Below are 72,089 nucleotides of genomic sequence, written 5' to 3'. Positions count from 1 at the left end.
CCCTATGGTGATTTGCAATGATGATGATCAGCTGGAGCATGTTGCACCTAACATAGGCCCCTGTTTCATTTCACTTGTCATACGTGGATGTTACTATGTCCATTCTCATATGTCGTGCACCTAAGACACATGGACTATATGGATGTTTTCATCCAAGTCATTGAAAGTTAACCAATCCATTCCTATTCCTTTAGGATCCTTTCTCCAACATAATGTAGGACTAGTCAAGCTTTCACAGTGGATATTTTAATATCACACTCCACCTACGATAGTAACATATTTGTGGGCTTTCTTCTCGATTGCATTTCGAGGAAATGGATAACTACAGAAGTGAGTTGTAGACCCTGACTTTGTGTAATTTATTTCCTTATTCCTGCTGTTAGTCCTTGCAGGAGGTTATGATTGAAGTGTTTAAATCATTTGCATTGCACATATTGCCTCTCAACTTTCGGTAATCATATATTCGTTTTTGGTTTTGGTTTTTCTGAAGCTCCTACAGTCATTCCAGCTCCTGATGTCTTCCCTAAGCATAAACAAAATCATGCTTCTCTACCATCTTATCAAGGTAGTAACTAATTTATAATATGGAAAGAAGAAGAATCTTAACTGTAGAACTGAAATGTTCAATCCTATTCCATTATGCAGCCCCTTCTTTGGCTCCTATCCTGCCTCCAGCTCCTTCACCATCACCATCACCTTTAATAAATTCTGGCTCTAATCAAGGTACATTTCAGCCTTGTATTTTTTTTTAATTATTGACAATCTATGGAGATTCACTGTTTCTCCACTCTTGTTTATGTTTGTCCTGACAGGGTTAGGCCATTCTCCCAAAATTTCTCCATCTGGCTCTACTTGGACCTCAAAAGCAGTCCCACCAATGCCTATATGGTTGCTACCACCTCCACCTCCTAATTTGGGTAGTTCATCTTGCTCATAAGCCGTAATTGAATCCATCTTTATCCTCTTTGATGTTTGGTATATTTGACTGGTAAAGGATATATGTAGTATGTTTTGTCTAATTGTTGACAAGTCACTTTCATGTTTCTGCAGTTTGTAGTATGTTGGCATGTGCAGAGCCTTACACCAATCCACCTCCTGGATCACCATGCATGTGTGTATTGCCAATCAGAGTTGGACTTTGTCTCAGTGTCACTTTATATACCTTTTTTCCTCTGGTCTCTGAGTTTGCCCAAGAAATTTCCTATGGAATCTATATGAAGCAAAGCCAAGTGCGCATTATGGGAGCAAATGTTGCCAGTGAGCAGCCTGAGAACACAATCGTTCTCATTGATTTGGTGCCTAGTGAACAGAAGTTTGATAATATTACAGCATTGTTGACATTTGAGAAGTTCTGGAATAAGGATATTGTCATAAACAAATCACTTTTTGGTAATTATGCTGTATTATATGTTATTTATCCAGGTATGCATCTTCTTCATTCTCTTTATATGCTGGTAATTATTATAATGCTAATATTTGCTTCCAAATTCAGTAATTAAAAATTTTTATTGGTTCATAGTTACAACTTTCTTCAAATTCGTACTTGTCACTCATTTATCTATGGGATGTCACTGTACCTTAGTAATTTTGCTAAAGGCCAAAATTTATTAAATTGTAAGGTTAGAATTTCTGGGCTGAACACTTTTGCTATGAAAAGTGTTTCTTAATGCACTCTCTCTTACATTTTCTTTGAATAATTTTTTAAAGGCACTAAAAACGCGATAAAGTAAATACAGCATTCTACTTGTTGTCTTCCAATTCTGCTAATCCTTGCAGGACTTCCTCCCTCACCACCTAGAGCTCCTGTTGGCATTAACATTAGCGGGGAATTTGACAATAACAACAATGGCCGGACAATGAAGCCTCTAGGAGTTGATGTGAGAAAACAAAAACAAAAGACCAGCAGGAATTGGACTCCCGTTATTGTTCTTTCATCATTTACAGCGTTAATATTGTGTGTGGGGGCTATATGGCTTCTGTTGAAGCATCAAGGTCACAGTCATCTGCCTGAAATAGATCTTCATAAAACACTTTCTTTATTTGGGAAATCACCAGGTATGCTTCTCCGAAGTTCAATAAATTGTTTTCTTATCTTACTAGAACTTTTATTTGTTAGATAACCGATACAACAACAACAACAACAACAACAATCAAGCCTTATTCCACTAGGTGGGGTCGGCTATTTGTTAGATAACAGATTTAAAAAAAAAACACCTTTTAGGATAAATTGATTACTGAAAATGGTAGCTAATGCCATTTCTGCAAATGTAAACATCCTTTCTTTCTCTCTTAGATGTTTTGCTTCTTCCAAATGATTGACAAATATGCAGGTACAAGACACATCATATTAGGAAGTAAGCTTTTTTCAGAATCAGCTTCCATTTGCTCTAGTGTCACAACATATAATGGATCAGCAAAGACATTTACTTTAGCTGAGATTGAGAGAGCTACAAACAGATTTGATGAAGCCAGAGTTATTGGAGAAGGTGGTTTTGGCCGTGTCTATCATGGTGCACTTGAAGATGGAATTCAGGTTGCTGTAAAGGTCCTTAAGAGAAATGACCAGCAAGGTGGACGAGAGTTTTTGGCTGAGGTTGAGATGCTTAGCCGTTTGCATCACAGGAACTTAGTCAAGCTGATTGGCATTTGCATTGAGGATTATACACGGTGCCTTGTCTATGAACTAATCCCAAATGGTAGCGTGGAATCTCATTTACATGGTAAGTGAATGAAGGCTTTTTCTTTATCAAGTGTCACTATATTTTAATTACCCAATTAGTTTGTCAACTTTATATGACTCCATGGTTTCGACTGTTAATAAGTATCGATCAAGATGCCAACACATGTTTTGGTTGCCAACTAATATTGATATTTTGTCAGCACGAGTAAACATCATTGTGTCTCTTGTGCTAATGCAAGCTTAGTAGTTCAACTAAGATAGAGCCATCTTGACTCGTCACCTAATTTCACACAGGTTTGGTGGTATCAAGTGAGATAGGCTTATTTTGACCAGTTTTGAATGTAACTAGTCGAGATATGAACATTCTCTTCTCATTTCTCATCCAATGATTCTGTTTGCTAATCACGGAGTGGAGATGAAACACTATATAAAGAGAGGGAGGAGAAGCACCAAATGAATCGAAAGACGTTAATGACAGTAAAAAAGAACCATTGATGCTCAGAGAAATTAAGTATTGACCTAGTCTAATTTCAACACTCAATAGTTGAGATATATATTTATGGATACATGGAGAAATCATTCAATACTAGATGACCTCAGAGTGTTATTTAATTTGGAGTTTAAAAAAATTCATGGGGTTAATCTCACTGGATCACTAGGATGTTACAAGATATAATCCTTCCATTCAATGTATATTGTTGTTATATTTTTATTTAATTGTCTCTATAATTGCTAAGGCTTAGATTTGTAATAAACAAGTTAAGTCGAAGAGAATCACAAAATAAATTTGGTTTAAGTTGGTATGGGCACACATCAAAGAGTGCCAAAGCATGCCTGAGTGTAGCACAGTATGAACACCATATTATTTTATACAGAGACTGATACTCTAACACAGAATAATACTCTTAACCTTGTAGTGTAGCACAGTATGAACACCATATTATTTTATACAGAGACTGATACTCTAACACAGAATAATACTCTTAACCTTGTACGACTCTATTTTCTTTTGTTTGGATGTCATCATCTATTGAAGAAACAGCCAAGTGTACCATAAATTTAATTTTGCTTCACATATAAGAACTGATTCTAAGCAGGTGTAGACAAGCAAACTGCTCCACTTGACTGGAATGCTCGTATGAAAATTGCACTTGGTGCAGCTCGAGGCCTTGCTTATTTGCATGAGGATTCGAGCCCTGGGGTTATACATCGCGATTTCAAGTCCAGTAACATCTTGTTGGAGAATGATTATACCCCTAAGGTGTCTGATTTTGGTCTGGCTCGAACTGCCTTGGATGAGGGAAAATTGCATATCTCAACCCAAGTTATGGGAACCTTTGGGTAAGTTCTAAACTGTAGTCTTTTGCTATAACTGTCTTACACATCTTCAAACTAGCTGCATTAACCTAAAATGACTTGTGCCATGGTTTGTTAGATATGTTGCCCCGGAATATGCAATGACAGGGCACCTTCTCGTCAAGAGTGATGTCTATAGTTATGGTGTTGTGCTTCTTGAGTTGCTCACTGGTAGAAAGCCAGTTGACATGTTACGACCATCAGGTCAGGAAAATCTGGTTACATGGGCTCGTCCTCTCCTTACGAATATGGATAATTTGAAGATGATCATCGATCCAGTTCTTGCGACAAGTGTTCTGATAGATAGTGTGGCAAAAGTTGCAGCGATTGCGTCAATGTGTGTCCAGCCTGAAGTCTCCCACCGCCCATTCATGGGTGAGGTAGTTCAGGCCTTAAAGTTGGTATATAACGAATGCAACCAGATTAATTTTACAACAAGAAGCTGCAACCAGGATGAGTTCTCAACTCAAGATGCAGGAGCTGGGGTCAGTAATCTATCATGTCTTGAATCTGAAAGGGTTCTATTGGAATTCGATGGGTTGGATAAATCAATATTTGATAAAGATGAAGCTAGTTCATTCCAATGGCACTCGGCCTCAGGCCCTTTGGCCATGACCAAGAGCAAAGAGTTTTGGCAAAGACTAAGAAGTTTTTCAACTGGAAGTGTGAGTGAGCCCAGAGCTCCAAATAGATTTGGCACAAGTTCAACTTATTGTAAATAGTTATCTTAGAAACTCTTTCTTAGCTATCATAAACCTTGATGAGCAGCAAAAAGCAGAGCCGGGAATCAGATTCATAGCCAATTAAGGATCAATCATGCAAGACTCTTGATAGTGAGGTCTCTACCTGGAACATGAGAGAATCTGCTGGGAGCTGATTGATCAGAACAGGTTGATTTTGCTTTGAATCTCAAAATTTTATCATTAATTGCTTGATTGTATGCTCTTTTCTCTTTTTTTTTCCCTTTTGTTTGGATGATCTGCCTATTCTTTGTCTTTCGCAAATAATTTTTTAGGGTGTGTTTCCAATTTTGATGGTTGTATCCTCGAATGTTAAATATGTGAAACCATCAGAAATGATAGAGTTCTAAAAAAAATACGGCAATATTTGAGTAGGATTTGGTGATGATGAATGAAAGGAAATATGAACAATTAGAAATGATAGAATTGTAAGAAATTTAATATTTGTGTGATTAGGTGATGATGAATGAAAGAAAAGCTTAGAGACCGAAGAAAATAATTAAAGATCTTGGCTTAAATCTTTGCAAAGTAGTTAACCTTATTTGAATACTTGCATTAGCCCCAGATGCTAAGAAACAAACACAAGGTACATTTGCACATATTGTAAACTAAGAATAAGAAGAGTAAGAATTTAGCAAGTAGCTGTCGTGAAAGCATCCAACTATTCGGTATGCTTTACGAAGAGCTAATTTTGCCAACAAATACTTGACCCAACGAAATGTCGAACAGGCCAGCAGTCTTACTGAAACAGACAGGGAGAAGTTTCTCAAATGCCGCCTCCATGTTATTTGTATTTGATGCAACACTGATCTAATTTACCCCAGGCCTTCGACCTTTTATAGCTACTTGATAAGGTAATTTCACTGACCATGCTTACTGGAGGTCTCTGAGGTAGCCCCAGATTCCGGAATCGATTTGTGATTCAAAGGTGACCCATTGGATGAATTCTCGCCTTCTGCAGATTCAAGGGCGAGCAACTCTTCAGTTTCTTCTTTCGTTGCCTTGATGGAAGGTGTGTTGGACTTTTCTTTTAGCAATTTCTCCTTCTCAAGCTGCTCCTTAGCCAAGGGAGAGAACTGGGAGTCCAGGGATCTCGCAGCACCTAGCCATGCAAGAACAATCACCAGAAGAATTCCTCCTAGATACGGAGTCGAGTTAGCTAGAGAGCCAAATGTCAAAATCATGAATTGCTGGATCAGGGCGCCTCCCGACTTTCCCAAGGGGTTGCAGACGACGTCGATTGCGGCCTTCCCTTTAACCTGTGGTTTATTTGAAGGAAACAAGCAATGACTACATCAGTAAACCGAATATGAAAGCAATTGAACCGAGAAGAAGCAACTATACTTTGCACTGTTGCAATGATCAGATGACAGCGGGAACCAAAAGAAGTTGAACAGTGAGTTAAAGATAACTAGAATGAAGCCCATTAGTGGATCAAAGGGAGTAACATTATCATCAAGTGAAGTCACAATTCCTATCAAAGTGTATGCACCAACTTGTTACGTTATGATGCATAGAATTTCTAAGATAAGATACTTTATGAAAGAATGATCCAAACAACCTATGCACATCACAATACTTGACCAATTTCTGAATTCTATCTAGTGATCGGAGAGAAATAAGGAGACAACACTGACCTTCATCTCTTCGTCCAAAGGAATGTAAGCCATTTCTTTGCAAGGATCAAACAAGCTGTATTTGGCACTCTTGCTGAAAATATTCTGTAATGCGCCCACGTAAACAGCGGCAAGCAGAGGAGTCAACCCAATACTTCCCAAGAGGGGAGCCAGAGGCTCACCGAACAAGATTAGCGAGAAGAACCCGACTCCGGTAAGAAGCAGAACTGTGGGAGTAACCATGGCTGCCACCCCCCAACCGAATTTTCGGAGAATCCACCGCCCTAGCAGCATCATTGTAAATGTTGCAATACCAGTAGCGGTTGAGAAATCACCCATGAAAGATGAATACTCATTTGGACTAGGAAACTGCCAAAGAAGTACACACAGGTAAGCTTGAAGAAACTATACCGTCGTGAATTGAATTCTACATAGCCATTGCACGAAAAGGTTACCTGTGCCTTGAGCTTCGATTTCCATGTGACTTCTACCAGGTTAATACTGATACCGTATGCGACCACTAAAGTGGCAAGATCCCTCACATATCTAGAGGACAGCAAAACCTTGAGGCTCTCGTTCATCCCTAGCTTTGGCTTTTCCTACACAGACAATGATCAAGATTAATAACCAATGTCCAAACAGAATATGCCTGCAAGAACAAACATGATTCTATGTTATTGCCGAAGCAAACCTTCTTCTTGCGGTTTGATCTTGGAAGCGATGGGTCGTTCACGATGAATTTGTTGGCACCCCAATAGATTCCAGATATTACAAACCCAAGAAGGACTACGATGCTCATCATTCCTTTCAGCGAAATTGCCCAGCCATCAACTCCTGGCCCCAAATTCTTACGTAGATTAGAGAAGTACTTTACCGTCCTCCCGGAGAAGATGAGGGCGATATTAGCTCCAAGTCCAAACAATGGGTAGAATTCTTTGGCTTCCTCAACAGTAGTAATCTGCAAGGGGAATAAGTTTTAAACTTAGCAATAAGTCATGGAGCAAATGCCAACATTACGATCACAATACATAATGTGCAAGATAATAGAGAACAATGGTAAATCAATCAATCTCAAAAAAAGGTTTCTGTTTCTTCATTGTCTGAACTGATAGTCATCGATCTCATTTCTGAAGTTATAGATTGTGAATTTAGAAATGGCAAGATCAAAACAATTCCAGATAGAAATCACAGATCACCTGATTGGCAAACCCCCAGAAGAGGACCGAGATGACGACACTGCCCCATAGCTCGGCCATGACGTAGAAAAGGCAGAAGCTCCAAATCCTCAAAATCGCAACGGGGCCCAGGAAGCTCGGGCCGAGCGCCGCCAGCAGCCGATCTGCTAGCGCCGTGGGATGGATGGCATCTCGCATAGGGTACAGCAAGAAGGCAAATGCTCCAAAAAAGGCAATGAAGGGGAAGATCACGGTGTAGAACAATGCCTCCTTGGACAGCACGTTCGACAGCTTAGTGTACAGAAGCATGAACCCGATCGCCATCGGCAGGTTCACCCAGGTCTTCAGGAAAGGTATGATCTCGGCGCTGCTCCCCTTGGCCGTCACCACGAGCACGTCCTTGGTGTCCCTGAGAATGGTGTAGTTGAAAAGAATACAGAAGAACATGATCCCCAAAGGAACTATCTTCTTAAGGGTCGCAATTTCGACCCCCAACAACTTAGGCTTCTCCACCTCGCCCTCCACGAACCCGGCGCCGCCGGTGGGAACTGCAGCTCCGGCGCTAAAAACCGGACCTTTCTTCTGTTTCCCATAAAGCGGAGAGGAAAGGAGCAGTCTTTGGGGGTCGAAGGCAGCTCTCAGCCTCGGGAGCGATGGAGATCGCTCCTTCGAGTTAAAGCCGAGGACCGGGGAGGCGAAACGGGCGGCGGCGAAGGGGAGTCGGCGGCGGAAGGTACGAGCTTGCGGTGCGGGAGGCAGCGAAAGGAAGCCCTGAGCTGAGATAACCCTCTCCATGATTCCAAGCGAGGCGCTGAGGGATATCTGAGTAGCAGAGAGAAGCTTGAGCAGATTTGGGAATTCAATAACCAGAACCCAACAATCGTTACGAGGCAGTAAGAATTCCTTTTTTACTGGTTTTGTTCCTGAAGGGGATGGCAACAGGGAAGGAAGCAACCAAAGAAGAGGATTGAAATGCAGGAATTGATCCGTGGACGCAAGCAATGAATATGTTTGTGAGATTGAAGGCTTCGGTGTTGCGTCTCAAAAAAAGACTGTTTGATCCGATTTGCTTGGCATTTTGTCACCTCCGCTGAATTTTTTCTCCCTCGTTCTTTCTTTTCCGCTTTTGATTTTTTGAGTTATACTATAATTATTTAATTTTTTTTAAATTGGCATCAGTTATTCAATTTACGCGAGTAATTTACTCACAACTTAGTCCAACATTTCTAGATAATCCGCTCAATAAAGAGTTAATTTGTCAAAATTGTGACTCAATGTTTTAAATGTATAAGACACCGAAAAAATACTATATTGTTGCACCATTATCCCAGGCTGAAAAATTCTATTTGATCTTATTAGACTTAAAAAGATATGTTAACTTACTCATTTACTTTGTCTAACTCAATTGCTTTGACGATAGGCTATCGGTTCATTTGGACTAACACGACTGGCTTGACAATATTAATTAGATAATTCACGTGTAAAAGATGATTCGTTTGCCTCCAACGTCCCCGTTAATCGGTCCATAAGTCAATACAGAGAAGATAAATTATGGATAGCTACTAATCATTAGTACAGACGACAAGATATGAAAGGAGGTATGCTCGATAATTAATTAGTTAATCCAGCTCGTCCCATCCTTCGACTTGATGTGCTTAATTGATCAGTCTATATTGCTTAACCAATTAACTAAATAAACTAGACTAATTGCTCACTGTAATTAAATGACCCAATCATTGACTCCATCGAACCAACTGTCTGCTTGGATCAATTGGATTGATTGGCCTACCCATACTGATTGATTGGGTTGATTGGCTAGCATAGACCCTAGATTATCGAACAAATTGACCTTTCTAAGCCAATTGGATTGTCCAAATCATCTATGTCAATCAGACTTAAAGGGCTCTACTAACTCATAGGTCGACCAAACCCACTTGACCCACCCAATATGATTGGACTGATTGACTGAATCAACCCATCCAAATGGATTGACAACATGTTTGTTTGAGTCAATTTGATTTAATTGGCCAACTTGAATGATCTGATTGACCCATCTAGCTCTTCCTATGGGGCCCTACTAATATGCCTGATAGATTGATCATATTGATAGAGTCGCCTAGCCCAATCAACCCTCTACTAGTGCACTCAACCTAATAATTTACTGGGCCTAACTAGAATTATCAAAATCAAGTAATCCACTTAGACCTAACCCATCTAGCTCGGTCATTTAAATATATTATCTGAAGGATGAAATTAAAAATAATAGTTATTCTTTGGACATAGAAAAAATCCTAATAAATTTGTAATAACTGTGACATAAGAATCAGTGTTAGACTGTGATTTACTCAGACAGCAATAGCTATTCTTTGGGAAATCATGGGAACAGAATAGAAAATTTCATTCTCTAATCATTTAACCCACTCAATACTGAATTGCTATTTTTTTTTTTCTTTGTGTCTTTTTTGTTTTGTTTTTTTTTTATAATGCAGGTATTTGAATCTTCGAATTCCTATACGAATTTTCACTGTCCATCCAAATAAATTAGAAAGTACTTATAGAGCCCCATTTAACTAGTCAGTATAATTAGTATTGGTACAATCGATCTCAGATCAAGGTTGACCAAGTTAACCAAGCTCGGATTGACTCGAGCTTGGGTTTTGATGTTTGACAAATATGTAAAAGAAAAGTCGAAGTGGAGCAAAGAAAATTGAACACTTGGTAATCAGAAGTCCAACACAAAGCTGATAAGAGGAAAGTCTAAATAGGTCAAGAAAGACCAAACACTTGGTAATCAAAAGTTCAACGTGAAGTTGACAAAAAAAGAAAGTCCAAATGAAGGATCGAATATTTGGTGATCAGAAGTCCAATAGGAAGTTGAAAGAGAAAAGTCCAAGTGGATCAAGGAGGACCAACACTTGGCATGAGTGAGGAAGCCCTAGCAAGTTAGGTTGACTAGATGTTAGGCAATGATAAAGTCCCAATATGTCAAGGTTGATTGAATATTGGTAATAATAAGTCTCAATAGATCACGGATGACTGAATATTGGGTAGAGAAAATCCTGATAGGCGAGAATAATCGGATATCAGGCAGGATGCAAATTCAACTTGGAAAGGCTGAATTCAAGATTACCAATGGTAAACCCTAAACCCGGAATTCTAGGTTTAGAGTTAGGCGATTGATTAGAGCAATTGATTGACCTAGAGTAATCGATTGGAAGAAGATGACTAGCGAACAGAAGGATTTAGAATCGATTGAGGCAATCAATTAGATTGGTTATGTTTTCTCGAACGAACAGAAGGGTGCGGAAACGATTGGCTCATGGCAATCGATTAGCTATGTTTTCTTAAGCGAGTAGAAGGATATGGAATCTATTGACATCCAAGAATCGATTGGTATGTCACTAATTGATTGGTCAGACGCAAAAGAATGGTTCTGCAAGTTTGAATGGTCAGATTTGACGTGACAATAAATTGGGGTTAAGGTCAATCAATTGGGAAGTGTTTTTCATCCTAAAAGTAACCCTAGAAAAGGGGTTTCATGGAGATTTGAAACCACCAATTCTTAGGGATTATGGAGGATAGTGATGCTGTATTTTCAGACCTACAAGAGGTATTTCCAAATTATAAGAGATCAACAAGTAAGATTTTGATTATAAAGTCATTTTCGAAAGTGTACGATGTTTCTCCACCTTTGGAAAGTAGAATTAGTCATTTCAAAGAGGTGGATACTAAGTAAAATCAAGGGTTCTAATACTTAGGGTTGTCGTCCTACTAGAGAAAATTTTCTTTAATGTACCGGAGCTGGGATTCGATCCTTAGATGCTTAATTAACCACTTAGAGGATATAATCGCTATACTATTGCTCCGGGGCAATGATGTAACTAAATACTTGATATTATACTGGAATTAAAATGTGTAATCACCTTGTTACTCTATTACAAAATATATTGTACTAGTATCAAAATATGTAATCACCTTGTCAGTCTATTATAGAATAAGGATGTGAGAGTTTTTTACCCTATAAGAAGTTTTCATGAAAAAACAAACAACTTGTATGCAAATGGATTTCTGTCATTTGTTTGATCATGAAGAAGACAATACATAAGGGGCTCATAGAATCACATTGAGTCTGTCAAATTTCTATTGGTTAGTCCTAAGAAGATCGTATCGGTTCCACTGTAAAAAAAAATTTTATACAAGTGTCGAACCTTTCTTAAATAACCGATTGTGTTCTTTAGAAATTAAATTATGAATCGCAAACGGAACTTAACATTATTGATTCCAAATTTAACTTATCTGTTCTTAATGGTTTAGACTTGGATCGCAAGCGGAACTTAATACTATTGATCCAAATCCACCTATGTTATAAATTTAATTAAATATTAATTTTCAAAATTGGCTTCCAGGTTAAACATGACGAGACACTAGACCTTCTTGGATATGGGAGCAACCACCACTTCCTACACAAAGTCTTTTAAGGAAAGCTAATATTTAATTTCCTTATATAACTCTAGGTTTAACCAAAAGGAACAATCGAATCACAAATTCTAAAAACAAAAAAAAACACAAACTCGAATAACAAATTTGAAAAACTAGAATCTAATGCCTCTTGTGTTTGGAATTCATACAAAGAAAAATAACTAGCATAATACGGAAGAAAATTACTAGTTATACCTTCTCTTTGTATGCTAATGACCTCGAGATCTTCTGCCGTATTCCTCGCCTCGCCTTGGACGTCGTGTAGGCGACGAACCTCCAAGATGAACACCACCCAAAAAGCTTCTCCTTCTTCTCTATGTTTCAGCCACCACCACCACCAAGGAGCAAAAGAGAGCAAAGGGAAAAGAGAGGGAGAGAGGGCCGACCACAAGAGGATCACCAACAAGAGAATAAGAATTGTTATCTCATGAGGTCTCCTCTCCCCTTCTTTTATATTACTTGCACAAGGTAAATAAGGAAAGACTTTTTATAAAAATTAAAATCTTCCTCTTGTTTTTCCTTTTTCTTTTTTATTTTTCTTTTTCTTTCCTCTTGATTGAATCAATCATCAATCATGGATTGATTGGCTTGATTGGCCATCCCTTGCTTGGGCACGAAGCAAGGGTGGCCGACCACATCATCAAGAAGGAAAATTAATTTTTATAAAATTTTATAAAAGAAGAAATCCTCCTATAAAATTTTACAAGCTCTCTTTCTTAAAGTGGATGTTAAAAAAAGAAAATTTTAAAAATTAAAACCATGTTTTAAAATTTAAAATTTCTCTTCTAAAAATTTTCTTTTTTAACATGGTTACAAAAATAGAAAATTTTAATTTTAAAACTTCTCCTCCTTTTTTTCTAAAACCATGAGGATGGTTAAAAAAAGGAAAGTTTTAAAACTTTTTAAAATTCTCTATTAAACCATGTGGCCTAATTCAAATAAGAATAGTTTTTCATTTTAAAATTTCTCTTTTAAAACTTATAGTTTTCTACAAAGAGAAGATTTTAAAAATTTAAAACACCCCTTCACTTTTGAATTAATATGGTCGGCCCCTTCTTACTTGGGCACCAAGCAAGGGGCCGGCCCCTTAAGAGAAGATGGTGGTCGGCCCTTGGCTTGGTCACCAAGCCTTGGGCCGACCCTCTCTTGGACACCAAGAAGGGTTTTTATTTGGATGGACTTGAGACTTTAATGAGGCTACGACAGGGACCTAGAGGAGAAATTAGTTTTGGCCTTCCGATGAGCTTGAGTATCCCGTGTTCACCCCGAACACACAACTTAAGTTCATCAATAATGGCTCATTCCACTAGAGAGTTATTATTGCACTACCGTACCAATCCAAAATTACATTATGGGCTCCTTCTTATCATGAGTGTGTTAGTCTCCCTGTGTTTAAGATAACAAATGTCCACTAATTAAGTAAATTACTGACAACCCACTTAATTAATATCTAGCTCCAAGAGTAGTACCACTCAACCTCATTATCATGTCGGACTAAGTCCACCTGCAGGGTTTAACATGACAATCCTTATGAGCTCCTCTTGGGAACATTCTCAACCTAGATTACTAGGACACAGTTTCCTTCTATAATTAACAACACACACTATAAGTAATATCATTTCCTAACTTATCGGGCATATTGATTTATCAAGCTAAATCTCACCCTTTGATAAGTTAAAAAAATAAATACTAAATATATATGCTTGTTATTATATTAGGATTAAGAGCATACACTTCCATAATAACTGAGGTCTAGTTCTTTTATTAAGTTAGTATAAAAAGAACTTACCTAAAATGGTCCTACTCAATACACTTAGAGCGTACTAGTATAATTTATTAGTCAAGATAAACTAATACCTAATTACACTACGACTATTCTAATAGTTTGTTCCTTTCCATCTTAGTCGTGAGCAACTGTTTATAATTTATAAAGAACTGATAACATGATCTTCCGTGTGTGACATCACTCACCATGTTATCTACATTATAAATTAATTGAACAACTACACTTAACAAATAAAATGTAGACATTTGACCAATGTGATTCTTTTTTTCATAAATAAATGTTTACAAAAGCTAGGCTTTTAGTATACACTCTAACAATTTCCACCATAAATTGGCGACAACTACTTGTAGAAATTAATTCAAATGTTAAACATGACTCTAACTAACAGAGTTTGTTGATGGACTTGGTGTTGGTTGGTCCTAGGAAGATCATACCGGTTCCACTGTACAAAAATTTTATACAAGTGTCGAACCTTTCCTAACCACCTATTATGTTCTTTAGAAATTAAATTAAGAATGGCAAACGAAACTTAACATTATTGATTCCAAATTTAACTTATCTATTTTTAATGGTTTAGACTTGGATCGCAAACGATGCTTAACATTATTGATCCAAATCCACCTACGTTATAAATTCAATTAAATATTAATTTTAAAAATCGACTTCCAGGTTAAACATGGTGAGGCACTAGGCCTTTTTGGATATGGGAGCAACCACCACTTCCTAGACAAAGCCTTTTAATGAAATCTAATATTTAATTTCCTTATATAACTCTAGGTTTAACCAAAAAGAATAATCGAATCATAAATTCAAAAAACAAAAAAACATAAACTCGAATATCTAATCTGAAAATCTAGAATCATATGTCTCTTGTGTTTGGAATTCATACAAAGAAAAACTAGTATGATGCGGAAAATAATTACTAGTTATACCTTTCTTTGTATGCAACGACCTCTTGATCTTCTACCGTATTTCTCTTCTTATCTCGGACGTTGTGTGGGCAACGATCTATCGAGATGAGAACCACCCAAGCCCTTCTTCTTCCTCACCAAGTTTCGGCCACCAAAAACTCCTCCAAGGATGTAGAGGTTTAGCCACCACCACCAAGCTCCAAGGGATGCAAGAAACAAAGCCTCCTTTCTCTCCTTCTTCTCCAAGCAATATCCAGCCACCTTCCAAGCTCCAAAGGATGAAGAGTTTCGGCCAAGGAGAAGAAATAAAAAAAAGAAAAAGGGAGAACTAGAAGGGTCAACCACACCACCAAAGAAAAGAGGAGGAGAATAGAATAGAGTTCTTAGCCATGAAGGCACTCCTACCCCCTCTTTTATAATCCTTGGTCTTGGCAAATAAGGAAAATTTAAATAAAAAACTTCCTTATTACTTTGCCATGAAAAGAAAATTTTAATTAATTAAAACTTATTTCCTTTTCTTAAAACAATATGGTCGGCCACCTTATAATCCCAAACAAGGAAAGTTTTAACAAGAATTAAAACTTCTTAATTTGTTTTCGGAAATTTTAAAATAAAAATTTCTCTAATAATTTATCCCTTCATGGTTGGTTATAAAAGGAAATATATAAATTAAAATTTCTCTATTAAAATATGTGGATGATTTTCAAAAAGGAAAGTTATCTTTAAAATTAAAATCTCCTTACAATCTACAAATAAGGAAAGATATCAAATCTTTTCTTAATCTTTTGTAGAAATTTATAAAAGGATATATTTAATTTTAAACTCTCTTTTTAAATCATGAACATGGTTACAAAAAGGAAAGTTTTATCAAAATTAGAATCTTCCTTTCAATCTACAAATAAGGAAAGATATCAAATCTTTTCTCAATCTTTTGTAGAAAGCTATAAAAGGAAAGATTTAAATTTTAAACTCTCTTTTAAAACTATGGAATCTACATATGAAAAATTTTAAAATAAAAATCCTTTTGATTTTCTTAGGGCCGGCCACACCATGCTTGGGCTCCAAGGATTGGCCGGCCACCTACTTGGCTCATCCTATTGATCTTGGTAGGCCCTTAGCTTGGGTTCCAAGCTAGCTTGGCCGACCCCATTAGGATGGATATAAAGGTGGGTATAGGTGGGTATAATAGTTTATAAATAAGAGGCTACGATAGGGACCGAGAGGAGGAATTGGTTTTGGTCTCCCGATGAAATTAAGCTTCTCGTGTTCGCCTCGAATACTCAACTTAATTTCATCAATAATAATTCATACCATTAAAGAATTATTATTGAATTACCGCACCAATCCCAAATTACGTTTTGGGCTCCTTCTTATTATGAGTGTGTTAATCTCCCTGTGTTTAAGATGTCGAATGTTCACTAATTAAATAAGTTACTGACAACTCACTTTAATTAATTTCTTAGCCCAAGAGTAGTACCACTCAACCTTATCATCATGTTGCACTAAGTTCACCTGCAGGGTTTAACATGACAATCCTTATGAGCTCCTCTTGGGGACATTATCAACCTAGATTACTAGGACACAGTTTCCTTCTATAATCAATAACACACACTATAAGTAATATCATTTTCCAACTTATCGAGCATATTGATTTACCAAACTAAATCGCACCCTTTGATAAATCAAAGAAATAAATATTAAGTATATGTGCTTGTTATTATATTAGGATTAAGAGCACACACTTCCATAATAACAGATGTATTGTTCTTTTATTTAGTCAGTATAAAAAGAAACTACCTCAAATGATCCTGCTCAATACACTCATAGTGTATTAGTGTAATTTATCAGTCAAGATAAATAAATACTTAATTACACTACGACTATTCTAATGGTTTGTTCCTTTCCATCTCAGTCGTGGGCTACTATTTATAATTTATAAGAAATTGATAACATGATCTTCTGTGTGTGACACCACACACCATGTTATCTACAATATAAATTAATTGAACAACTATATTTAACATATAAATGTAGATATTGACCAATATGATTCTTATTTCTAAGTAAATGTTTATACAAAAAACTAGGCTTTTAGTATACATTCCAACAATCTCCCACTTATACTAAAAGACTATGTTGCCATATATCCTGCCATACATCTGATTCCTATCCCTTCAACATGTCCATCAAAAGCTCTTACCTTAAGGGCCTTAGTGAAAGGATATCCCAGGTTATCACCTGATGCAATCTAGGCGGCAACAACTTCTCCTCGTTATATGATGTCTCGTATTGGGTGGTTCTTACGCTCTATTGTGTTTACTTGCCTTATGGGCTCGTGGTTCCTTCGAGTTTTCTACTGCACCAAATAATTTTGGATAAACCAGGAATCACATCTAAGTCCATCATGAGGTTACTGAGCCATTCAACTTCTATGGCTGCTTCTGAGACTGCCACATACTCAGCTTCTATGGTGGAGTCCAAAAAACACCTATGCTTAACATTCCTCCATAGTTATGACTTCACCTCCTAAAGTAAACACAAAACCCCGAGATCGACTTACTATTGTCCCTTTCTGATTTGAAGTCAAAAACCGTGTAACCTATAGGGAGCAAATCATCTGCTTTGTAAGCTAGCATATAATCTTTAGTCCCTCTCAGGTACTTTAATATATGCATTACAACAGTCCAATGTCCTTGTCCAGGATTACTTTTGTAGGACCATTGCGGCCGGCTAGGAGGGGGTTGTTGGATAGTCCTGCAAACACAAAAACGAACAACCCTTCCTCGAACGCTTTAAGCTAACACTTGCATGAATAAAGTTAAGCAGTAAATTAAAAACATAAAGAGACGAGGCACAAGATATTTACTTGGTTACAACCAATGTGGTTGTTAATCCAAGGAAGATTAAGCGCTAAAAACTCCTTCAGGCGGAGAAGCCTCTTACAATGTTGAAGTGCAGAAACAGAATCTTAATTACAACTAAAGCGTACAAGTGTTTGGAAATGAAATGCTCGTAATTGTTCTGAAAGCTTCTGGACCAAGGCTATATTTATAGCCTTGGTCGGGGCGCCTGGAAGGGTTCCGAGCGCCCTGGGGGGGATAAATTTTATCCCCCAACGTTTAGATCGAGATTTGACTCGATCTGGTCAAAATTCAATCTCCGGGCGCCCCGGGCTAGTCCAGGCACCCCGGAATGCTCCGAGCGCCCCAGGCTAGCCCGGGCACCCCGGACCCTAAGTCAACTCCAGTTGACTTTTTTCACCTCGGTGTGATCAACCCAAGTTAAGCTAGGGTCAAAATAGATATGAAAATAAAACAGTTTATATTGCAATAACGTGCAACAAGATAGAAAAAATTAAATTTTAAAAAAATTTCAATTTTCAATTTTAATTTTCTACCTCTCCCTAGACTTATACTTTTTCTCCTCCCCCCCCCCTTTTGATCACATAAAAAAATTGGGGTTGCAAGAAAAATCTAAGGGTTGAAACTTAGAAAATTTATGACAATCTATTTCAGTGATTTTCAGGGAAAAAAATATTTCCAAGTCAAGGAAAATTTTCTAAGTCAAAAACTTTAAGTGAGAGAATAAGAATAAATCCTGACTTAGGCAACTTTTCAAAAAAAAAATCTATGTAAAAATTTAAGCAGAAATTTTAGAAAAAAACTTTCAACTTTGGAAATAATAATTTTATTTTATTTTTTGTTAAAAAAAGTTATTCTCAAGTTATTGTCAGTTCTCTAATATTAGTATGAAATTTAAATTTCCATTTTAATATATTATAACTTCTTAAATCACACTTTTTCAGATTTAAGGCAACGAATATTAAACATGCAAGAAATTATATTGACAAAATAATTGGTAACAATTCGTTTGACAATTTTCTAATTTGCAAGATTCATTCGACAAAATATTTTGTAACTTGCAAGAATCTTTTGGCAATATTTCTGATTTGCAAAATTCTTTTGACAAAATAATTTGTAATTCACAAGAATCTTTCGTCAAAATATTTTGTAATTCGAAAAATTCTTTCGATAATATTTCTAATTTGCAAGAAGAGGTCGACAGTTGATTTTCTAATCCGAAAAACTCTTTTGATGATTCAATTTTTAATTCACAAAATTCTTTCGGCGATATTTTGATTGATTTAACTAAATGTTCAGAAGGTGGAGACCATACCTGACTTACCTTGTCAGCTATTGATTATCCCCCTGTTGAATTGCTTTCTTCTAAAGACTCTCTCCCTTTCTCGATGCTTGTCTCGGTTGAGCTTTTTTCATCTTTAGGTGGGTCTTCTGCTATGATTGCTGTTTCGGCAATTTCTTTAGTCTCGAATTTGGCTTCTTCTGATTCTTCATGAATCTTTAAGAACTTTTCCCAAAGTTCTTTTATGCTTTTGTACTCTCCGACTCTACTGATATCTTCATTTGGTATTACGGTTAGAATGTGAAATTTAGCTCACCTGTTTGCCATAAACTCCTCACATTGCTTGTGGGTCCAGAGACGTTTATCGATTTCTTCTCCGTACGCGTTCTTCGGTTCTTCATAACCAAATTTCATTATTAAAGAAATACCAAAATCTGAATTTAAATATACCTCCATTTTTTGTTTCCAAACAACAAACACCCCCTCGAATGCTGGTGGGTAGTTGCTAGCTCTGACCATCGTTTTGTTGCTTCAGACGGCGGTTAGTCCTTCTTGAAGCGTCTCGGCTCTGATACCACTTGTAGGACCGTTGCGACCGGCTAGGAGGGGGTTGTTGGATAGTCCTGCAAACACAAAAACGAACAACCCTTCCTCGAACGCTTTAAGCTAACACTTGCATGAATAAAGTTAAGCAGTAAATTAAAAACATAAAGAGACGAGGCACAAGATATTTACTTGGTTACAACCGATGTGGTTGTTAATCCAAGGAAGATTAAGCGCTAAAAACTCCTTTAGGCGGAGAAGCCTCTTACAATGTTGAACTGCAGAAACAGAAGCTTAATTACAACTAAAGCGTACAAGTGTTTGGAAATGAAATGCTTGTAATTGTTCTGAAAGCTTCTGGACCAAGGCTATATTTATAACCTTGGTCGGGGCACCTGGAAGAGTTCCGGGCACCCTGGGGGGGGGGGGGGGGGGGATAAATTTTATCCCCCAACGTTCAGATTGAGATTTGACTCGATCTGGTCAAAATTCAATCTCCGGGCGCCCGGAAGGGTTTCAGGCGCCCCGGGCTGGTCCGGGCGCCCCGGAACCTAAGTCAACTCCGGTTGACTTTTTTCACCTCAGTCCGGGTCTTCAACTCTGATTCCACTCACTTGGATGATCTCTGTCATCCAGAAAAGGGCTCACCCGAACCCAACTTCCGGTCTTCTCGAGCGGGCTTCCCTCAGGCTTCTCGTCCCTCGGAATCGCCGCGTGTTTCCTTCTCGTCCGCCGGCGTACTCATCCGCAGTCTTCGTCCCTCGGACGCACCACGTGTCATCCTTCTCGCTAGCTGCGTCTCTTGCTCCCCGAGCAATCTTCCGCTCCGGTTTTCGTCCCTCAGAACCACCGCACGCTTCCTTCTTGTCCGCCGGTGTACTCTTCCGTAGCACCTCGTCCTTCGGACTGCCGTCCTTCTCGCTAACTGCATCTTCCGCTCGACTACCTGTGTTCCTAAGCTCCTGCACACTTAGACACCAGGTTAGAAACACAGGGGACCTAACTTAACTTGTTGATCACACCAAAACAACCTTGGGGTTCCAACAACTTTGATATCTACTAACCATACCTATGGTAAAATAGATATCCGATCTCGTACAAAGCATTGCATACATTAGGCTTCCGACAGCCGAAGCATAAGGAACTGTCGTCATGTCCTCTATCTCCTTTGATGTCTTCGGAGACATCTCTTTAGATAAAGTTACTCTATGTCTAAAAGGTAGAAAACCTTTCTTGGAGTCTTGCATGCTAAAACGAGCTAGGATCGTATCGATATGTGAAGCTTGGGATAATCATAATATTCTTTTCTTGCGATCCCTTATTACTTTGATCCCAAGAATATGTGCATTCTCCCAAGTCCTTCATATCGAATTGTTTGGACAACCATATCCTTACTTCCGACAACACTTTGATATTGTTTCCAACTACCAAATATGTCATCTACTATAGTACAAGAAATACCACCACGTTTCCATCACACTTCTTATATACATAAGACCCATCCGGACACTGAATAAATCCATAGGTCTGGATTACTTCATTAAACCGGATATTCCAAGACCTTAAAGCTTTGCTTCAGTCCATAAATAGACCGATTAAGCTTACATACTAGATGCTCTTTGCCCTTCACAATGAACCCTTCTGGTTGCTTCATATGGATACTTTCTTCAAGACTTCCATTAAGGAAAGCTGTCTTGACATCCATTTGCCAAATCTCATAATCTATATGAGTAGCAATAGATAAAAGAATCCGGATAGACTTAAGCATGGTTACCGGTGAAAATTTCCTTTTTCAACATGCCTTGCTTTGAAAGTTTCTACTTTCCCATCTATCCTTCTTTTCCTATTGTAGACCTATTTACACCCAATGGCTTTTACACCATTTGGTGGTTCTACAAGCTCGTAGATTCTATTTCAGTATTCATTGCTCTTTGCAAAGATGTTGCATCTTTATCTTGGAGTGCTTCATCATATGTCTGGGGATTAGGTTCATGTTGATGAGGGATCAAGTCCAAAGACTCTCCCAAAACATGAATCTTTCAGGTTGCCTAACAACCCTCCCACTACGACAAGACACTTTGTGTAATTGTGTATCATTTGTGATACGTGTTGCAGTTTCTTGTGATATTTCATCTTGTACAGTTGGTACTGGATTAGACATTTCCTTTATTATTTCCTTAAGAATAAATTTACTTATGGGCATGTGGTTCATTACATAGTCCTCATCTAAAAATTGAGCATTGGTGCTAACAATGACCTTCTGATTTTTTTTAGGACTATAAAGCTCCTTTCGTTTCTCTAGGATAACCCATAAACAAGTGAACTCTTGTTCTTAATTCCAACTTATCAGTGTCTCCATTCAGCACATGTGTTGGACTACTCCAAATCTGAATATGCTTTAGACTAGGCTTACGCCCATTCTATAATTCTATGGGAGTAGAGGGTTCTGATTTAGAAGGTACTATGTTCACTTCCGTTTCTAGAGTATATCCTCAAAATGAATTTGGTAATTCTGAATAACTCATCATCGATTTAATTATTTCTATAAGAGTCATATACCTTCTTTCTGCCACACCATTCTCTTGGGGTGTACCAGGTGCAGTCAGTTGGGATTTAATCTCAACTTCTGATAAGTGTCTCCTAAATTCTCCTAAGAGGTATTCGCCACTACGATCTCACCGCAGTGTCTTGATACTTTTACCTTGACGTTTCTCCGCAACAACCCTGTACTCTTTGAACTTATCAAAGTACTTAGACTTGCGGTGCATCAAGTAAATGTACCTGTATCTCGAATAGTCGTCTATAAAAGAGACGAAATATTTGAAACCACCTCTTGCCTGGATAGTCATAGGTCCTCACAAATCAGAATGAACCAATTCCAACACATCTTTGGCTATACACCCCTTAGACTTAAAAGGTCTTTTGGTCTTTTTTCCTTCCAAGTAAGACTCGTAGGTTAGAAAGTTTTCCACCACTAATGAACACAAAGGTTTATTGGCTATTATCGTTTGAATCCTACTCAAGTCAATATGACCTAGCCTTAGATGCCAAAGATATGATTGGTTCATTTCCGAAGGTTGCTTTCTCTTAGAGTTAGAAGATGTGTTATTAATTTCCATTTGTTGCATCGTGGGAGTTATTGGATTATAAATTGTCAACCAACGTACCAGAACAGATAACTTCCCTATTATTCCTGATAACAACTTTGTTATAAAAAAAACATAATATCAAGTTCTTTGATAGTTTAGAAACCGAAATTAAATTCTTTCTAAACTTGGTACGTAAAGATAATTTCTCAAAATCCATATTTTATTCCTATCAGAGGATAAACATCTCCCATTGCAACTGTTAGGATCTCTTCGTACGGCTAGAGAGGGGGGGTGTGAATAGCCGACCCCAATTGCTCGCGTTTCTTTCTACAAACTAGGGTTAGCGCAGCGGAAACTAAATGCAGAAAGAAAACAGGAGAAGAAATCAAACCTCTACGCAAGGATGTAACGAGGTTCGGAGATGAAACTCCTACTCCTCGGCGTGTCCGTAAGGTGGACGAAGCCTATCAATCCGTCGGTGGATGAGTCCCCGGAAAACCGGCTAAATCAAACTCCTTGTGGGTGGAGAAACCTCGCCACAATCACTTGCAACAGCAAGCTAAGAGTACAAGAGAATAGCAAGAACAAAATACAACAGGAATGTAAACACCGTAGCTTGCCTTCTCGTCGACTGGGGTCCCGGATGAAGTAGCAACTTCACGGACAGATGCAACAAGCAACTCAGCAGCGGCTGATCCAGTCGTGGAATGAAGCTCACGCGAAGCTTCGACAAGGAGGAGCTCAACAAAGCTCAAGCAGCACTTCGCAACAGGAAGGAAGAAGAAGAAGTTGTCGTGCAGCAGCAGCCCTCGACCCCTTTATACCTGCGAAGAAGACAGCGAAGAAACTAGCCATTACGTCGCAACGGCTAGAACCCTGATCGGTCTGCAGACCGATCAGCCTAGGCGCATGAAGCTTCTGTTTGTCACCTGATCGGTCCCCAGACCGATCAGGTGTCGCGATCGAAGCCCTGATCGGTCCACAGACCGATCAGGCTTATTCCTGATCGGTCTTGCCGACCGATCAGGCCATGGGTGGATCGGTCAGCAGACCGATCCACGGCTTTCTTCTCGCGAGGTTGCGTTGCCTCCTGATCGGTCTCCAGACTGATCAGATTACAATCAGTGAGCCACTGATCTGATTCTGATCGATCACCAGACCGATCAGGGCAAACGCAGTATCACTGGATCGGTCACCAGACCGATCCAAACTTCTCAACCCTAGACCTAAGGCTTCCACACCAACATTCCTAGCATCCGGTCACTCCCTTGACCTGCTAGCACTTCCCGCTAATTATCCGGTCAATCCTTTTGACCCACTTAGACTTCTCCACACCAGATGTCAGATCACCCTTGATCCATCTGGATTTTTCCCTTGCCCGGCTTCACTCACCAGGACTTTCCACACTGCCTAACATCCCAGTTAGGACTTTCTCACTGCCTGGCTTCACTCACCAGGACTTTCCAACTGCCTAACATCCCAGTTAGGACTTTCCCATTGCCTAACATCCCAGTTAGGACTTTTCCACTGCCTGGCTTCACTCACCAGGACTTTCCACACTGCCTAACATCTCAGTTAGGACTTTCCTACTGCCTGGCTTCACTCACCAGGACTTTCCAACTGCCTAACATCCCAGTTAGGACTTTCCCTCGTGCCAAGCTCCCTGCTTGGACTTCTCCGTGCCAAGTCTCCATACTTGGACTTTTCCAATGCCAAGTCTCCATACTTAGACTTTTCCAGTGCCAAGTCTCCATACTTGGACTTTTCCAGTGCCAAGCTCCCTGCTTGGACTTTTCCAGTGCCAAGCTCCCTGCTTGGACTTTTCCGTTGCCAAGTCTCCACACTTGGACTTTTTCCCGAATCAGGTCAACCAGGTCAACCTTGACCTTTGGTTGCACCAATAATCTCCCAAACATCTATTCTTGTCCCATATCAAGAATACAACTCTTCCACGAGTGTCAAACATCAAAATACAACTCAACTAGGTCAACCTTGACCTAAGGTTGCACCAACAATCTTCCTAAGTCAAACATCAAAATACAACTCGAGTCAGGTCAACTCGAGTCAGGTCAACCAGGTCAACCTTGACCTAAGGTTGCACCAACAATCTCCCCCTTTTTGATGTTTGACAAAACCCATAATCAAGTTAGGTTAACCCGATAACCTAACTTAGGTTTTCCAACCATATTCCAATGTCCAATATTCTCCCTTGAACGTTTCTCCCCAAACTTAGGTTAACCCGATAACCTAACTTGGGTTCCCCAATAATTCTCCCCCTTTTTGACACACATCAAAAAGAGTGAATCAAGGTCAAGAGTTCCCTCCTAATGAAAGTCCAATACCTTTCATTGAAACTCTTAATTTTCCCCCTTGATACTAACTTCAACAATCAACTTAGTGATAATCCCATATCACTAATCCTCAAAAATCTTAAGGAGTAAAAACTCCCCCTAAAAGTCAACTCCTCTTGACAATTAGGTAAAACTCCCCCTAAAGGTCAACTCCCCCTTGACCATTGCACCAACAATGTCTTGGAGAGTTTCAAACCTTTAGAAACCCGAAATTCACTCCCAAAAACTAAAATTTCAGACACATGCTGAAAATCAGAAACTGGCACGCACTGATCGGTCCTCAGACCGATCAGAAGCCCCCTGGATCGGTCCCCAGACCGATCAGGCCTTCACCAGATCGCACCAAGCTCTCTGGTTCTTACTGGATCGGTCGGCAGACCGATCCATGCTTCACTGGATCGGTCCACAGACCGATCAGGACTTAACTGGATCGGTCCCCAGACCGATCCAGACTCTGATAGGCAGATTTCTGAAATTTCCTTCCCGAAATTCAGAAACTCCTAGAAAATTCCAGAAAATTCAAAAAATTGTGAAATTTTGAGGATACATTCCTCATAACATATACTATCATGGAAAAATAGTTTTCTATGAAAATAACTTCCATTTTTCAATCTTGATACAAAGTTCAAAAACTTTGAAATAGTTCAAGTTTAACTCAACTTTGTATCACAATGTTCAATGATGAATGCTATCACTAGGAAAGCTTCATCAAGGTTTTTCAAATCAATTTTAAAATGCTTTTAAAACCATTTGAATTTAGGACCATAATCTTAGGGCTAGATGTACATGACTTGTACACAAGCTTTCCCTATGATCCTTAATTTCTTGAATTAGGGTCATCTAGGTACAAGGACAATGCACCTTGATCCTAACTCATGACCCTAATATCTCACACACATCTAAGGTGTATCAAACCACATTCAAGTCAATTTGATGGGAGATATGGGTTAAGGTCAACTTAGGCTAAGTTCTCATGCATTTTCTAAACACCAATTTGATCTCAATATCAAATTATATGTTTGTCCTCAAATCAATTTCATTGATTATAATGCAAGAGATGATGACATGGCATATAATGATATCATAAGTAAAAACATGTGCCAATGTCATGATGTCATGGCATAAAGTTTGAAAACTTAAATAAAGCATGACATATAAACTAGCCTAAGCATTATCATGACATTTCAAATGATAATAAAATAAATATGATGTCATGACATGGAATATGGCAACCAATCATGGCAAGTTAGCACAAATAAAATACCTAAATTCCCTATCTAAGTATTCTTAGCCTTAGCTAACTTAAAATCTAACCCTAGATTGCCCATATATCCCTAAGAGAAAACCAAAATCCCAATTATGATATTTCTCTAGGTTTTCTTAAATTGTGCCAAATAATATTAAAATCGATATTTTTCAAATATGGCACAATTTACTCTTCAAGGAGTAAATAATAATTCTTTTTCATTTTCAAAGGTTATCAAAACCTTGAAAATGCTCCTTGAGTGTCAATTTCCTCAAAGTTGGGTTAACTACCCTTCTAATTGGAGTTGACACTCTCTAACCCATCTATGGGATAGAGAAGATGCTCCTAGGAACCCAATATCTATGTGAGCTCATTGGGTTCACTAAATATTCACTAGGGATGACTTCCCTAGCAACCCTCCTAATGACCCTCCTAGGCTTTGAAGCCTTGGTCATTTGGGACTCATCAAGATCAACTCTAGGGTGACTCCTTGTGACCTTGGTGGTCTTCCTAGCCCTAGGTTTTGTTCCATAATCGAATGGAACATCATGATAGGTGGGCTTGACCACTTGGGACTTAGGTTTGTGACCCATACCTTTCTTGTCCTTGGACATTGGTTTTTGACCCTTAAACCCTAGGGATGACTTCTCCATGTTCTTAAGAGTCTTTTCCAAAGTATCAAGTCTTGACTTCAAGACTTGATTCTCCTTCTCTAATACCTCAATTTTTGATTTATCACTCTTCCTTGAGGTATTCTTAGGCATATGTCTAGTTGATTTAGGATTCCTACCTAGGTTATCCTTAGCCTTAGATGGGTTGATCCTAGGGTTAGCCTTTCTAGAATTATCCTTATCTAGACTCACATGTTTAGCTCCTAAGCACATGTATTGATTCCTAAGGTTATCATGCTTGTTATTATCGACAAGTGCAATAAAATTCCTAGCATGCATTTTATTAGAATTGCAAAAATGAACCTTAGAGGTTACCTTAGGGTTTGCCTTAGCTCCCCCTATCGATGTGCCCGGTCTCTTGCCCTTGTGAGGTTGCCTCCCCCTCGGACAATGGCTCCTATAGTGTCCCCTTTGCTTGCATTGGAAGCACACGATGTGCTCCTTGCCCTTGCGTTTCGGGACTCCGGCTTCCTTGACCTTTGGCGCCGGTGGAGTCTTTCTTACCCTCTTCGGACACTTACTCTTGTAATGTCCATGTTCCCTACACTCAAAGCACATAATGTGTAATTTAATTGAACTTAAATTGCTTGAGTTACCTAGGGTTGAGGGTGGATGCGAGCTCTCTTCTTCATCCCTTTCGGAGGTAGAAGCTTCTTCTTCTTGCTCCGAACTTGAAGAAGAACTCTCCTCCTCTTCATCCTTAGATGTTGAGTAACCCTCAACTTCTAATTCCTCTCCTCCATGATGTGAGCTACTTGATGACTCACTTGTCTCCTCTTCATGATTTGAAGTGGAGCTCTCCTCATGGTACTTGGCCAAGTTATCCCATAATTCCTTGGCATTGTTGTAACCTATCTTACACAAGATGTTAGTAGGCAATGAAAATTCAATTATTCTCGTTACCTCTTCGTTGATTTCGGATTTGTGAACTTGTTCTCTGGTCCACTCCTTCTTCTCAAGAGGTTTTCCTTCCTTATCCACCGGAGGAGTAAAACCCTCTTGTACACAAAACCAATTCATTATGTTAGTCATAAGAAAGTACTTCATCCTTACCTTCCAATACGCGAAGTCACCGCATTCGTAGAAAGGTGGAATGGTGACATCTTCTCTGAGTAGATCCATCCTCTAGCTCGTGCTCCCCGGGTGTTAATCCGATGAAGAGCAAACCTTTGCTCTGATACCACTTGTTAGGATCTCTTCGTACGGCTAGAGAGGGGGGGTGTGAATAGCCGACCCCAATTGCTCGCGTTTCTTTCTACAAACTAGGGTTAGCGCAGCGGAAACTAAATGCAGAAAGAAAACAGGAGAAGAAATCAAACCTCTACGCAAGGATGTAACGAGGTTCGGAGATGAAACTCCTACTCCTCGGCGTGTCCGTAAGGTGGACGAAGCCTATCAATCCGTCGGTGGATGAGTCCCCGGAGAACCGGCTAATATCAACTCCTTGTGGGTGGAGAAACCTCGCCACAATCACTTGCAACAGCAAGCTAAGAGTACAAGAGAATAGCAAGAACAAAATACAACAGGAATGTAAACACAGTAGCTTGCCTTCTCGTCGACTGGGGTCCCGGATGAAGTAGCAACTTCACGGACAGATGCAACAAGCAACTCAGCAGCAGCTGATCCAGTCGTGGAATGAAGCTCACGCGAAGCTTCGACAAGGAGGAGCTCAACAAAGCTCAAGCACTTCGCAACAGGAAGGAAGAAGAAGAAGATTAGCAGCAGCAGCCCTCGACCCCTTTATACCTGCGAAGAAGACAGCGAAGAAACTAGCCGTTGCGTCGCAACGGCTAGAACCCTGATCGGTCTGCAGACCGATCAGCCTAGGCGCATGAAGCTTCTGTTTGTCACCTGATCGGTCCCCAGACCGATCAGGTGTCGCGATCGAAGCCCTGATCGGTCCACAGACCGATCAGGCTTATGCCTGATCGGTCTTGCCGACCGATCAGGCCATGGGTGGATCGGTCAGCAGACCGATCCACGGCTTTCTTCTCGCGAGGTTGCGTTGCCTCCTGATCGGTCTCCAGACCGATCAGATTACAATCAGTGAGCCACTGATCTGATTCTGATCGATCACCAGACCGATCAGGGCAAACGCAGTATCACTGGATCGGTCACCAGACCGATCCAAACTTCTCAGCCCTAGACCTAAGGCTTCCACACCAACATTCCTAGCATCCGGTCACTCCCTTGACCTGCTAGCACTTCCCGCTAATTGTCCGGTCAATCCTTTTGACCCACTTAGACTTCTCCACACCAGATGTCCGATCACCCTTGATCCATCTGGATTTTTCCCTTGCCCGGCTTCACTCACCAGGACTTCCCAACCCAGTTAGGACTTTCTCACTGCCTGGCTTCACTCACCAGGACTTTCAAACTGCCTAACATCCCAGTTAGGACTTTCCCATTGCCTAACATCCCAGTTAGGACTTTTCCACTGCCTGGCTTCACTCACCAGGACTTTCCACACTGCCTAACATCCCGTTAGGACTTTCCCACCGCCTTCACTCACCAGGACTTTCCAACTGCCTAACATCCCAGTTAGGACTTTCCCTCGTGCCAAGCTCCCTGCTTGGACTTCTCCGTGCCAAGTCTCCATACTTGGACTTTTCCAGTGCCAAGTCTCCATACTTAGACTTTTCCAGTGCCAAGTCTCCATACTTGGACTTTTCCCGTGCCAAGTCTCCATACTTGGACTTTTCGCGTGCCAAGCTCTCTGCTTGGACTTTTCCAGTGCCAAGTCTCCATACTTGGACTTTTCCAGTGCCAAGCTCCCTGCTTGGACTTTTCCAGTGCCAAGCTCCCTGCTTGGACTTTTCCGTTGCCAAGTCTCCACACTTGGACTTTTTCCCGAATCAGGTCAACCAGGTCAACCTTGACCTTTGGTTGCACCAATAATCTCCCAAACATCTATTCTTATCCCATATCAAGAATACAACTCTTCCACGAGTGTCAAACATCAAAATACAACTCAACTAGGTCAACCTTGACCTAAGGTTGCACCAACAATCTTCCTAAGTCAAACATCAAAATACAACTCGAGTCAGGTCAACTCGAGTCAGGTCAACCAGGTCAACCTTGACCTAAGGTTGCACCAACAGCAACAACTGCTACTTTTGCAGTAATGCCCATGTAGACAGTGTTTTCCCTTTCATATAGTTGTCGAGTTTCCTGGAACCCTGCAATGAATTGCAGACATGATTAGTGGCTCCTCGTATCTATACACCAGGTACCGGTAGATAACACCACTAAATATGTTTCAACAACTAATGAATAAAATACACCTATATTGTTCTTAGTTCTGAGAGGACAATCCATCTTAATGTCCAAGTCTTATTTCCAATCATTATAATTTGGGACAACTAAGTCTATTCTATAGTATAACAACTAGGGGATTGACAAACATTTGAAATCCTAAGAATCACAAAAATATTTGGTCAATACCAACACCTTAAAATCCCTGTGAATTTTGTATGTCACGATAGTGTGGACGTATACAAAATCAAAGAGGAGATTTTATCCATTAATTTTATTATCTCGTCAACCTAACTTTATGACAAATAAAATTAATAGTTGGTCTATCTCTGATCAAATATTTGGTCAAAACTTTGAATTTAAAATAATATTGATTCCTCAAAACAATATTATTTAAATTCACCAACACCTCAAACACCATGAATTTTGCATGCCACGATAGTGTGGACGTATACAAAATCAAACATTTGTAAGAGGAGGGTTTTACCTATTAATAACCTTGTCAATCTATCTTTATGACAAATAAAATTACATCAAACACCGTGAATTTTGTATGACACGATAGTGTGGACGTATACAAATCCAAACATTTATAAGAGGGGTTTTACCCATTAATTTTATTATCTTGTCAACTTGACAAATAAAATTACCTCAAACACCAAGGATTTTGTATGCCACGATAGTGTGGACGTATACAAAATCTTAACATTTGTAAGAGGGGGTTTTAATTTTATTTTCTTGTCAACCTATCTTTATGACAAATTAATAGTTGGTTTTCTTTTGGTCACACAAATAATAGCAGTGACTCCGATGGGAGGATACTATTAAATGTGTCTAAGTGTGTACTATTACTTGATACTTAATCCATTAAATAAGATTATGCCCCTTCCGATGGGGAAGATCACACGCTCCTAATTAATTTCCTATAATCATCCAAGATGGAAGTTTGATCTAGTGATCCGTAAACAAACTCATCCGATGGGGAGGGAGGCACTCAGAGCCAACATGCAAGTTTGTCGCATCACTTGCAAACCAGTAATGGAGACCGTGGAATTTATTAAAAAATCCCTCTCCCACTTAGTTATTTAAGGTGAGGAATTTTAACCTAGCAAGCACACATAACAGTGAATAAAAGCAATAAATATGAAAATCAATTTTTCAACTATTATGACATTTTTCATCACTGTCCTTCGCGTACTGCCAGCCCTAGGGTTCATGCTGTCAGGTCCATCGAGCTTCCTTTTCCGCTGCGCCTCTGGTCCTCCAATAGCACCACGCCTCGCAAGGATACGATCCGCGACATAAAAAAATATAATTTTACATACATCGATCATATATTCCACAAGAGAATGTACATCAAGTCTAGATCGAACATAAATATAAAATCCTAAGGATAATATAGCTCCTACTATATTAGTTAAATACAATCATGCACACATAATAAAATGCCCTTGATATGTCCAAGGGTTCAATCACACACAATATCTATACGTCATAATATTTGGAGTCTGCAATCACAGAGTTAGCACATCCTACTATTATCCTGCCTAAATTATGTATGACATGTGCATAATTAAATTGAAAACCAAACACACAAAGGCAAACTCTAGCTCTAATACTAGTTATTGGTTAGTCCTAGGAAGATCGTACTGGTTCCACTGTACAAAAATTTTATACAAGTATCAAACCTTTCCTAACCACCTATTGTGTTCTTTAGAAATTAAATTAAGAATCGCAAACGGAACTTAACATTATTGATTCCAAATTTAACTTATCTGTTCTTAATGGTTTAGACTTGGATCGCAAACGATGCTTAACATTATTGATCCAAATCCATCTACGTTATAAATTCAATTAAATATTAATTTCAGAAATCGGCTTCCAAGTTAAACATGGCGAGGCACTAGACCTTCTTGGATATGGGAGCAACCACCACTTCCTAGACAAAGCCTTTTAATGAAATCTAATATTAATTTCCTTATATACCTCTAGGTTTAACCAAAAAGAATAATTGAATCACAAATTCGAAAAATAAAAAAACACAAACTCGAATATCTAATCCGAAAATCTAGAATCATATGCCTCTTGTGTTTGGAATTCATACAAAGAAAAACTAGTATGATGCGGAAAATAATTACTAGTTATACCACCAAGGAAGAGTTTCGGCCAAGGAGAAGAGTTTCGGCCAAGGAGAAGAAAGAAAAAAAAAGAAAAAGGGAGAACTAGAAGGGTCGACCACACCACCAAGGAAAAGAGGAGGAGAATAGAATAGAGTTCTTAGTCATGAAGGCACCCCTACCCCCTCTTTTATAATCCTTGGTCTTGGCAAATAAGGAAAATTTAAATAAAAAACTTCCTTAATACTTTGTCATGAAAAAAAAAATTAATTAATTAAAACTTATTTCCTTTTCTTAAAACAATATGGTCGGCCACCTCATAATCCCAAACAAGGAAAGTTTTAACAAGAATTAAAATTTCCTAATTTGTTTTCGAAAATTTTAAAATAAAAATTTTTCTAATAATTTATCCCTTCATGGTTGGTTATAAAAGGAAATATATAAATTAAAATTTCTCTATTAAAACATGTGGATGATTTCCAAAAAGGAAAGTTATCTTTAAAATTAAAATCTCCTTACAATCTCCAAATAAGAAAAAATATCAAATCTTTTCTTAATCTTTTGTAGAAACTTATAAAAGGAAATATTTAATTTTAAACTCTCTTTTTAAATCATGAACATTGTTATAAAAAAGGAAAGTTTTATCAAAATTAAAATCTTCCTTTCAATCTACAAATAAGGAAAGATATCAAATCTTTTCTCAATCTTTTGTAGAAAGCTATAAAAGGAAAGATTTAAATTTTAAACTCTTTTTTAAAACCATGGAATCCACATATGAAAATTTTAAAAATAAAAATCCTTTTAATTTTCTTAGGGTCGGCCACACCATGCTTGGGCTCCAAGCATTGGCCGACCACCTACTTGGCTCATCCTATTGGTCTTGGCCGGCCCTAGCTTGGGTTCCAAGCTAGCTTGGTCGGCCCTATTAGGATGGGTATAAAGGTGGGTATAGGTGGGTATAATACTTTATAAATAAAAGGCTACGATAGGGACCGAGAGGAGGAATTAGTTTTGGTCTCCCGATGAAATTAAGCTTCCCGTGTTCGCCCTGAACACCCAACTTAATTTCATCAATAATAATTTATACCACTAAAGAATTATTATTGAAATACCGCACCAATCCCAAATTACGCTTTAGGCTCCTTCTTATTATGAGTGTGTTAATCTCCCTGTGTTTAAGATGTCGAATGTCCACTAATTAAATGAGTTATTGACAACTCACTTTAATTAATTTCTTAGTCCAAGAGTAGTACCACTCAACCTTATCGTCATGTTGCACTAAGTCCACCTGCAGGGTTTAACATGATAATCCTTATGAGCTCCTCTTGGGGGCATTATCAACCTATATTACTGGGACACAGTTTTCTTCTATAATCAATAACACACACTATAAGTAATATCATTTCCCAACTTATCGGACATATTGATTTACCGAACTAAATCACACCCTTTGATAAATCAAAGAAATAAATATTAAGTATATGTGCTTGTTATTATATTAGGATTAAGAGCACATACTTCCATAATAACAGATGTATTATTTTTTTATTTGGTCAGTATAAAAAGAAACTACCTCAAATGGTCCTGCTCAATATACTCATAGTGTACTAGTGTAATTTATCAGTCAAGATAAACAAATACTTAATTAGACTACAACTATTCTAATGGTTTGTTCCTTTCCATCTCAGTCATGAGTTACTATTTATAATTTATAAGAAATTGATAACATGATCTTCTGTGTGTGACACCACACATCATGTTATCTATAATATAAATTAATTGAACAACTACATTTAGCATATAAATGTAGATATTGACCAATATGTTTCTTATTTCTAAGTAAATGTTTATACAAAAAACTAGGATTTTAGTATGCATTCCAACAATCTCCCACTTATACTAAAAGACTATGCTGCCATATATCCTATCATACATCTGATTCTCATCCCTTCAACATACCCATCAAAAGCTCTTACCTTAAGGGTCTTAGTGAAAGGATCTCCCAGGTTATCACCTGATGCAATCTAGGCGGTAACAACTTCTCCTCGTTATACGATGTCTCATATTGGGTGGTACTTGCGCTCTATTGTGTTTACTTGCCTTATGGGCTCGTGGTTCCTTCGAGTTTGCTACTGCACCAAATAATTTTGGACAAACCAGGAATCACATCTAAGTCCATCATGAGGTTACTAAGCCATTCAGCTTCTATGGCTGCTTCTGAGGCTGCCACATACTCAGCTTCTATGGTGGAGTCTGAAAAACACCTATGCTTAACACTCCTCCATAGTTATAACTTCACCTCCTAAAGTAAACACAAAACCCCGAGGTCGACTTACTATTGTCTCTTTCTGATTTGAAGTCAAAATCCGTGTAACCCACGGGGAGCAAATCATCTGCTTTGTAAGCTAGCATATAATCTTGAGTCCCTCTCAGGTACTTCAATATATGCATTACAGCAGTCCAATGTTATTGTCCAGGGTTACTTTGATATCTGCTAACCATGCCTATGGAAAAACAGATATCCGGTCTCGTACACAGCATTGCATACATTAGGCTTCCGACAGCCGAAGCATAAGGAACTGCCGTCATGTCCTCTAGCTCCTTTGAAGATTGAATTCTTAATTTCAATTGGCACAAATAGAAAAGGGGTAAAAGAAATGCCAAGTTAGGTTTTGACATTCCTTCAAGAGATAAGCAATCTAGGCTTAATTTTAATGTCTTAGCTAAAGTTTAAGGACACTTAGATAGGTTATCTAGGTATATCTTAATTATGCTAAAATGCCATGATTGATTGTCTATTATATGTCATGACATCATGTGTTGCATTCATTTCTATTATGAAACCATGTCATATCATACATACATCATGTAACTATAGCATGTTTTTCTTTTAAAAATTGCTTATTTTGATGTATGCCTTGTAACATCATGCATTATGTTAATTTTCTTGTAATCAAGGACAAAAGGCATTTATTAAGAATGGTAAATATCCCAACAAGTGGGATTACACCAAATAACATCCTAGGTGGATGATCATAAGTCTCATAATGCCTAGATAGATATGCGTGATCCCTTAGTTTAGGGCAAGATCAAATATACATCTCACAAAGAACTATAAGGTGACTTGTATGTGTTTTAATACATGTTAGAAACAAGTGAGATGTTAGGATGGTAAACAAAACTCAAGATGTTGATTTAGTGCATCTTGTTGAGTTTTAGGTTCATCAAAACACATAGTTATGTGTTTTCCAATCATTGGGAAAGCTAATGTACAAGTCATGTGCATTGAGCCCAAAGAACATGGTTGGATATTGATTTTAAAAATGATTTAAAAATACTTTTGGAAAACCTTGGTGAAGACTATCTTTTGATAGTGATCATCATTGAATAGTTAGACACAAACTTGAATAAAACACTAAAATTTTTACAAGTTTTCAAATTTGTGTCAATCTTTGAAAATAAGAAGTATTTTCATAGAAAATTATTTTTTCTTGTTAAAATATACCCTAAATAATTTCTACATGAATTTTCATGATTTTTAGAATTTTTGGGGAGTTTCTCAATTTCATTGAAATTGAATTTTAGAAAATCGGAAACTCAATCGATCAGTCGATCGATTGGGATAGGTTCGATCAATCAGTCGATCGATTGGGAAGTCAATTCCCGCGAACAGAAGGGTAATGAATCGATCAGCCGATCGATTAACCCAGGATGGATTGATCAGTCGATCGATTCAAAGGGAATTTCTGCGAGCAGTAGCTTGCAGAATCAATCAATGGATTGATTGAAGTGAATTCAATCGATTGAGTCTCAACTTCAATCGATTAGGAAGTCTAATTTTGGCCTGAAAAGCCTGATTTCAACACTTCAAGTCACTTCGAGTCCCGTTAATCACTCCAAACCCCTTGGAATATATTTGTATACGTTTAGGGGGAGTTTTTCATGATGAAAACAAGTATGGATTAGTTAAGAGAAACTAAAGTGAAGTTTAGGATAAGGTTTAGTTTCAATTCTGAATTTTGGAACCTTAAAACTTTAAGTTTTGGTTTTCAAGGGTCATTAACCATTCTTAACCCTTTGGAATCTATTTGTATACACTTAGGGGGAATTTTCATGATGAAAACAAGCATGGTTTAGTTAATGTAGACTTAGGTGAAGTTTTGGTTGAGGTTTAGTTTCATTAGTAAATTTTGAACCTCAAAACTTTGAGTTTTGGTTTTCCTAATTATTTAGGAACCCCAAGTCACTGTTGGTGCAATGATAGAAGTTTGACCATATTTTTAGGGGGAGTTACTCTTTGAAAACATAAAAATCTTTTCAAAAACCTTGGAAGTAGGTTAAACCTTCGTGATGAATTAATACTCAAGGTCGAGTATTGGGGAGCAATGGAAGATTGGTTATCTTCATTACTAGGCTGATAAATACTCTCGGATAAGCATTGTGGAGTAGATTACTGCTCAAGGGGGAGCATTGGGTTAATGAAGGGGATCAGACCTTCATTGGTAAAGTGGAAAATGCTCTTGGATGAGCATTGTGAAGAAGATTACTGCTAAGGGGGAGCATTGAATATAATGAATGGGAGTTTCATTGGGAAGTTGATGCATGCTCTAGGATGAGTATTTTGAAGTGAAGTAGAGCTCAAGGGGGAGCTTTGGCGGCAATGAAGAGTATGAGATCTTCATTGTGGGGTTGTTAACAATATGTGAGGTTGTAAACAACGTAGAGTTAACTCTTATGGAGAAGAGTGTGTTTTCAGTTTTTGATGTATGATAAAGGGGGAGAATAGAATGTTAAGTTAGGCCTTCATCCCAAGTAGGGGGAGTTTGCTCTCTGGGAAAGGGAGAGAATGAAGGAAACCTTCATTCATGCCTTGTCATGAAAAGGTTAAGACTATGAGATTTAGTCTTGTGATAAAGAAAAGGTTAAGGTTATGGGTTTTAGCCTTGTGATAAAGAAGAAGTTAAGGCTATGGGATTTAGCTTTGTGATAAAGAAGGGGTTAAGGCTATGAGATTTAGCCTTGGTATAAAAAAGAGATTAAGGCTATGGGATTTAGCCTAACTTAGAGGTATTGTCAAACATCAAAAAAGGGGAGATTGTTGGGGCAATTTTCCTAGGTCAAGTTTGACAAGTTGACTAAGCTTGAGTTGAGTTAAGCTTGAGTCGGGATTTGAGTTTTGATGTTTGACAATATAAGGAGATTATTGGAGCAATCGTTCAGTTATGGAGATGGTCAAATGGTTGACCAGGTTGATGAGAATACAAGTCAAGTAGGTCAAGGTTGACAGGAGACTTGATTGGGAATGTCCTAACTGAAGATTAAGCAGTGGTGGAAGTCCTAACTGGAGGTTAGGCAAATTGGAAGTCCTAACTGGAGGTTAGGCGTATGGAAGTCCTAACTGGAGTTTATGCAGTGGTGGAAATCCTAACTGGAGATTAGGCAAATTGGGAAGTCCTGGTGAGGAGCTAAGCAACTGAAAGTCCAAGTGTGATCTTGGCAAAGGAGGAAGTCCTGGTGAGGAGCCAGGCAATTGGGAAGTCCTGGTGAGGAGCCAAGCAACCGAAAGTCCAAGTGTGATCTTGGCAAATGTTGTAAGTCCAAGCATATGGTCTTGGCAAGGTAAGTCCTAGTGTGACTTGGCAAGGAGAACTCAATAACTAAGATGAGGCTGAAGGAAGCTCTTGAAGGCAAGGCGTGAAGGATGGGGAGATATACGAGGGGCACAAGGCTGATGGAGGAGGCTAGAAGGCTAGTTCGAGGTTGGTCGAGTGTGGTGGTATAATCCGACAACTAGGATGAGGCCAAAGGAAGCTCCTGAAGGAAAGGCGTGAAGGATGGGAGATATCCGAGAGATGCAAGGCTGATGGAGGAGGGTAGAAGGCTATTTCGAGGTTGATCGAGTGTGGCCAAGTGCTAGGCATGGAGACCCAACAGGTCACGATTGACCAGGAGTTGCGTTTGGGAATTTGGACTTGAGTTTGAGTCAAGTTCAGGCTGGTTAATCGATCGGGCGATCGATTGAACCAGAGTACAATCGATTAGTGGAGCGATTGGAGTGTGCTAAGATTGAGAAAAGACCCAATTGATCGGCCGATCAATTGGGATTTGAAATCGTGAGCACAAAAGCGTTCCAAATCGATCGGGCGATCGATTGGGAGCTGCCAATCGATCGGTCGATCGATTGGGCAGCAGAAGCTCTCGCGCAATCACGAGAGCACAAAAAGGCTCTGAATCGATTGAGCGATCGATTCAGGCAGTCCCAATTGATCGATTGATCGATTGGGAAGTGACCGTTGGGCAGGAAATGAGCGATGGGCGGCTGGGATGGAGCGGTGCTGACATGATAATCGATTGAGGTTGATTTGGATCGATTGGGAGCATAGGATATAGTCGTTGCAGAGCGTTTTCTCCGTAGAACTTTGCGTTCTTCTTCCTACGATTTCTTTGTGACTCACAGTGAGCTTCTTCGATCTTCACCACCAGTTCTTGAAGGCAATTGGGAGTGTTCTCTCAAGGTTCAAGAGGCAACAACAAGCAACAAGTAAGCAAGAAGAAGTAGAGTTTTCATTTGTATCTTGTACTCTCTTCTTGTATTTTTGTGTGCGTTGTTGTGTGAGTTTATACGAGGCTTCTCCGCCTCCGACTGCGACCGAGAAGGAGTTGTTCATAGTGGAGATAGCATGTCGTGTGTGGATCCTTGGATTAGTCACCTCATCTTGAAGTGGATACCAAGTAAATCCTAGTTATTAGCGTTATGAGTGTTTGTGTCTTTGTATTCCGCTGCACATTATCAAGACAAATCAAACTGACGCAAGCGCGATGAGCCGCTATTCCCCCCCCCCCCCCCCCCCCCTCTAGCGGGCATAAAGGTCCCAACATCGGATAGGTAGGTTTTACCCTTTGAACCTTCCCTTGTGAATATCTAGTTGTTTACTGGCTGATAGTAAACACGATGTCCTTGAACTATACTGTCGTCTGTGTAAGCAGTGACAAATCTCACTCAAGACTCTCCCTGATACAACTCAATTCTCATGAGTGTGTTCATTCTTGGCCATGAACACGCCTGGTTCTGTGAGAAGCTCTAAGAATTGTGCCTCCAATTCTCTTCGAAGCAGCCCCGCTTCTTTCTCACATAGGTGATCTCTCAAGAGTTGTCATCTACTCTTCTTGATCATTAAAAGTCCATTGGCTTACCCTTGTGTAGTCACTGTTTCATTGGTCTACCCCCCACAGTGTGTCTATTCAGTGCAGATTAGTTGTCCCTTTGAACCTAGTTCTTAGGATCTTCAGTCAATATAGGTTGAGTGTGTTAGAGTGATACTAAAAGCCTAGCTTTTGGTATAAACATTTATCTAGAAATAAGAATCACATTGGTCAAATGTCTACATTTATGATAAATGTAGTTGTTCAATTAATTTATATTGTAGATAACATGGTGTGTGGTGTCACACATAGAAGATCATGTTATCGGTTTCCTTATAAATTATAAACAGTAGCTCACGACTTAGATGGAAAGGAACAAACCATTGGAAAGTCGTAGTGTAATTAGGTATTAGTTTATCTTAACTATATAATTACACTAATACACTTAGAGTGTATTGAGTAGGACCATTTGAGGTCGTTCCTTTTATACTGACTTTATGAAGGAATAAAAACCTCAGTTATTATGGAAGTGTGTGCTCTTAATCCTAATATAATAACAAGCACATATATTTGATATTTATTTCTTTAATGTATCAATGGGTGAGATTTAGTTCGATAAATCAATAAGCCCGATAAGTTGGGAAATGATATCACTTATAGTGTGTGTTGTTGATTATAGAAGGAAACTGTGTCTTAGTGATCTAGGTTGAGAATGTCCCCAAGAGGAGCTCATAAGGATTGTCATGTTAAACCCTGCAGGTGGACTTAGTCCAACATGACGATGAAGTTGAGTGGTACTACTCTTGGAGCTATATATTAATTAAGTGAGTTGTCAGTAACTTACTTAATTAGTGGACATTTGTTATCTTAAACACAGGGAGACTAACACACTCATAATAAGAAGGAGCCCAAAATGTAATTTGGGATTGGTGCGGTAGTTCAATAATAGTTCTTTAGTGGAATGACTTATTATTGATGAAATTAAGTTGTGTGTTCGGGGCGAACACGGGATGCTTAATTTCATCGGGAGACCAAAACCAATTCCTCCTCTCGGTCCCTATCGTAGCCTCTAGTATATAGAGATTTATACCCACCTCATACCCACCTTCTTACCCATCCAATGGGGCCGGCCAAGCTAGCTTGGAATCCAAGCTAGGGCCGGCCAAGACCAAGTGGATGAGTCATGTAGGTGGCCGGCCAAAGCTTGGGTCCCAAGCTTAGGTGGCCGGCCACTAGAATATTAAAAAGGATTTTTATTAAAATTATTTCTTATGTGGATATCATGATTTTAAAAGAGAGTTTAAAATTTAAAAATTTCCTTTTATAACTTTCTAGAAAATAGTAAGAGAAGAGATTAATCTCTTTCCTTATTTGTAGTTTAAAAGGATGGTTTTAATTTTTTGGTAAAAACTTTCCTTATTTGTAAATCATCTACATGTTTAAAAGAGAGTTTAAAATTTGAAATCTTTCCTTATTTGTTGATTAAAGGAGGATTTTAAACTTTAAGAAAACTTTCATTTTTAATCATGTTCATGTTTTAAAAGAGAGTTTAAAATTAAATATTCTCTTTTATAAGTTTCTACAAAAGATTAAGAAAAGATTTGATATCTTTCCTTATTTGTAGATTAAAAGAGATTTTAATTTTTTAGAGATAACTTTCTTTTTATCCACATGTTTAAAAGAAATATTTTAACTTATAAAATTTCCTTTTTAACCACCATGAAGGGAAAAATTATTTGAGAAATTTTTATAAATTTCCGGAAGCAAATTAGGAAGTTTTAATTCTTGTGTGAATTAAAATTTCCTTGATTAAAGGGATTAAGGTGGCCGGCCATTAACATGATGAAAAGAAAATTATTTTTAATTAAATAAATTTTCCTTTTCAATGGCAAAAGAATTAAGGAAGTTTTTATTAAATTTTCCTTATTTTCCAAGACCAAGGATTATAAAAGAGGAGGTAGAGGAGGCTTCATGGTGAACGTCTCTATTATTTTTCTCCCTCTTTTCTTCTTTGGGTGTGGCCGGCCCTTTCTTTTCTCTCCTCTCCTTTATGTGGCCGAAACTTTCTCATGGTGGAGATAGCTTTGGTGGCCGGATCTAAGAAGGAGAAGAAGGAGAGAAAAGATGCCTCTTTTCTAGCATCCCTTGGAGCATGGTGGTGGTGGTCGAACCTCTTCATCCGAGAAGAAGTTTTGATGGCCGAAACTTGCAAGGAAGAAGAAGGTGCTTGGTGGTTCTCATCTCGGAAGATCGTTGCTCACACAACGTCCGAGGTTAGAAGAGGAATACGGTAGAAGATCAAGAGGTTTTTCTAAAAGGTATAACTAGTATTTTTCTTTCCGCATCATACTAGTTATTTTTGGAAATAATACTAAATACAAGAGGCATACGATTCTAGTGTTTTGAATTTGTTTTCGATATAGTGTTCTTTTATTTTTTTTTCCTTATGATTTGATTGTTCTTTTCGATTAACCTAAAGTTATTTTAGGAAATTAAATATTAGCTTTCCATAAAATGTTTTGTCTAGTCGGTGGTGGTTGCTCCCATATCCAAGAAGGCCATGTGCCTCGCCACGTCAGTACTGGGAACCAATTATGGAAATTAATATTTAATGGAATTAATAACTTAAGGTGATTTGAGTCGAACGTGTTAAGTTCCGCAGGAGATCCAAGTCTAAACCTAAAAGAACAAATAGATTAAGTTTTGGATCAAACGTGTTAAGTTCCGCAGGCGATCCAAAATTTAATTTAAAAGAACACATGGTAGCTAGGAAAAGGTTCAGCCCTTTGTACAAAATTTTTGTACAGTGGAACCTCTAGGTTTTCCGAGTAGCAACCAACAGAGTGTCCTCTACATTGATCGCTGACAATGGCATCAAGCCCATTCCTCGTGATGAGCTTTCAACTAACTCTCGATTTAACCCTTTAGTTAGCGGATTCGCTAGGTTATCCTTTGACTTCACATAGTTAATAGAGATTGTTGGTTAGTCCTAGGAAAACATACCGGTTCCACTATACAAAAATTTTTTGTACAAGTATCGAACCTTTCCTTAAATAGCCTATTGTGTCCTTTAGAAGTTAAATTAGGAATCACAGACGGAACTTAACATCATTGATTCCAAATTTAACTTATCTGTTCTTAATGGTTTAGATTTGAATCGCAAGCGGAACTTAACACTATTGATTCAAATCCACCTATGTTATTAATTTCATTAGATATTAATTTCCAAAATTGGCTTCCAGGACTGCATAGCGAGGCACATGACCTTCTTGGATATGGGAGCAACCACCACCGCCTAGACAAAGCCTTTTAAGGAAAGCTAATATTTAATTTCCTTTAATAACTCTAGGTTAACCAAAAACAACAATCGAATCACAAATTCAAAAAAGAAGAAAACACAAACTCGAAAAATAAATTCAAAAAACTAGATCTAATTGCCTCTTGTATTTAGAATTCTTACAAAGAAAATAATTAGTATGATGCGGAAGAAAACTACTAGTTATGCCTTCTCTTTGTAAGCTAATGACCTCGAGATCTTCTGCCGTATTCCTCGCCTCGCCTTGGACGTCGTGTGGGCGACGATCCTCCAAGATAAACACCACCCAAAAGCTTCTTCCTCTTCTTCTAAAATCCGGCCACCACCACCACTGAGGAGAAGAGAGCAAAGGGAAAGGGAGAAAAGAGAGGGGCCAACCACCAAGAGATCTCCAAGCAAAAGAATAAGAGTTGTGTCTCATAAAGCCTCCTCACCCCTTCTTTTATATTACTTGCCCAAGACAAATAAGGAAAAACTTTTTACAAAAATTAAAATCATCCTCTAGTTTTTCCTTTTTTCTTTTTATTTTTCCTTTTCTTTCCTCTTGATTGAATCAATCACCAATTTTGATTTTGTGATGGTTTTTTATTTTGATTATGGTCGGCCCCTTGCTTGGGCACCAAGCAAGGTGGCCGGCCAACTCATCAAAAGAAAAGGAAATATATTTTTTTAAAATTTTACAAGAAGAAATCTTCTTATAAAATTTACAAGCTCTCTTTCCTAAAGTAGGAGTTAAAAAATGAAAGTTCTAAAAATTAAAATCATGTTTTAAAATTTAAAACTTCTCTTATAAAATTTCCTTTTTTAACATAATAATAGAAAATTTTAATTTAAAAACTTATCTTCCTTGTTTTTTCCTTAAACCACGAGGATGGTTAAAAAAGGAAAGTTTTAAAACTTTTAAAACTCTCTATTAAAACATGAGGCCAAATTCAAATAAGGAAAGTTTTAAAAATTAAAATCTCTCTTTTAAAACTTATAGTTTTCTACAAAGAGAATATTTTAAAAATTCAAAAACAACCCTCCTTGTTTGAATATTGTGGCCGACCCATTCATGCTTGGTCACCAAGCAAAGGGTCGGCCCCTATAGAAGAGGATGTGGTCGGCCCTTGCTTGGTCACCAAGCATTGGACCGGCCCACTTCTTGGATACCAAGAAGAGCCTTACATTTGGATGGACTTGAGGCTATAATGAGGCTACGACAGGGACCTAGAGGAGAAATTGGTTTTGACCTTCCGATGAGCTTGAGTATCCCGTGCTCACCCCGAACACACAACTCAAGTTCATCGATAATAACTCATTCCACTAAAGAGTTATTATCGCACTACTGCACCAATCCCAAATTACATTATGGGCTTCTTTTTATCATGAGTGTGTTAGTCTCCCTGTGTTTAAGATTACGAATGTCCACTAATTAAGTAAGTTACTGACAACTCACTTAATTAATATCTAGCTCCAAGAGTAGTACCACTCAACTTCATTGTCATGTCGGACTTAAGTCCACCTGCAGGGTTTAACATGGCAATCCATATGAGCTCCTCTTGGGGACATTCTCAACCTAGATGACTAGGACGCAGATTCCTTCTATAATCAACAACACACACTATAAGTAATATCATTTCCCAACTTATTGGATATATTGATTTATCGAGCTAAACCTCACCTTTTGATAAGTCAAAGAAATAAATATTAAATATATGTGCTTGTTATTATATTAGGATTAAGAGCACACACTTCCATAATAACTAAGGTCTAGTTCTTTTACTAAGTCAGTACAAAAAGAACTTACCTAAATGGTCCTACTCAATACACTTAGAGTGTACCAGTGTAATTTATTAATCAAGATAAACTAATACTTAATTGCACTACGACTATTCTGATAGTTTGTTCCTTTCCATCTTAGTCGTGAGCAACTGTTTATAATTTATAGAGAACCGACAACATGATCTTCTGAGTGTGACACCACACTCCATGTTATCTACTATATAAATTAATTGAACAATTACATTTAACAAATAAATATAGATATTGACCAATGTGATTCTTTTATTTCAAAAATAAATGTTTACAAAAGCTAGGCTTTTAGTATACACTCCAACAGAGATAACTCTCGTTGAGAGTAGTTGTCTAATGGTATTATGTCTACGACGTATATGTCTAGACTTACCATTATAGAGATGGCTTTGTGTCTGACCAATTGCTGATTGACTATCGCAATGTATGCCAATTGCCGGCATATGTTTCGACCATCGTGGAATATCTTCTAAGAATTGTCATAGTAATTCATCCTCTTCACCACATTTGTCAAGAGCTACAAACTCAGATTCCATCGTGGATCTGGTTATTACGGTTTGCTTAAAAGATTTCCAAGAAATGGTTGCACCGTTAAGAGTGAATACATATCCACTCATAGACTTGGAGTCTTTTATGTCAGATATCCAACTCGCATGGCTGTATCTTTCGATCACAGCAGGATATCTCGTATAATGCAGACCATATTCACGAGTATACTTTAAGTACCTCAGTACTCTTATTATCCATTTCCAGTGCTCAACATCGGGTTACTCATGTATCTACTCAGTTTACTTACTGCGTAGACTAAGTCTGGTCGTGTACAACTCATTAAATACATCAGACTTCCAATCACTCGAGAGTACTCTAGCTGAGAGATACTTTTATCTCAATTTTTTGATAGATGTTAACTCGTATCTATCGACGTTCGTGCCAACACAATATCACCCTTGGTGAATTTCTCAAGAATCTTGTCCACGTAATGAGACTGACTAAGAACAAGTCCTTCTGTCGTTCTAAGAATTTTGATTACTAGAATCATATCAACTAGGCTCATGTCTTTCATGTTAAATCTTAAGTTCATCATATCTTTAGTGAATTTGATGATCTTATCATTACTCCCAATGATAAGTATGTCATCTACATATAGACACAAGATGACGTAATCATTCTCTGTGACTTTCATGTAGACACATTTATCGCATTCATTAATCTTGAATCCATATTCCTTCATGACATTATCAAATTTCTCATGTCACTGCTTTGGTGCTTGTTTCAAGTCATATAATGACTTCACTAATCTACAAACCTTATTTTTCTATCCTGGCACAGAAAATCCCTCAGGTTGCTCCATGTAGATCTCCTCTTCTAAATCTCCATTTAGAAAGGCAGTCTTTACATCCATTTGATGTATTTCGAGATTTCATAGAGTAATGTTAGCCAACAGTACTCTAATGGAAGTTATTCTCGACACCGAAGAATACGTATGAAAGTAATCGAGGCATTTTCTTTGTCGGTATCCTTTAATTGCCAATTTGGCCTTATACTTATCAATCGTGCCATCTGACTTCATTTTCTTCTTGAATTATTGGTTAGTCCTAGGAAAATCGTACTGATTCCACTGTACAAAAATTTTGTACAAGTGTCAAACCTTTCCTTAAATAACCTATTGTGTTCTTTAGAAGTTAAATTAGGAATCACTGACGGAACTTAACATCATTGATTCCAAATTTAACTTATCTATTCTTGATGGTTTAAATTTGAATCGCAAGTGGAACTTAACACTATTGATTCAAATCTACCTATGTTATTAATTCCATTAAATATTAATTTCCAAAATTGGCTTCCAGGACTGCATGGCGAGACACATGGTCTTCTTGGATATGGGAGCAACCACTACCGCCTAGACAAAGCCTTTTAAAAAAAGCTAATATTTAATTTCCTTAAATAACTCTAGGTTTAACCAAAAAGAACAATCAAATCACAAATTTGAAAAATAAAAGAAAAGAAACACAACTTCGAAACAAATCCGAAAACTCTAGAATCATATGCCTCTTGTGTTTGGTATTTCCAAAAATAACTATACAAAGAAAACCAGTATGATGCGGAAAACAATTACTAGTTATATTTTTCTTTGTAAGCAAATAACCTCTTGATCTTCTACCGTATTCCTCTTCTTATCCGAGACGTTGTGTGGGCAACGATCTACCGCAATGAGAATCCACCTAAGCCACCTTCTTCTCCAAGCAAGGTTCGGCCACCATAATTCTCCAAGAGAAGTAGAGGTCCGGCCACCACCACCAAGCTCCAAGGGATGCTAGAAACAAAAACTCCTTTCTCTCCTTCTTCTCCTAGCTAGAACCGGCCACCATGGATTTCTCTTGTATTGATGCCGCCAGCCACAAAGGAAGAAGAGAAGAGAAGAAGAAGAGACCCTAGGGCTGGCCACACCAAGGAGGAAAAGAGAGGAAGAAAAAGAATAGAGTCGTTAGCCATGAAGGCACCTCTACCCCCTCTTTTATAATCCTTGGTCTTGGCAAATAAGGAAATTTTAATAAAAACTTCCTTAATTCTTTTACCATGAAAAATAAAATTTAATTAATTAAAATTAAAAATCTTTTCTCACATATCATGGTCAGCCACTATAAACTCCAAAACAAGGAGAGTTTTAATTAACATAAAAATTAAAACTTCCTAATTTGTTTCCAAAAATTTATAAAAAATTTCTCCAATAATTTTTCCCTTCATGGTGGTTTGTAAAAAGGAAATTTTATAAATTAAAATATTTCTTTTAAACATGTGGATGATTTCCAAAAAGGAAAGTTATCTCTAAAAATTAAAATCTCCTTTCAATCTATAAATAAGGAAAGATATCAAATCTTTTCTTAATCTTTTGTAGAAACTTATAAAAGGGAATATTTAATTTTTTTAAACTCTCTTTTAAATCATGAACATGGTTAAAAAAGGAAAGTTTTCTTAAAATTAAAATCTACCTTTCAATCTACAAATAAGGAAAGATTTCAAATCTTTTCTTAATCCTTTGTAGAATGCTATAAAAGGAAAGATTTAAAATTTTAAACTCTCTTTTAAAACCATGATATCCACATAAGAAAAAGTTTTAAATAAAAATAAAATCCTTTTTAATATGGCCGGCCAATCAAGCTTGGGCTCCAAGCTATGGTCGGCCAATTAACTTGGCTCAATCCTTTGATCTTGGTCGGCCCTAGCTTGGGTTTCAAGCTAGCTTGGCTGGCCCCATTAGGATGGGTAAGAAGTGGGTATAGGTGAGTATAATTCTCTATATACAAGAGGCTACGATAGGGACCGAGAGGAGGAATTAGTTTTGGTCTCCCGATGAAATTAAGCTTCCCGTGTTCGCCCCGAACACACAACTTAATTTCATCAATAATAATTCATACCGCTAAAGAATTATTATTGAACTACCGCACCAATTCCAAATTACATTTTGGGCTTCTTCTTATTATGAGTGTGTTAATCTCCCTGTGTTTAAGATGTCGAATGTCCACTAATTAAATGAGTTACTGACAACTCACTTAATTAATATCTTAGTCCAAGAGTAGTACCACTCAACCTCATCGTCATGTCGGACTAAGTCCACCTGCAAGGTTTAATATAACAATCCTTATGAGCTCCTCTTGGGGTCATTCTCAACCTAGATTACTAGGACACAGTTTCCTTCTATAATCAACAACATACTATAAGTAATATCATTTCCCAACTTATCGGACTTATTGATTTATCGAGCTAAATCTCACCTATTGATAAGTCAAAAAAATAAATACTAAATATATGTGCTTGTTATTATATTAGGATTAAGAGCACACACTTCCATAATAACTAAAGTATAGTTCTTTTATCAAGTCAGTATAAAAAGAACTTACCTAAAATGGTCCTACTCAATACACTTAGAGTGTACTAGTGTAATTTATTAGTCAAGATAAACTAATGTCTAATTATACTACGACTATTCCAATGGTTTGTTCCTTTCCATCTTAGTCGTGAGTAACTGTTTATAATTTATAAAGAACTAATAACATGATCTTTTGTGTGTGACACCACACACTATGTTATCTACAATATAAATTAATTGAACAACTATAAATAAATGTAGCTATTTGACCATTGTGATTCTTTATACATTGCAGGGTTTATCATGACAGGAGCTTTTGCTCATGGAGCTATATTCTTCATTAGAGATTACAATCCGGAACAGAATGAGGATAATGTATTGGCAAGAATGTTAGACCATAAAGAAGCTATCATATCTCATTTAAGTTGGGCCAGCCTCTTTCTTGGGTTCCATACCTTGGGCCTTTATGTTCATAATGATGTCATGCTCGCTTTTGGTACTCCGGAAAAACAAATCTTGATCGAACCCATATTTATTTCTTAATAAATGTTTATACAAAAGCTAGGCTTTTAGTGTACACTCTAACAACTTGAATATCCACTTTCAACCTAGTGGTTTACTTCCAGGAGGAAGATCTATAAGTTCTCAAGTGTGATTTTGCAAGATAGACTCTATCTCAGATGTAATTGTCTCTCTCCAGTGAGGTCAATCATAAGAGCCTACAGCTTTTGAGTAACTTCGAACCTCACTCTCCAACATGAAAGTGATAAAATCTTATCCATAGGATTTTTCTACCTGAGCTCTTTTGCTCCGTCTAGGCTCAACCTTCATAGGTTCCTCATTATCATCTTCATCTTGTGTTTCATATGCCCGTTTTGAGGAGCTAGCATCCTCACGGGTCTTATACAGAAACACATGCTCGAATAAAGAGATATTTCTCGATTTGATTATCGAGTTCTTGTGTATCTCCGGTATGTGTAACTTATACACACAAAATCGATACGCACTGCTGTTCTGTGTATATTCAATAAATATGCAATCAACAATCTTTGGTCCTATCTTAATCCTTTTCGGATCAGACACCAACACTTTGGCAAGACACCCTCATATTCGTAAATATTTATAGGATGATTATTTTCCATTACACAACTCATAAGGGCTCTTATCTATTTTCTTCTGGGGCATCTTATTTAAAAGGTAATTAGATGTTAACACAGCTTCCCCCCACATGAACTTTGGTAATTCAGAGCTCAATAGAAAAGCATTCATCATCTCCTTTAGAGTTTGATTCTTCCGCTCATCAACTCCATTTTGCTGAAGAGTATAAGGAGCTGTTGTTTCGTGTTTGATTCCATGTTCAACACATGACTCAGTGAACAGTGATACATATTCACCGCCTCGGTCAATTAGAACCACCTTAATCTTTCTATTAAGTTGATTTTTAACCTCATTCTTATAGAGAGTAAATTTTTCTATAGCTTCATCTTTACTTTTGAGAAGATACAGATAACAATATTTTGTGTGATTATCTACAAAAGTGATGAAGTATTTATTCCCATCATGTGTTGGTGTACCTTTAAGGTCGCACACGTTGGTATGGATTAGCCCGAGTGGTTCGTTGCTTCTTTCAACATGTTGAAAGGATGACCGCGTTAATTTCGCTTCAACACAAATCTCACACTTGTGTTTCGGGTCAAGATGGAATGTAGGTATGCTCTACATGTTTATTAATCTACGCAACACATCGTAGTTAACATTTCCCAGTCTACCATGCCACAAACACGAAGACTCAAGCATATAAGTGGAAGAGCTTTCATTTTTATTTATCTTGGGCTTAATGGTCATTACATTGAGCTTGAATAACCCATTAGATACGTAGCCCCTTCCTACAAACATTTCATTCTTGGACAATAAAACTCTATTCGACTAAAAAATAATACGAAAGTCATGTTTGCTTAACAGTGATCCAAATACTAGATTCTTCCGAATCTCCGAAACATACAGCACATTATTCAGAGTAAGGTCCTTGCCCGAGGTCATCTTTAGCACTACCTTTCCTTGGCCCATGATGTCCGAGGTTGTTGAGTTCCCCATGAACAGCTTGTCTCCAGTGACTTCTTCAAAGTTGTGGAGCAAATCCTGATTACAACAGACATGTCTGGTGACTCCAGTATCGATCCACCATTGCCACAAGTTTGAATCGATCAAGTTCAACTCAGAGACCATAGCGCAGAGGTCGTCCATTTCTAGTCCCTCGTTTAGGTTGGCCTCCTGCTTCTTCTTTGGCTTCCTGCATTCCAAAGATTTGTGACCCATTCGGTCACAGTTGAAGCACTTCCCAGAGAACTATTTTTTGTTGATGCCTCCTCTGGGTCAAATCTTGGAAGACTTAGGGTTCTTCCGTTTCGAGCTTTGACCGTGCTCGACAACGTTGGCTTTCACAGTAACCTAAGAGAATAATTTTCTCTCTGAACTCTTGTTATCTTCTTCGATGCAAAGTCGAACAATGAGTTACTCCACATTCATCTCCTTTCGCTTGTGCTTCAGGTAGTTCTTGAAGTCCTTCCAGGAGGCAGCTTCTCAATGATAGCAGCCACCTAGAAGGTTTCACTCAGAACCATCCCTTCTGAGTGGATCTCGTGCAAGATCACCTAAAGCTCCAAGACTTGACTGATCACCGTCTTGGAGTCAACCATCTTGTAGTCCAGGAATCAGCCCACTATGAACTTCTTGGTCGTTGCATCCTCTGTCTTGTACTTCTTGTCCAGGGAATTCCATAACTCCTTAGCCGTTCTCTTCATGCTATATACAGCATACAATGAGTTGGCAAGACAGTTGAGGATATAATTTTAGCAAAGGAACTCGGAATGAGTCCATGCCTCCACTGCACTGATGGTTTGCGCATCAACATCCTCAGTTTGGGATAGTTTGGGACTACCCACGTGTTGAGTCTGTTGCACCTCAACATTCCGTTCTGTGACTATCTCAACAGAATCGAATCTGTTTCAAGATTGTTGGATAAACAATAATTCGGGCCCTGGATTTGCACCTCTTGTGCATCCACATGTGAAAGAGAGTCTCTCCCCATGCATTTGTTCACATCCTCAATGCATGTGAATCAATATAAACCAACCAACATGCTATGAAACTCCCAATGTGGGACTAAAGTCTCATTCACAATGGAGCTTCTATTCTCTTCCTCCTCTTCTCCATTCACACATATTCAACATATGTCATAGTTGGAGATCGAACCGCGAGCACCTGAGTGACAACCTGGATATTCTACTGCGACACCATAGCCCTGGGGACATTTAAAAAAATCTCAATTATCCTCATTGACGATCCCTGAGGTGACTGGTCTGGCTCTATGAAAGTTTCTCACTATCCACTAGGGTAAATCGGGAAGCACACACAGCGACCAGCCTAAAAGCTCAATATCCTTGGATTACACTCCTTATTTAGAGGAAAAATTTCTATAAATATATAATAATTAAAATTTAAACCGTAAATATTTAGATGATAATCTGAATACCTTACTATAGTACTATAACCTTGGAAACAGAATTTACCATCTCAGTAGTCTCATATGGCTGACTCTTTGATTATACGTGCTAAGATAAATTGTAAAGATACAGTTCATCATTGCGGAGAAGAAATTTTATCAACTTTTTCCAGATTTAACTTGTCCATTATAATAATATTATGAAGTCCGTAGTAGCTAACTCAATCATACCCTATGAGCTCTCGATTGCAACCTCTGTGATCTATGATATAGAAGCGCATATGATGTTTCAGTGCATCCTCTCGACGTAGTTAGGTCACAATTATCTTTGCTATTTGCATTTTTTTCTCTTAATTTGTGTGCACCTATAAATATTTACCGTGAACAAATTCAAAATCTCTCTCAATTTCCATTCTACTTTCACTTCTATAAGCATTTTAGTAACTTAAATATCGTAAGAGCTTCGTCAAATAATTCCATTCTGTCTAATGTTCATCATCGAGTATATATCCACCTGTCAACTAATTTTCACCCGCACCAACATTTATTAGATGAGGTGATTTCTCCGTACTATTATTATTACAATAAATATTTTATATTAAATTGTAGACGTGAATAGCTTGCCAATTGTTTGCGAAATTTTCACTACAATTTCTTCTTGAGCTTTCTTAACAATATTATTCTAAATTTATCACCACTAAATTTACTATCTACTAATTACATACATATGCAAAATGAGATTAGTTTAAACATTAAAGTTAAAAATTAAAAAAATATACATTTAATTATTTCTTGGGTAGAAATATGATACGATTTAAAACATCATGATCTAATTGTGTCATTTCACAACAAATGTCTTTCTATTATTCCCTGTTAATATTTTTCTTGCCTCCATCTACATAATATATTTATTTTGTGCGTACCTTATTACATCATTGATGGTAAAAGGTGAATACATTCGCCCTCAGTGCCCCTGCTAATCCGTCTCAGGACCAATATAGAGGAGGTAAATCATGGATGACTACTGATCTTTGGAATAGTGATTAGCATATAAGGGAGATATTTACCTCGGCTTTGTCGAGATTCGAACTTCAGACCTCATTGATGATAATACCTCATATACTAACCACAAGACCCATCCGGACGCGTATCTTATTACATCAGATTGAATGGTTGGCCGCTTCTTCCTACTATATAAGACAAATAATCTCGCTCCTTTCTTCAAGTTGTTCCTTGTGGTTGACAGCTTCATCCTACTATACATGACAAAGAATCTCGTCCTCGTTTTGAATAAAATCAAAAAAATATGTTTTGTTTTATTATTATCAAAAGAGTCCTTTATTTTGAATTTTTTTAAAAAAATCTTATATCTCTAAACTCTATGATTAACTATTTTATATAGTAAAAACTATTAGTTTTAACTAATATTAAAATATATTATAACTAAATTTCCTTAATAATTTTGAAGAGGAGGAATGTCTTTTTGCCCTTAACAGTGACGATGATCACGAGGTCGCCACAATGATAAAAGCGCCGGCAATTTGTCTCTCTTCTACTGCGGGCGGTTGCCGATGGGCTTTATCGTCATCTTCCTTGCCTTCTTCTTCCTTTCTCGTCATCTTGCTTGTCTTCTTATTCTTCTTTATGGAGCCATCCTTCATTTCCTTACTCTCTCTTTATATACCGGCCATCAGACGCCTTCATTCTTAATTCAATCCTCCTTAATTAAGCAGCATTCGCCAATTCGAAGATGATCGTCAGTGGCGTCGATGGTGACCCTAAACCAACTCACTTTGTCCTGGTTCCCTTCCTGGCGCAAGGCCACGTGATCCCCATGACCGACCTCGGACTCCTCCTCGCCTCTCGCGGAGCCACCGTCAGCCTCATCACCACTCCCGTCAACGCCGCGCGCATCAGAACCACCATCGACCGTGCCGCCGCCGCCGGCCTCCCCATCCGCTTCGTCGAGCTCGACTTCCCCTGCGCTGAAGTCGGCATGCCGGAGGGCTTCGAGAACGTCGACGTCTTGACGACGCACAAGCAGATACAGTACGGGCAAGACTTCTTCAAGGCGACCGCCCTTCTGCAGCGGCCGCTGGAGCACTACATCGAGCAGCAATCGCCGCGTCCCAGCTGCATCATCGCCGACCTCTGCCATCCCTGGACGCGCCACGTCGCGCGCAACCTCCGGCTCCCTCGCCTCACCTTCTTCAGCATATGTTGCTTCACCCTGCTGTCCTTCCACAACATTTGGTGTTTCAAGGTGTTGGACGGCGTCAAGGACGACAAGGAGCCGTTCGAGATTCCAGGGCTGGAGCAGAGGATCCTGGTGACCAAGGCGGAAGCCCCGGGGATGTTTGGCGAATGGGAGGAGATGGCGGAGGAGGTTCGCCAGGCTGAGTTCGAGGCCGATGGCATCGTGGCAAACACCTTTGAGGCCATGGAGGCAGCCTACATCGCCGGCTATGCCGAGGCGATGCAGAAACAGGTGTGGAGCGTAGGGCCATTCCTGCTCGGTTGCACTCCGGCCTTCAGCGATAAGGCTGCCAGGGGGAACAGGGCGGTCGTCGACGTCCCGCAATGCCTGAGCTGGCTCGACTCGAAGGAGGCCATCTCCGTGGTTTACGCCAGCTTCGGCACCCTGACGAACATGAAACCGGCGCAGCTGATGGAGATCGGATCGGGGTTGGAGGCTGCTGGGCACCCGTTTGTGCTGGTGATCAAGGACGGCGAGAGGAGCCGAGAGGTGGAGGAGTGGGCGGCGGAGTTGGAGGAGAAGGTCGGGCCGTCGAAGGCGTTGCTGATCAGGGGATGGGCGCCGCAGGCGGTGATACTGTCGCACCCGGCGGTGGGGGCGTTCATCACGCACTCCGGGTGGAACTCGACGCTGGAGAGCATCACGGCCGGCGTGCCGATGATAACGTGGCCTCACTTCGGGGACCAATTCCTCAACGAGAGGTTGACGGTGGAGGTGCTCGAGATCGGGGTGTCGCTGGGGGTGAAGGTGCCCATGTCGTGGACTGACCTCGAAGAGCAGGGGCCGGTTGTTCCGCGGGACGCGGTGGAGGAGGCGGTGAGGAGTTTGCTGGACGATGGCCACGAGAAGGGGAAGAAGATGAGGGAGAGAGCGAGGGAGCTGAGGGAGAAGGCCAAGGAGGCCATGGCCGAAGGGGGCTCTTCGTACCTAAACATGGCGCATTTGATCGAACACTTCGCACAGAATGACAAGAAGAGGGAAGAAGTAAACGGAGATTAAAAGGAAGAACAGCATTAACGAGTCAAATTTTACTCCGAAATTGAAAAAGAAAGAGGATGAATTGCACAAGAATTCGAAATAAAATCATGAATTTACCAAAAAGTTCTTCTTGTTCCAAGTAAAAAAAAGTAATCCATCATTTTAAACATATATTTTACTATGATAAAATTAATGAAAATACTAAATGGAAACAGAGAATTATAACGAGGAAATCGGAAAAGATCGATTTAACAACTAAAAAAATTCAATTTTTTTTTTGAAAAATCATGGATCTATTTGGTTTGGTTTGAATTTTAAAATTTAAAAATCGATTAAATCAAATAGAAATCTTTAAAATTTTGATTTCCGACTCCATTGATATTTATCAATCGCTAAAAAAAAGTCAATGAATTCGGTAACGATACAATAATTATTTTTTTATTGATTCAATTTTCATAATAAAATTTAGTCAATTTATTTAAAAAATTATTTTTTTGATAAATTAGTTTGTTTTACATGGTATATGTTATGCATAAATTTTATAATAAGTATATTATTATTTTTTTATTTATAAATGCCATCATTTATATCTTTATTATTATTTTTATTTCAGTTTTATAATTTTTATTAATTATTTATAATTATACGAGGTGAGTAATTAAATAAATACATTAAAAAAACAAAAAAAAACGGCCATCATATTTTTTAATTAAAAAATATTTTTATTTTAATATTATTTTAGAAACTGTTTAGTGGTTGCTGTAATAAGTAACAGATACATAATACATACGACAATTTACCATAAAACCATCAACCGCTATAATACGTTAAAATAATTATTTTAAAATTAATTTATCAAAAATAATATATAAAATGTTTTTATATGATAAAATTTTTATCAACTTAGTCAAAACTCATTATCCAAAATTAAAATCATTTTTAAAAATAAAATCATCATAAATAACTTTTACAATAATATAATAATCATTTGACATTATAGCAACCCCTTAATAGTTATTACAACTATTATAATAGTGATTAATTGATTATTACACTATTTAACAACTACTAACTGCTATAATAATTTTATGTGTGACCAATAAAATCTGAAGAATTACTTTCATTAATTTTAGTTATCTAATTTAGTCTCTTCTAATGGTTTGGGGATCATATGGATTTCACCATTTTTTTAGAATATAATAATTTTGTGATGATTTTAACTTTTTTTAAAATCATTTTAATCCAAATTTATTTAAGATGATGAAAATTTTTTTAATATAAAAGTATCTTATCTATAGTATTTTTGACTAGGGGTAAGCATTCGGTTAATTCGATTCATAAATTAACCAAAAATCGATTTAGTGTTGACTAACCGAATCAAATCAAAATTTTACTAAAACTGAATTAACCGAATTAGTTATTTCAGTTAACACCGAATTAACTAAATTTGTTTAAAATAACAATAAAAAAAATTTATACAAAATTAATATTAAATTAATCGAATTAACCGAATATTCATCCCTGTTTTTGACCATATTAAATTGATAATGATATTGAATTAAAAATATTTTTAAAATGAAAAATGTATTAAGAAATTTAAACTTAGGTGCTTGGTTCACATAAGGGAATGTGAATGAGAATGAGATTGATAGAAGTGGGGAATGGGAATGGGGGTTCCCCATTCCCCTCCTTTTGCTAGGGAATGGTTCATTTCCATGTTTGGGGTAATGAATCCGTGGAACCCACCACTAATCCTCCCAACCAAACATCCACTTTCAATCCCTTTCCTATTCCCTACTCTCATTCCCTCCAACAAAGCACCCCCTTAATACTCATTTAAAAAATAGCTTATTATTTTTTTTGAAATTGTGTTTACATTGCAAATAAAGGGTAGTTTGGAGATTTCAATAAATGGAACCTGTTTCAGTAAATTCAAAATATAAAGGGAGTGTTTCAACAAATTGGGCATTTTTTCCACCAACAAAAACCATTTTCTTGTAAGTTTCAAGTTAAATTTCCTTTATTTATTAAGGAGAGGAAGAATAGAAAAAAGCTTTAAATCTATTAAATAGAGAACAAATTTGGGGAAAAAAACTCGCTATTTATAGCAACTTCTCGACTCACCCTCATCCTCTCTCTCTCTTCCGTTGTCAATTCTGCTTGCATCTCGCCCCATTTTTGGCTCTTTTGTCAAGAGAAAGCTTGACGGCGAGAGTGCTCCAGCAATGGCGATCGTAATCGACCTTTGCAGTGATTATTGATTCTATTCTCTCGATTTTACGTTCGTTTTCATCCGAAATAGTGTAGGCTTGCGATCGGTTTCTCGTTCGTGTTTTAGTTTTTTTTTTTCTGAATAAAATTAATGGCTGCGGTGGCGGACAAGGCGGTTGGGACGGATGATCAGTTCATCCGCCGCCAACCGGAGGCGTCGGAGGTATACCACCGCCAGCCGGAGGCGTCGGAGGTATACCAGAGCGACGTGCGGAAGCTTGTCGATTTGATTTCCAATCTGAATCCGGCCGCCGAGGAGTTCTTCCCTTCGAATTACACTGTCTCCGCTTCCGCCGCCGGCGGCACTCAGAAACCCAACGGTCGGCTTTCTGCCGATGCGCCCATTTTCGTGGCGTTCTGTGGTTATGGAGATGGACCGATTAGCAATGGTGGTAATAGTAGGGACTCGAGCAGTGATGGATCGTCGAATAATCAGCTTAATCGCCAAGTAATTTCCCTCCTCTTTGCCTTGATTTTATGTTCAACTCGTTATTTATTTCGTACACTACGAATGAGTATTTTGTCTGTCGTGGTTTTAGGTTTAACCTGTTCAAAAATCACTAATTTTTTTGCGGGTTTTCAACTGTAGCACTTCACCTTTAAGAATTAATGTAAAAATATTTTAGATAGAATTTCAGAAGTGTATTCGTAATCTCCTATTATCTCTGCTCTTGGTGGGCTTTCATTTCTATTAGTTTCTTTTTTCAAAACGACGTTTGGACATTTTTTTGTGATGGAAGTGCTATTATGTTTGCTTTCCAGTGGAGAAATGGCTATCCTCAAGGTCGGAGGAGGATGAATGATAGAGCTCGGAGAGCTGAGAACGAGCGTAGCATTAGGCGTACTATTTATGTATCTGATCTTGATCAGAATGTGAGTAAATTTAGAGAAAACTTTGCTGTTAATTCTGTTGTCGGTTGATGTCATATCCTTCTAGTTGCATTGTTACCATTTCCTAAATGCTAAAACACACTAGTAGCTTTCAATAATGGATTTTCGCATGATTCTGATTCTGATTCTGATGTTAATTACCGAAATGTGAAATTTTGCTTATATAATTCAGGTGACTGAGGAGAAGCTTGCTGAAATATTTTCTAACTATGGGCAGGTAAATTTCTCAATTTTCAACTATCTGAAACATTTCTTGATGATGCAATATGGTGCATTATTTCTATTGTTATTTGCCAAATTTGGAATCTCAAAATCCCATATTTCCACATCTCCGTTATTGTATACCAATAGTAGCAATATTGTTCAGTAATTTACAGAGTGATGAAAATTTCTATCAAATACTTTTAGAAATCATTTCAAGATCACTCAAATGATATCCTCTGAAATTAGGTGAAACAAATTGCCTGGACATAGGCACGGGACCCGGTTATACTTCATATCTAATATATTTAGTTAGCTAAGGAAATTCAATTATGGACAATATTGCTGAAGAGAGGAAGACATAGTGAAGTTTGACCATCCAAATGATCTGAATAACACTAGCAAGATGGCCTCACATTGAGTTCCATGGCAAAGAAAAGATCCATGTAGCTGACACTGGATGGTTGCCATATAATTTGGTATTTTCTCAAATACATTTTCTCCAGTAACGATTTAGTAACACCATTAGTAGCTTAATATGGATGGAAAATGTTGAGTGCTTATTATATTCTTGGATATGCAAAATTTTATTTGAATGTTGAGTTTATTTTTACCTTGCAATCGTATTCAGAACAAAATAATTAAAGATTCAGGGAAAGGAAGATAGTATTTCAAGCTTTCCCACTGTCTCATCTCTGTCCATGATTTACAACAGGAGAACACCAACTACTGAGATTTATATAGCAATTGCCTATTTGATCATTGGGATTCAAAAGAGCTAATTTGAGCAGTCAGCCGTTGATGACCTGACCTACTAATTATTCATTGTATGTGATAATTTGCTATAGGCTGCTTAGCCTTTGAAGCTTATTAGTTTCCATTTCTGTACTAAATTATAAACAGTTAATATTGGTTTTTCAGCCTACTAATTCTTCTTTGTATTCAGTAACTTGCAATTTATTATTCAGCCTCCAAGTTAAAGCTGATCTGGTGCTATTTGGTTATTGTAAATTTGAAAAATTAGATTTGAAAGTCTAAAAATTTAAATCAATAACCTTAAATGTTTTAGGTTCTTAAAGTTTAAACTTAAGTATCAAGCAATCTAATATATGCATAAATGATAGTAGTGTACGATAGATGATAATTCAAATGGGGAGAAATAATTAAAAGTAGAAGACTGTGGTTCAATGGAGTGAATTTCTTAACAGGTTTGATTGCTAATAGCAAGAGAGAAGACAGGGATTCGACTGTGAGTTTTTGATAGTGAAAAGCATAGGCAAAGATGAAGAAATAAGCAAGATGAATGATTTGATTCATGTTAAAAAGGGAAAGGAGTGTCTTCTATAAATTTAGTTATTAATTAAAACTATAATTTTTAGTTTATATCACGTAGCTTGCTTGTTTGCCTACATTGTTGACCTATCCATTTAAATGATTGTAGTACCACATTTTTCTTTGACTATTGTAAATTTGGTGTTTTTTAGGTAGTTGATTGTCGTATTTGTGGTGATCCCCATTCAATTTTGCGGTTTGCCTTTGTAGAGTTTTCAGATGAGGGTGAGTCCCTAAATTTTAGTCCTTTTCATGGAGATACATATGCTAGAGTTATGTGAAAACAATAGATATTTGCTATTAGATGGTGCGATGAAAGCTTTAAACCTTGATGGGGCTGCGATTGGTTGCTCCTCGGTGAAAGTCTTACCCTCAAAGACTGCAATCATACCCGTGAATCAAAAGTTTCTTCCTAAAGTGAGTTGGTCTTTTTTGTTTTTTGTCTGAACTTTTACTAGTCTTCATATGTATTTTGTTCCATTTAATTTTCTTGAATATTACTAACTCTTGTGGTACCAAGCAGTCCAAGGATGAAAATGACATGGTTATCAGGACTGTTTACTGCACAAATATTGACAAAAAGGTTGATTGGTGTCTTCCTTTAGTTTTGTATCCATATTTTTTGGTTTTCTGCTACGATATTATATGAATAATTTAGAAGTATTTTCATCCATAAAATCCATTAGAATATTCTTTCCATGATCATACTCGTAGCTTTTGTTTTAGGTAACTCAAACAGATGTCAGAACTTTCTTTGAGCAATGCTGTGGTGAGGTCGGTCTACTGCCACTAATTTGGCATTTTGAATAATTATGATATATGTCGCAGTGATAGTGAGTTAATCTCTCTTTTTTAACTGTTTTATTCAGGTTTCTCGTCTCAGACTCCTCGGTGATAATGTACACTCAACTCGTATTGCATTTGTTGAATTTGTTCAGGTATTAATGATGCATTTGAAATCCAAAGACTATTCTGTTCATTCAATTGTACTATGCTTTTGTTTTCTCTATCAATTAAGTGAAGTTTTATATTTTATGATTTTTCATAGCCATCAATGGTTAACGGAAATAATTTCATGCCATTGGTATTTGTAGAGGGAACAATTAAGATTCCTCTAGGTAGCTCTCTCTACCTTTATATATTACTAATGAATAGGGGATGTTACAAATAACCCTTTACATATTTAAACCTAACTCGTAACGTTGAAACTATTTCAATATACTCATTACAAAGATATTCAATTGATATGTTTGCGAAATGACACACAGAAGGGGATAGATATATCTTGAGATGTGTAGAGGACTAATTTGACTTGAGGTTCATGGATGACACACACGAAGAGAGAAGGATCGAGCTAACTTAAGATCCCTAGAATGACACATAGAGAGAAAAAAACTCATTCGTCTTGAAATCTATATAGAATGATGCACCTTGAGAGGAGAGATTTGTTGCATAATGTGCACAGAGAGAGAAGAACACAACTCTTGGGAACTATAGAATGACATGTACAAATGATGCACATGGAGAGGGGAGATCCATGAAATGATGCACGGAGAGAGAAAAAACCATATTGGCTTGATTAACCAGATTAGGGCATTGGTGAGTGTTGAATTTTTTGGGTTAAATCAAAGGAAGAAAAGTCACCATATTGGCTTGAAATCTCTATAGAATGATGCACCTTGAGAGAGGAGAGATTTGTTGCATAATGCACAGAGAGAGAAGAGCACAACTCTTGGGAGACTGACACGCGCAAATGATGCGCATGGAGAGGGGAGATCCATGAAATGATGCACCAAGAGAGAAAAAACCATATTGGCTTGATTAACCAGATTAGGGCATTGGTGAGTGTTGGATTTTTTGGGTTAAATCAAAGGAAGAGATTGAGAGAAAGAAAAATTGAGATCTATGAAGCTAACAATCATTTAAGTGCAAGATTGGAAACAAACTATACAATCACACCTCCAATCCATTGCCCATACAAAAGGAGGCACCTAGATTTGTTGATCTCAAAGTTGCCGTGCAGAGAGCAGAAGTATCTGATATACCATATACATTAATGACCATTGTTTTATATTATTCAGTTCTTTCATTGCATGGCGACGCAAGTTTTAGCATTGGGCACATGATGTTTTCCTAATATTCTCCCAATTTCTTCTTGTGAGTTATTGCATTCATTGTGGTAGTTCGCTCATTGCTTAAAATATTAGCATAATTGACACATTTTCTGGGAATTATATAGTTTAATTAAGTGAAGGTATTCTAGTGCTAGTATTACATTCTACATTGAAGTTTATTTACTTCATTAATTAATGACATTAGGCAGTATCAGTCAGCTGTCTGGAGAGGGCTGTATATAAATAACTAAAGTCTAAAACTAGCACTGAATGGCAATGTTTAAAAAAAAATTAACATATGAAAGCATTTTATGGAATCACTATTATTTCTTTATGCTTCTCATGCTCACCTTGCGGCATTCTGGGTTCTACTGGAATAGTGCCAAGAAAATTCCACATGATCTTGCAAGTCACTGCAATATCTTGGTGGTTTGACAGAGATGGTGTTCTCTAGGATTAGTATTATTTAGTAAAAAGTTACTGTACAGTTGCTTATCTGGGATATTTTACAGAAAGTTTAGGTATTTATGAAGTTTTCTATATAAAGAAACAAACAAAATGTCTTACTATTGGGGTCAGCATCACGAGTTGTATCTCTCCATCTAGCTCTATGCAAGACTATATCATCACATATAAACAAGAATAGGTCTCTTCTAATTATGGTTAGTCAGGTATTTTATGGATTCCCTCGATAAAAATTTACTGTGCATGGTCTAAAAAATGTAGAGATAAGACTGGAAAATATCTTGATTCTGGTTATATGATTATGTTCACAGGGACCAAGTACGGTGCAAATTTAGTTGAAATTTGAAAAAGTTGTCGCTTACTCTATTATTTATATGGAAGAAGTGTGTGAATGCGTATGAAGAGGGAAAAAAAATTGTATTGTTTACCAATCTACCTTTGTTTTTATGGCTAAGCTTGTCCTAACATATACATTTCTTTATGTTATAATATTAAGATTGTAAGAAGCATGAATATGTTAGGTCGCCAATGACTGGAAAGAGAATTTACCAAATGATGCAATGCTGTTTCATGCTAGAAAAAGATTCTTAAGATATAGTTCTTATGTTTGATTAAAGTATTGACATGAATATGGATTTTCCATTTCTCATGTTAGTATTACTAAACTAATCCTTGTTATGTTTTTTTCAGTCAAAAATTACATCTTAATTGTGTTTGGTTGGATTTTTTTCCTTGTAATGAAAATATTTGGTCTCTTCTTTTTACAAAATTTAAAATGTGCTGGCAATCTCTTACATCTTAAAAGACCTGGATTTTTCAAAAGTGACACAGGATATTGACATCAAATAACATCCAAATGATGGCTTAATATTTAGCTTATTGCTGGATTAAAATGACTAGTGTCACTAAATTTGTAACTATAGTTATTTATTATCCCACATATAGATACCACTCCAAATCTCCACTTTGTGAAACTGGAGAATTATATACTGTATTCCTGTAGCATCTAAGAAATTAATGCTCTCTAATGCTAACACAGGCAGAAAGTGCAATTACAGCACTAACATGTAGCGGCATGATTCTAGGAGCTCTGCCTATCAGGTATCTTTATTATTTTTTAAGGTTTATACTACTTGTGGCTGAAATGCTTGCATTTAAATACTTATACTATTAGTCTGAAAGTGGATGAATTTCCTGTGCTTCAGGGTGAATCCTTCAAAGACACCTGTGAGGCCACGCATGCCACGCTTTGCCTCCAGTTGAATCGAGTTCCATGACCATTTCTCTCCGGCAAGTCTGAGTCGAATCTCATATGTTGCTCATTTAACGCTTTGTTCCTCTTCTTTTCTGCTATAAGAGCCAAAGAAACTTGATAGGGATCCTTAGTTTCTATAGCTATAACTAGTTATCTGAACAGTCAGAGCCTCTTATTTAACTGGATAGCCTTTGAGTTAATGTTGTCTGGTATGCTTTAATTTGTGAGAAAATAAATTATCTAAATTGGTATTTAATTTGCATGCTGCAACGGTTGTAGGAAACCAAACAAATTTTCTAGCTGTTGATACAATAGAAAACTGCATGGTACACAATTTGTAGTTTCATCTTTTACAGATTTTTTTATGATTAATGATATTTAGGGCTGTGTTAAATTTCCAATTGGTCACTTGTGGTTCGGTAGAACTATAAACCTTTGAACTATTTATATTTTAAACTACTTGTTAGAAAATGTGTCCTGCTTAAGCATTGTGCGACAGTTGGAATCACTTTGGCTACATCATGCACAAAGCATTTAGCTTGCTTGAATTTTCCAGTCTTCTTCTCTATTGTTGTTTCCTTGTCTGTATTAAGCTGCAAATCTTGTTAAGACTAAGCACTTGCGCCTACCCGATAACTGATTTTGACTTGGTTCGTCTGGACTTGATCCTCAGATCAGTATCTGACTCGACCTTCAGATCTCTCCACCTGACTTGGTGCCTTATAATTATTCCCTAGCGAACTCATAATTTTTTGACTCATTTGGTTACTATACCAATTCACTGGTTTCCTGTCAATGACCATTTCTTCTTCTGTAACTGCTACTCCGCCAGTAGTGTTGATCTTTTTCTATACGTTTCGACCCCTAACTCTACCACATTTATCTTCACTCAGCCTCAAGGAAACATCATTTGGTATGCTATTGATATTAGTTTCAATGTCTAACTAGTTTTTAGAAGATATCTTCCATTCCTCTCTTGCCATATGCGAGAAGGCAGTAGTTGGGTGAACCTTAACCCAGCCATCTCAGTCAAGGCACGCTCGTCACTGCGTTCGCCTTTGGCGAAATCAACCAATTCTCAGCCCATCTCGACAAAGTGTGTTCACTTCGGGTCGATCGATTTGAGCTCTTATTGAACATAACACTACTCGTGCTCATGGAATGACCAATCTGCATAAGTAATGTTTTGGATTTATTCGGTAGATAAACAAAGAGGAGGCTGTGTATTTTCAGGATAGCTACATCATGTCTCGATCGATTCGTTGAATTCTTGAATTCCTATCTAACACGTGCGCGTCAACAATAGTGTCGTCGTTGGACGAAGCTCCCCAATCCAACTAATGCAATTAGACCCATCCCCCTTCCAGTCAACGCCCACAATTTAGCTTACAGTGTGCACAACGTTGCCATGTCACGAAATCTCTCGGAAACTCATTTGGCTGCGGATCAGAGAGCTCGCAATGTTTGACGTCAACCCACAGTTCTCTTAAAACTATGCGGCTGCATACAGCAACACTATAGATACTGCAATCCCTTCTCTGTCCTCGCCATCCCAACTCGAGCAATTCCATTGGTTCAGCAGCCAGCCATGGCCGCATTGCTTACTACCAGAATTCTCCTCTTCTGTTTCCTTGCTCTGCTCGCCGGAGCCGCCGATGCTCAGCTCTCGCCGGCGTTCTACGACAGTTCTTGCCCGAACCTGGAGTCCATCGTGCGATCAGCCATGACGCAGGCCGTCAACAGGGAGCAGCGGATGGCTGCCTCCATCCTCCGCCTCTTCTTCCACGACTGCTTCGTCAATGTTCGTAAAATTTTCATGCACATTTCCTCATTCAGAGGATTTTTCCCTCTCTCTCTCTCTCTGTTTTTTTTTTAACACAGATTTAATATTATTTTTGGTATTCAGGGCTGCGACGGATCGATCCTTTTGGACGACACGTCTAGTTTCACCGGCGAGAAGAACGCCGGTCCCAATGCAAACTCTGCCCGTGGCTTCGAAGTCATCGACGCCATCAAGGCCAACGTAGAGGCCGCTTGCCGAGCCACCGTCTCGTGCGCCGACATCCTCGCGCTCTCTGCTCGTGACGGCGTCGTCCTGGTAAGCGATCGATCGACGACTCTTTTATGATCGTCCGATAAGATTCAAGCTTTGTTTGTTGATGAGCGATCGGGTTGATTTCTGTAGCTTGGAGGACCTACGTGGACTGTGCAGTTGGGGCGGAGGGACGCGAGGACGGCCAGCCAAAGCGCGGCCAACAGCAACCTCCCCGGGCCCGGATCCAACCTCCGCCAGCTCGTGTCCGCGTTCTCGGCCAAGGGCTTGAGCGCGCGCGACATGACCGCGCTTTCCGGCGCGCACACCATCGGGCAGGCCCGGTGCGCCACCTTCCGCTCCCGCATCAACGGCGACGCCAACGTCAACGCCAGCTTCGCAGCGCTCCGCCGGCGGAGCTGCCCGTCGTCAGGCGGCGACGGCAGCCTGGCGCCGCTGGACGTCCAGACTCCGGCGGCCTTCGACAACCAGTACTACCAGAATCTGTTGGTGCAGCAGGGCCTGCTGCACTCCGATCAGGAGCTCTTCAACGGCGGCTCTCAGGACGCACTGGTTCGGCTTTACAGCTCCGACGCGGCGGTCTTCAACCGGGACTTCGCAGCGGCCATGGTGAGGATGGGAAACATCGGCCCCTTGACAGGGAGCAGGGGAGAGATCCGAGTTAATTGCAGGAGGCTGAACTGATCTACATCTGTTGGATCACGGGGGAAAAATATTCTATTTTCATTTTTCACAAAGATTCTAACAATAAATTAAGAAGTATTATTATTTTTTAATTCTAAGAACAAACACTCTTAGAATCCTCGAATCTATGTTTTTTTTTACAAAAATCCAAAGGGAGTATTATTAATTAAAGTGAAGTGTCTCAAATACCCTGAATATATATCTGATTTAAAATTAAATTTCTATGTTTTAACCGGATTTAGGATTTAGGGTTTGAGTTTTAACCTCTAGGCACTTCAACCTAAAAGCCCTCCCTTCTTTAGTTTAGGGTTTAACTTTGCCTCTTAATGTAGAGTTTGTTTGTTTTTTCTTTTTTCTTTTTCATTCAATATTCGTTTTTGTTACGATCTTTGCATGACATTTTTTTATTTATTTATTAAACTTCCATCCGTTTATTGCTCCTCTGTTATCCTCTAAAATATATTCGTTTCATTTCATTTAAGATTTAATTATTTTATTGATCCTTTAAATGTTTTACCAATATACTACACCATAAAATAAAAGGATGTATTATGTATATATAATAATAATTCAAGTGTCCAAGTTTTGTTCAACGAATTCTGTAGACGATTGTTTAGACAAGTATTATTCAACAAATTCTGTAGACGATTATTAAAAGATGCTTTTAACAATGAAATTTTAACGACGATGGTTCAATAGCGACTGGATTAAATGTTCATCGTTGATGTATATGTATTAATGGCGACATTTTTTTCCCATCATTGATGCTTTATCATCAACGACAGTATTTTATATTTCGATCATTAATGTCATGCCTTTAACTACAAAATTTTATTTAGTTGTTATTGCAACAAGACCTTTAACAGCAGGTTTTTCTTAAGGCCATTTGATTTAAATTATGATCATACGTAATTTTTAATGGTATTTGCTAAAATTTATTAATTCTAAAAATAATAATAAAAAAACATATTAGATAATCTATACCAACGATTTTTACAATGTGAATCCTATTAAACCCGAGCACAGATCTCCTGGACCACTTTTTTGTGGTCCAGGAGATGTACTATTCACATTTGCAGCATTTGCGGCCGGATCGCGATCCGACCGCAAATGGTTGCGATCTCTTTCTGGATTCACCGTCCCCACCAAGTTATAATTTTTATTCAGAGCAGGCGGCTGGAGACCGCCCGAAGGCCTCCGGTGGTGGATAAGTGGCCAGGTTACTGGGCACCGAGCGAGGGTATCCTCCGGGCAGCCTCCGGCCGCCCGCTCCGAACAAAAACTATAACCTGGTAGAGACGATGAACCCAGGAAGAGATCGTAATCATTTGAGGCCGGATCGCGACCACGATTCGACCACAAATATGAGTGACACATCCCCTGGACCACAAAAAGTGGTCCAGGAGATCCTGCCTCATTAAACCCAGTTAATTTTTTCTCAGCATTTCAAACCCTTATTTTAAACTAAACCTCTTCCTCTTAGTCTTCCTCTTCTTTTGCCCTCAAACCCTATTCCTACATGAAATTACCCTGTTTCCTTCCTCTCGTCAATCAATTCCACGGTGAAGATTTCAACACGCAATTGTGTGAGCCATGCGAGGCGGGGTCGTGGCTTCGTGAAGTGATCGCTAGTGGCTTCATGAGGCAGTCATTCGTGGCTTCGTGAGGCGGCCGTTCGCGACTTCATGAGGGGGCCATTTACAACCTTGTCATCGTTTGCTGCCTCATTTCTATAGGATCGTAAGCACATGAGGAGGGAGGAGGGAGGTGAATCATGTGATTTAAAAACTTGTCTTTTTTATTCTTTTAACAACAAAGTGTGTGTAGTGGAATTAAACAAAAACAGAAACGAAAACATAAGTACACGATCGATTACTTGGTTCGGAATCTTCGGCAACTCCTACTCCGAGACCCATGATTTCTCGGATCGTATCGATGAGCAATTCACTAAAAACCTCTTCCGGAATTACCGGAAGAGAATCGAATAAAAGATCTCAAAGGAAGGGAAGTGAAACAACCTACACTCCCTCTTTGCAAATAATAAAGAAATGCAATAATTAACTTCATTACCAACTCACAGAAAAGAGTATCTAGAAGCGCTCAGGAACTGGTGTCGATCTGCTAGCAGTAGTTGGAAGTCGCAAAGCAATAGCAGAGTAGAGTCGGACGTGTTTGCAGTAGTATAAAAGTCTTTACAACTCATAGAGAAGATCTATTTAGAAGGCTGCTAGAACAGGGCATAGATAGACTGTTGAAGGCACATTCAGCTTCGTCCGAGGCTCCTTTTAGTAGCAGCTTTTATCCCCTTATCTTTAGAAATGATAAAACCCGCAACTTGCGGATTTTATCCACTGGAGGGTGTCTTCAAAGCTCTCCGAGGCACCTCCAGCACTAAGCTTATGTTAGGACCGATTATGTAGCTAGGAGGGAGGGGGGGGGGTGAATAGCTCGGTGCGCTTGTCGTGCTTGACGTTGCTTGTTTTTTCAAAGATATGCAGCGGAAATACAAAGAACCAAAATACACAACGCTAATAAAATGATTTACTTGATATCTACCTCACAAGAGGTGACTAATCTAAGGATCCACACACTCACGCACCCTCTACTATGAAAACCCTCCTTTATGGTAACTACCAAAGGCGGAAAAGCCCTACAAGTTCACACTACAAGAAGAAAGCAAAGGGAAAAATAAATACATGAAATCTTATAGGTTTTACAACTGAAAACCCTAACCCTAGCTTTTCTTTCTTGCTTTTGATCCGCCTCTTGACTTGGAAGACCTCCAAGAACCTTCAAGGACTGGCGATCTGAACTTTTGGAGAAGCTGTGGAGTTGCTCTGAGGATCTGAGATGAACAGTAGAAGTTCTGCCGAAGGAATCGAATGCCTACAGCTAAATACGATGCCAACGGTCGGATCCCGATCGATTGGATTGCTCCCAATCGATTGGGGAGGCTTTGGATCGATCAGTGGATCGATCCAGAGCGCCTCTGTGCTCTCAGGAATTGCTTGGATCGATCGGCTGATCGATCCAGGGCTTAACGCGGAGAATCGAACCTCCTAATCGATCCACTAATCGATTGGGGGCTCTGGATCAATCGACCGATCGATCCAGAGACGTTCTGTTCACACGATCCTTCTCCCCAATCGATCCACTGATCGATTGGGAGAAGACTTGTCGTGGGGACTCTCCCAATCGATCAGCTAATCGATTGGGCATGAGCCAATCGATCGGCTGATCGATCCAACCCTTGGTTTTTTCCCAAAACCAAATCCAAAGTCCCCCCAAACCAACATCCGGTCAACCATGACCTGTTGGTACATCATGCCTAGCATCTGGCCACCCTTGACCTACTAGAACTCGCTCACTAAGTGTCCGATCAATCCCTTCGACCCACTTGGACTTTCCTCCTCGTGCCAAGTATCTGGTCAATCCCTTTGACCTACTTGGACTTTCCTCCTCGTGCCTGGCTTCACTCACCAGGACTTTCCTAATTGCCTGGCTTCACTCACCAGGATTTCCCATACAGCCTAGCTTCACTCACTAGGACTTTCCATACTACCTAGCTTCACTCACTAGATCTTTCAATCTGCTTGGCTTCACTCACAAGGACATTCAATCTGCCTGGCTTCACTCACCAGGACTTTCAATCTGCCTGACTTCACTCACTAGGACTTTCCATACTGCCTAGCTTCACTCACTAGGACTTTCCAGTCAAGTATCCAGTCAACCTTGACCTACTTGACTCTTCTTCACAATCTCACCACATGAATAATTGCACCTGCAATCTCCATGTCTTGTCTCCATGTATTGTCAAACATTGAAAGCCAAACATCAAGACTCGAGCTTGAACCAATTCCAGCTCAATCAACCAGGCCAACCTTGACATAGGGAATATTGCACCAACAATCTTCCCTTTTTTGATGTTTGACAATACCACTTAACAATACCACTTGTAAATTAGGCTAATCCCATAACCTGAACTTACTTTATGCCACTAGGTAATGAAGATATAAGTTAAACCCTACATTCTCCCCCTAAGAGGGCAAACTCCCTCTTAGATAATGAAGGCCTAACTTAATCCTACATTCTCCCCCTATTGGCACACGTCAAAAAGAAACTTTCCCCATGAAGAGTTACTCATCCTCTGTTCACAACTTCACTCGTTGTTCACAACATGATTCAAATAAAGATCTCATACCCGTTATTTTCATTAAATGCTCATCCTTGAGCATATACCAGTTGAATAATGAAGATATTTACTGTTCATTACATTCAAATGCCCAACCTTGAGCATTTTCGCTAAAGAAGGTTACCCACTTTCCAAGGTGTATGAAAAATAAATTTTCATGTCCTTAAAGAGTAACTCCCCCTAAAGACATGCATGAAACTTCAGTCATTGCACCAACAATGACTTGGAATCTCTAAACCTTTAGGAAACCCAAAATTAGAAGTTTTGAGGTTCATAAATTCAATAAGGAAACCAAACCTCAACCTAAACTTCTACTTAGTCTTCCTTAATCAATCCATCCTTGTTTTCATCATGAGAACTCCCCCTAAATGTATAAAAATGTGTGTTGAGGGGTTAGGAGTGGTTCCCTAGGCTAAAGATGATTCAAAATGCTGAAATCAGGCTTTCCCAACCAAAATCAGCATCCCCAATCGATTGGAGTTGGATCCCAATCGATTGAACCTTGCTGAATCGATCCACTGATCGATTCAGACTGCGTGGATCGATCGGCTAATCGATCCAGCGTACTTCTGCTCCCGAGAAATGCCTTCTCAATCGATCGCCCGATCGATTGAGGCACTCCAATCGATCGGTTGATTGATTGAAGCTCTAAAAAGGTTGAAATTCAATTTCAGTCAATTTCATAAACTCCCCAAAAATTCTACAAAATTCGAAAAATTATGAAAATTCATATAGACATTCCTTAGTTCATATATTATCATGGAAAAATAGTTTTCTAAGAAAATACTTCATATTTTCCAAGATTGACACAAACTAGAAAACTTGTAAAAACTTTAGTGTTTTCTTCTAGTTTGTGCTCAACTATTCAATGATGATTACTATCAAAAGATAGCCTTCACCAAGGTTTTCCAAAAGTATTTTAAAATGTTTTTCAAAACCAATATCCAACCATGTTCCTTAGGCTCAATGCACATGACTTGTACATTAGCTTTCCCAATGATTGGAAACCACATAACTATGTATTTGATGAACTTAAAACTCAAAAGAATGCACTAAATCAACATCTTGAGTTTTGTTCATCATCCAAACATCTCACTTGTATTTAATGTGTACGAAATCACATACAAGTCTTCTTATAGTTCTTTGTGAGATGTAAGTCTTGGTTTTGCCCTAATCTAGGAATCATACATATCTACCTAGGCATTTTGAGGTTATGAACATCCACTAAGGATGTTACTTGTTAATAAATGCCATTAATCCTTAATTGCAAGGAATTAAAATAATGCATGATAATGTTATGACATACATAAAAAAGAAATAATTTTCAAAAGAAAATATCCTATAACTACATGATGTATGTATGACATGACATGGTATTTTTGTGGTTTTCATAATAAGGTATGAATGCCAAAGCAAATTAATATGATGTCATGACATATAATGGGCAAAGAAAGCATGACAAGTTTTAGCGTAAATAAAATACCTAGATTACCTATCTAAGTATCCTAAAACCTTAGCTAAACTTAAAATTTAAGTCCTAGATTGCCCACTATTTCTCAAGAGAGTGCCAACACTCAATTTTGACATTTCTTTTGATTTTCCTAATTTTGTGCCA

The 72,089-nt window shown here is 38.3% G+C and overlaps 5 protein-coding genes across 9 annotated transcripts in view; 4 read left to right on the top strand and 1 right to left on the bottom strand.

Annotated features, from left to right (window-relative positions):
* The window catches only part of LOC122009539 (receptor-like serine/threonine-protein kinase ALE2), an 8,390-nt gene extending 3,250 nt beyond the window's left edge, over positions 1-5,140 (top strand). For 4 of the 5 annotated variants that reach the window (XM_042565734.1, XM_042565732.1, XM_042565730.1 and 1 more), the window contains 8 exons: positions 491-565; positions 646-723; positions 813-917; positions 1,051-1,422; positions 1,777-2,055; positions 2,331-2,720; positions 3,778-4,021; positions 4,116-5,140. In XM_042565734.1, the coding sequence (XP_042421668.1) occupies positions 491-565; positions 646-723; positions 813-917; positions 1,051-1,422; positions 1,777-2,055; positions 2,331-2,720; positions 3,778-4,021; positions 4,116-4,758 (2,186 nt within the window). In that variant the 3' untranslated portion in view covers positions 4,759-5,140. The remainder of the gene's footprint in view (positions 1-490; positions 566-645; positions 724-812; positions 918-1,050; positions 1,423-1,776; positions 2,056-2,330; positions 2,721-3,777; positions 4,022-4,115) is intronic. The other variant, XM_042565733.1, reaches the window with a different exon arrangement.
* A 174-nt stretch (positions 5,141-5,314) lies between these two features.
* LOC122009540 (ADP,ATP carrier protein 2, chloroplastic-like) lies at positions 5,315-8,608 on the bottom strand. Its single transcript, XM_042565736.1, has 5 exons — positions 7,589-8,608; positions 7,084-7,350; positions 6,848-6,991; positions 6,414-6,761; positions 5,315-6,035 (listed from the first exon to the last, which is right to left on the bottom strand). The coding sequence occupies exons 1-5, from the start codon at positions 8,360-8,362 to the stop codon at positions 5,637-5,639; spliced, it is 1,932 nt and encodes a 643-aa protein (XP_042421670.1). The 5' UTR covers positions 8,363-8,608; the 3' UTR covers positions 5,315-5,636.
* A 44,923-nt stretch (positions 8,609-53,531) lies between these two features.
* LOC122010975 (UDP-glycosyltransferase 73C1-like) lies at positions 53,532-55,037 on the top strand. Its single transcript, XM_042567430.1, has one exon. The coding sequence runs from the start codon at positions 53,532-53,534 to the stop codon at positions 55,035-55,037; it is 1,506 nt and encodes a 501-aa protein (XP_042423364.1).
* A 2,104-nt stretch (positions 55,038-57,141) lies between these two features.
* Positions 57,142-63,801, top strand: LOC122009537 (polyadenylate-binding protein-interacting protein 9-like). The gene is made up of 10 exons (XM_042565728.1): positions 57,142-57,735; positions 58,050-58,160; positions 58,351-58,395; positions 59,864-59,936; positions 60,016-60,128; positions 60,235-60,294; positions 60,438-60,485; positions 60,581-60,649; positions 63,330-63,391; positions 63,496-63,801. Exons 1-10 carry the CDS (start codon positions 57,379-57,381, stop codon positions 63,551-63,553), a joined length of 996 nt encoding a protein of 331 aa, XP_042421662.1. The 5' UTR covers positions 57,142-57,378; the 3' UTR covers positions 63,554-63,801.
* A 141-nt stretch (positions 63,802-63,942) lies between these two features.
* On the top strand, positions 63,943-66,453 carry LOC122009538 (peroxidase P7-like). Its single transcript, XM_042565729.1, has 3 exons — positions 63,943-65,346; positions 65,452-65,643; positions 65,731-66,453. Exons 1-3 carry the CDS (start codon positions 65,134-65,136, stop codon positions 66,280-66,282), a joined length of 957 nt encoding a protein of 318 aa, XP_042421663.1. The 5' UTR covers positions 63,943-65,133; the 3' UTR covers positions 66,283-66,453.
* Positions 66,454-72,089: the final 5,636 nt, after the last annotated feature.

Source organism: Zingiber officinale, chromosome 8A, assembly GCF_018446385.1.
Source record: "Zingiber officinale cultivar Zhangliang chromosome 8A, Zo_v1.1, whole genome shotgun sequence".
Lineage (NCBI taxonomy): Eukaryota > Viridiplantae > Streptophyta > Magnoliopsida > Zingiberales > Zingiberaceae > Zingiber > Zingiber officinale.
Note: the sequence above shows the minus strand (reverse complement) of the source record. Positions and strands in the feature narration are given on the sequence as shown.

What these genes read in the sequence shown, in the direction of transcription:
- LOC122009540 (XM_042565736.1), bottom strand. Translation starts at nt 8,362, where the DNA reads ATGGAGAGGGTTATCTCAGCTCAGGGCTTCCTTTCGCTGCCTCCCGCA. An exon ending in TCTGGGGGTTTGCCAATCAG is followed by an intron (nt 7,351 to 7,588) that starts GTGATCTGTGAT and finishes TTCCCCTTGCAG; the next exon opens with ATTACTACTGTTGAGGAAGC. An exon ending in CTTTGGACGAAGAGATGAAG is followed by an intron (nt 6,036 to 6,413) that starts GTCAGTGTTGTC and finishes AATAAACCACAG; the next exon opens with GTTAAAGGGAAGGCCGCAAT.
- LOC122010975 (XM_042567430.1), top strand. Translation starts at nt 53,532, where the DNA reads ATGATCGTCAGTGGCGTCGATGGTGACCCTAAACCAACTCACTTTGTC.
- LOC122009537 (XM_042565728.1), top strand. Translation starts at nt 57,379, where the DNA reads ATGGCTGCGGTGGCGGACAAGGCGGTTGGGACGGATGATCAGTTCATC. An exon ending in ATCAAAAGTTTCTTCCTAAA is followed by an intron (nt 60,129 to 60,234) that starts GTGAGTTGGTCT and finishes GGTACCAAGCAG; the next exon opens with TCCAAGGATGAAAATGACAT. An exon ending in TTGAGCAATGCTGTGGTGAG is followed by an intron (nt 60,486 to 60,580) that starts GTCGGTCTACTG and finishes TGTTTTATTCAG; the next exon opens with GTTTCTCGTCTCAGACTCCT.
- LOC122009538 (XM_042565729.1), top strand. Translation starts at nt 65,134, where the DNA reads ATGGCCGCATTGCTTACTACCAGAATTCTCCTCTTCTGTTTCCTTGCT. An exon ending in TCCACGACTGCTTCGTCAAT is followed by an intron (nt 65,347 to 65,451) that starts GTTCGTAAAATT and finishes TTTGGTATTCAG; the next exon opens with GGCTGCGACGGATCGATCCT. An exon ending in CTCGTGACGGCGTCGTCCTG is followed by an intron (nt 65,644 to 65,730) that starts GTAAGCGATCGA and finishes TGATTTCTGTAG; the next exon opens with CTTGGAGGACCTACGTGGAC.